This window comes from Lethenteron reissneri, chromosome 21 (genome assembly GCF_015708825.2).
Source record: "Lethenteron reissneri isolate LAM-NWPU_2019-01 chromosome 21, ASM1570882v1, whole genome shotgun sequence".
In the NCBI taxonomy this organism is placed as follows: domain Eukaryota; kingdom Metazoa; phylum Chordata; class Hyperoartia; order Petromyzontiformes; family Petromyzontidae; genus Lethenteron; species Lethenteron reissneri.
In genome coordinates this window covers 19,492,264-19,564,352 of record NC_083799.1, presented here as the reverse complement: position 1 = coordinate 19,564,352, position 72,089 = coordinate 19,492,264, and the positions used below count along the sequence as shown (strand labels likewise).

Below are 72,089 nucleotides of genomic sequence, written 5' to 3'. Positions count from 1 at the left end.
CTCTACTCCAAAAAGAAAAATATATATAACATTTAAATGAGCTGTAAGATTTTCAGTACAAAAACAACCAAATTCCTTCAAAAGATTTACAAGACAGCAAGCCAAAAACTGAAATACTCTAAACAATTGTTTTTTAAAATAAAAATCAAAGGATATAGGAATTAATGTTTATCACATTAATAGGCTCCTTTGAACTGCAAACTTGATATTACAGATAAGAAACCAATTCAGAGACTGCAGCATCTATACATTGTGCTGTTTGTGTTTTTGGCCCTTGGTGTTGATGATTGTGGTTAAGTTGCATGACGATTTCAACCCACAACACTTTAAATTATAGTGTGGGTTTTGTTTGCCTTGATGTGATCGAGCTGATGCAAATATTCCCTCGGAGGACACAGGTCGCTGACACATTGGTACAGTTCTGTGTTAAGAAACGATTACAAGATGGCTATCATTGAGCCATCAATGGAAAAATGTAAGGCAGCATTTAAATAAAATAATATGTCCATTTGCTTCCAAATAAATTACATTAAAAAAAACTAATTATGCTTTCATTTAAAAAAAACTGTAACAACAACCATGAAAAAGAGGACAATACACATTCTGATTTTAAAAATGAGTGAAAATCTGATGTTAATTTCCATCATGTAGTTATCAGATTTCTCAGTCACAACATAGGAATTAACTCTTACGGAAAATTTAATCTATTTAAGTACATTTGAATGAAATGTTGCAATCTATCATGGCTTTATGCTTGTTTAATATTTCTGATTGATTCTCTCACAATTAAATATCACCTGATTCAATTAATAACTGTATGTGCAAACAATACAATAAATCTTTGTTCCAAACAAATATGAATTATTATTCAACATGATCATTGCACTGCTGAATGAATGGATGATGAAATAAAGAATTGTACAATAGCAGGTTGAAGTGCTTATGAAAAACCGAACTGGATAATGAACACCAACATTCCAATATGCTTTAAGAATGTTTTGGAGGAGTTATATTACCTGCTATGACATACGGATAGGAAACATGGACACTGACAAAGACATCTTAAAACGCATTTATATACATTTATTTTAGTCGTTAAACTATTCCGAGAGTATACTATTTATATATTTTTCTATGAGTGGTGATTTTAACATGCAGAAATAACGAAATTGTGTTATTCAACAAAATGATTACTTAACCCATAACACACTGCCCTCTATAACATTTAGATGATTGACTGATATGTTTTTCAATTTGTGGCTCGGTACTTTTATTACCACCCACTCCATCAAAAAATAATCATCGTTTTTCCTTTGGTTAAAAACTAAGTGAGCAAACCGATTTGATCATACAGTATGACGGCAGCAGCGGCACACCACCACTACTCCGCAAAAGCACCTTGGAAATTATTTTTTAAATGTCAACGGGATCTTGTATTTGGAATTGTAATGAAATGTCAAGTAAAATGAAAATACAGGCTTTATCAAATGGAAAATGTTGGCTTAGTTTGTAATTACAATTTAATGGAACGCATGTTTGATTCACTCCCCATTTCCGATTTCACTGTAGCATGTGCCGAGATCGCTGTTGCGTATGACAAATCTTTAGGACATGTGTTAACCTGTTTTCATTGGGTAACTGGAATTAATGATGTTCTGAATATACGCGCACACATACATTTTTAGTGTGGGCAGATATACACACAAACCCACAATTCTGGAAGCAGCACAGGCCAACTTAATTGACCTCAATTCATATCAACTGAGCTCAATTGTGAAATAAGGTATGTCAGCTGTCCATGCACTACTTTAAGAATTCTGGTATTATATAAAATGGCCAACCAACACTTACATGGCTGTGAGATAATCACAGGTATAGTTAAAATTTTACAATAAATTTAGTAAACGGCAACTTAACCACCATTTTAAAACAGTTCTATGTAACAACGTCTGTTACAAGAGACAGACATTTTCATCAGCTTTAATTAGCCTAAAACCTTTAGCATTCAACAGTTCAACGAATTCGCATTTTCAATGTTATTCGTACTTGTGCAAATATATTTCAAAATAATTTGAGAGTTAACAGAATTTGATGCAGCTATGTATTCATGAGTTTATATTTATATATTTACATGTTGATCCTCATACAATTCTAATTACAGTATATACATACTTTGTTTCTTTCGGTAAAGTCACGAAAGAACCAAAGAGTATGAATTTCTGCAGTCATGAAAGCTTCAAATCAAGTATATACATGTTTGTGAGCATCTATGACTTATGAAAACGTCCAGACAATATTATGAATACTATATATGTGTAGGCTGTGTTGTTTCTTGCAACCATATTTTTCTCAAAAAAGTGATTTCTTGCTCAAATAAGCATTGAGGTGGTGTTCAACTCCCGTTTACAGCTCTGAGCCAGTGGTTTAAATTCCACATTCCTGCGGCAGAAGCGAATATCTCCAGAGGAGAAGCATTTTTGATATTTCTGCAACGTGGTACTGATATTGTCCATCTTGGAGAGATCATGGACTGATTGAACCCCCAACTAGGATTTTAACTCGCAACCTTCTGATTCGATGTACTTCCTCTCACGCTGAGCCACCGGGCCAGAACACCTCATTTAGGTTGCTTCATGTTTATATTGCAACTTACGATTTAACTTACTGTAATATTTGCCATCAAGTGCCATTAAAACCAGGCCTTCACACTTTCTGAATCATCATTGCTACATTCAATGAAAAAAACAATTGAATGTGATATTAAATATTGTAAAGGCTCATTTTCTAACGTGGTATAAGTTCACATAGAGTGTCCACTGGACAATATTCTTCTGACTGCCAAATCCCAAAATATCATGATTAATCAAGGAACTCTAGATATATTTGTTTCTCAGATTTACATCACTTTTTGGGGGCCTTTTTACTGTAGTTAAAGCTGGACTGTTTATGCAAGTACAGTAATAGATACATTTTGGCCAGTGGTCAAGCCCTTTAAGTGTTGTTTCCCATTGTGTTAGGATTCAAAATGTGCTATGTCAGCAGGTAAATGCGTGTGTGAATCCACATCTGATAAGTCAATTTAATTTTCTTACATTTGTGAACATGTTACATCCACTCTGGTGACTGCCTGATAAACTCTATTCAATATTTAAAGACTTGTATTTTCTGGTATTTATGAAGGTCAGGTTAAGCATAAAATGTGTGAATAATATAGTAACTATTTTATATGTATAAAACACTCAAACAATAATCAACAACACTGTCGCCTTAAATTGAAAAATATATAATCATCGACTTTTTGGGCATAGGGCCATTAACCAAAACGTCGTCTAATATGTTTTATTTCAATGCAGTGTTATTGACGAATGTGCTTAAGTTTTTTGTGCCCACAGCCGAAGCAGCATCACCAAATAATGTATGATATGTATACGTATATAATGCTGGAAGAAACTCGCCCTTAATAATAAGGTAACCACGGCTCTAAAATTTAACACCATTTGTTCGAAAGAATCCCTTTTCATCGACTGGAATGTTCACTATAAGTAGTGTAACCGCCAGATGGCACTCACGGCCATGAAAACCAGTTTCAGATATATTAACAGCGTTGATAATAGGGTTTTCCCATTTTTTCTGGAAACAAAACAGGTGTTAAGACGTTAAAACACCAAACTGTGGTGTTTTAACGTCTTAACAACTGTTTTCCAGAAAAAGGGGGAAACCCTATTATCATATTTTTTTACTGGCAAAGGAGGTCCGATGGAGATAAACTGCGTTGTCATGTACACACTGTAGTTTGTATCTACTGACACCTATCGGCAGCTGATGGTTACTCTGACCGTTGTGGCATGCGTATCCACTGTTTTACCCAACATTAAAAGTGTAAATCTTGACTGAGCCCCTCTTTTTTCCTCCTGATGATGATCGCTTGTGTTGTGATTGAAACGTCGTAGTTTTTTGTTATTTTTTTGTTATTTTCTTTGAACCTATTTACGTAACTTTACCGAAAGACCCAAAGAACATAAAACATGTAACCCATTTTTTTAAATCCAAAAATTAAGAGGATCTAAAGATTGTGGGATCGGGACAAGTGTGGGTTCAAATGAGGAAATGGAAATGTACATAAGTATGTTGAACTTATTTCGCGTCGTGCATAGCCAACCCTGCTAACCGGAGGTGTGGGGGGAGAACAAACTAAAGACAAAAAGCAGTTCCAAAGGAATGAGTTTTCGATCCAATTTAAAAGTACATAGCTCCAGTGACGTCATACTATCGAAAGGAAGAGCGTTCCAGACGGCCCCAGAAGCGCATCTGAAAGTGCGTGAAGCAGTGGCGGCTCCTGCAAAATCTCTCAGGGGGGGCAAATGTCTGGATGATTGATAAGGATAAGGTTCACCCATGCAATGAATAAATTAACAGCTTAAGCATGTAAAGGCAACTTCACTTCTTTAATATTAATGAAAAATAAAGTGACTCTTACAATACATCTTGTTTGTTTATATACTCACTATTAAAACAAACCACTCAAGTTTATTTTATTAAAGATTCCACTAGGTAGCGATAAATTATATTGTTGGATGAAACGTGCTTACGTATGATGACGTAAGCACGTATGATGACGTAAGCACGTTAGGGCTCGCCCTCCCGGAAGCCATAGAGAATGCATTGGAGCGCCCCCGTTCGAAAAAAAACATCTTTGAATGTAAGTCTATGGGGCCACTCGGGGCGATTCTCAGCCGGAGTGAAATCGCCCCAAAAGAGGCGGTACTCCACAGAACGTGACATGACGCTGATTGGACTATATCCAGAGGCTGCAGTGATGGCTAGCGTGACTCTGTGGTTGAATGAGATTGGTGGTGCGTCGCCCAATCGCCCTAATGAAGAAACCGCCCCTGGCGTGAAGCAGTGAGCGTCTTTGTTCAATGGCTAAGCCAAAATCCGCCGCTGCTGCGAGATGTCAGGACAGGAATGAGTGGAGAGAGAGAGGACAACGTGAGTGGGGGGAAAGGCTCGGAGGAAGAAGAAGAAGCGACCAGGCCCTACAATAATACTTCTTCTTGTTGCCTGACATCTTGAACAGCCCAGGCTACTCTCTTACAGGGTGGTCCAGGTCTTGTGACCCCCCACCCCCCACCATTTCATTTTCTTAATGTTCTGTTTGGATGTTGAGTTTGGTCACGTGACCAGGAAGTTACGATTTGACATCCTCTAAGGCTAAGCCATGCGGCAGGGTATCAGCCATTACACAGAGTACATAATGGTGACACAAATAGCGTCCCAGTGAAGATAGGTGCAACTGTTCATTGTGGGACTTTGAGATGCATTGTCTGTAAGTTTGTTTATGTTCTTATAATACTGGGAATTCTGTTATAATGTTAGAATGGCCGTTATAATGCTGTAAATGCCTTTATAATGCTGTTAAATTGTTATGATAAATATGAGGCCTAGTTAAAAACGAAGCCTGCCACTTGCCTTATTGTGAATGTTACTTGTAATTGAATAAGTCGAGTCAGACTTGTACCCATGTAACCTTATTGCGATCTTGGGAGCAAGGATGACAAAATATCTCATCCACAGTTCAGTGTTATGTGCAGCGCCGTACATGTAAGCTGCAGTATGGTGATTACACGATGTGCCCTTAACACAGTAGCTTATTCTCTTGTATAGCTATTCAGTACTAATGTAGGTGCCTAGTCCATCCAGGATCTATTGTTGAGTTTCATGTTATCTAAGACAATGTTATGATGCTATAGTGTTCATTCATTGTATTGATATTTCCAAGTATGAACAGTTGCTGTATTTGTGCTGTGTTTTCCATCAGTTTTACCTCGTTCAATTCATTAAATACGTTTGGAGATGGATGTTCACCATGTCTGATATCACTACATCGCCCCCCACCCCATCTCTTCTTCTGTCTTCCTCTTGATTTATTTCCTTCCAACTTGCATTACTTGCAACTTCTCACCCACATAATTTTCCTGTTGTCTCTTTCATGACCGAACTACACCAGCCTTTTCTCTCTCATCTTTCTGTGATTTCTACCACGTTGAGTCTTCCTCTCAAGTCTTCATTTCTCACCCTGTCCTTGTTTAAACCCATCCCGTTCTTGTTCTCATCTCTCCTTCTAGTGAACCATCAGCACACATCGTTGCACCCAAGTACATAAACTCGTTCGTCTTCTTTAACTGGTCACTTCCAATTTGCAATCCTGCATTATTTCCACTGAAATTTGCTACCATGTATTCCGTCTCTGTCCGACTGATCCTCAACCTATTCCCTTCTATATTTTGCACCCAGATCTTCAAATCATCTTTCATTACACCTCTGCTTTCACTGCACAATGTTGTCTGAAAACAGCATACACCAGGGTGACTCCCTCTGAATATCTCTCGTTAGTGTGTCTAGCACCAGGATGAACAGGAAGGGGCTCAGGTTGTAGGCTTCCTTCACTCCCGCTTTGACATGAAAGCTCTCCGACACCCCACAGCTGCTTCGCACATGCATTTCCCCTACTTCATACATATCCTGTATCAGCCGGACATATACCTCAGGGATGCCTCTTCTTCTCATCCACCAGATGAGCTCTCTTGGCACCCTGTTGTACGCTTTCTTTAGATCAATAAACACCGTATCAATACTCTCAGTGCAAAGATTACATCCATTGTTGACCTTCCCTGTCTGAATCCAAACTGACTCTCGCCAATATCCACCACCTTCCTCAGTCTCCTTTCTATGATCCTTTACCAGCGTTTCATGGTGTGACTCATCAATGCTATTCCTCTGTAGTTCCCACACTCTTGTACATCACCTTTCCCTTTAAAGATGGGAACCATGTACTCTCTCTCTCTCTACACATCTGGCATTTTCTTCTCCATCCAGATTTTCCCAAACAGCCCCATCAATATCTCAACACCCTTTTCTTCCATGAATTTAAACACATCAATTGGAATGTCATCTGGTCCCACTGCCTGTTGATGTATTATGCTCCCAGAGCCTTCACCACCTCTCGTCTGCTTATAGTATCTGCAGCTACTTCAATCATTTGATGTTCCTCAACCATTTCACGTCATGGGTTTTCCACATTCAGCAACTTCTCAACGTATTTTTTTCATCTCTCTCTTACATTTATCTCATCCAAGATTGTTCATCCTTCACTGTTTTTAACGAGATTTACACGGTCGATGTCCCTGATATTTCTCTCTCTGGCTCTTGCCAAATGGCATACCATCGCCTCGCCTTCTTTGCTGTCAAGCTTCTGGTAGAGTTGTGAAAATGCTGTTTTTGCCAATGCTACCACTCGCTTTTCCTCTATTTTCGCTGCCAGGTATTCATCCATATGGTCATTCTCTCTCGTGTTCTGCCACTTCTTAAACTTGGCATTTTTCGCTCTTGTTTTTTTGTTGCACTTAATCACTCCACCACCATGTTATCCAAAGCTTGCCTTGCGAAGTTTTCTTTCTCATTCCTTAGTCGCCACTACTTTACCCTGCTACAGTTATTTTGTCTCACCTTCCTCTTCCTAGCTTCTTTCACAACGCAATCTGCCACCAGTGGTCTATGTTGTCCAGTCACACACTCTCCAGGGATCACATGGCAGTTCGTCACTCCTTTCAGCTGCTTCCTCACCAAAATACAATATATCTGGCTCTTCACCTCTCCACTCTGGTAGGTCATCAAATGTCCCTCCTGCTTCTGGAAGTAGTTATTCACCACTGCAAGATAATTTGTCTGGGCCATTCAAAGAATGTCATCTCCTCCCCCATTCCTACTGCTATATCCACATCCTCCATGGTTCCTTTCGTATCCGTTCTTACTTCTTCCCACTCTTCCATTTAAGTATGCGCCCATCACCACTGCTTCATCTACCAGTAAGCTCTGAAACTCCTGGTCTAAGCTCTCCCAAAATGAATCATTCTCTCACCCACTGCAGCCCATCTGCGGGGCATACGCACACACCATTTACAACCCCACTCTCCAGTACCAGTCTGACTATGACCAGTTTGTCATTCACTCTTCTGACTTCCACCATCTTTGTCTTCATCTCCTCAATAAGCACAACTCTAACCCCATTCTGCCTTGCTGTTGTTCCATGGTATAACATTTTAAAACCACAGCACATCTCTTTCACTCTGCTGCCTTTCCATTTTGTTTCCTTGATGTGTGCGATGTCGACATTCTTCCACCTCAAACATTCCGCTAATTCCTGACCTTTCGTGTCATTGTTCCAATATTCCATGTGGCCAACCTTATCTTCCTCCCGAACAACCTGCTCTTAACATTTGTCAATTTTACTGCCATATGTTTAAAGACATTTCAAGAAAGTATTATTGCACGCACAATAAGTAACTTTTTTTTACTTGCACCAGTTATGCATTCTAGCAGTTTATGAGAATTACCACCTTTTCATAAAGCACTAGATACTTTGGCGGTAGTTGATAAGCGGAATCATTCATATGTTTCACAATACTGTGTGTAACAGAATGCGGCAAAATGAATAAGTTGTTAGTGAGGGTTGTGTATGTTCAACCATTCTGTTTATGGTATTGAAATAACGTCTACAAGACCTTTTTTTAAACGACTGTATGTGTATTCAACAAATTTGCACTATCCTTGACAGTGCATTGTATTTTTGCTGTTTGCCTTTTGGCGTTCTCTGGTCAAACACTAGTTGAGACTAGGCCCTAAAGAAAACTGTCTCTGGTGTAAACCAATCAGTTTCAAAGACAATGCATATGTTACCACAGCATGTTTTTGTTTGCATGTTCACCACAAGTTTGTGTGGTTACTGCAGACATGATTCCTTACTAAAGGTTTCTATTTGGTGTTTGAACATTTTAACACCTGCTTTATTGCCAGAAAGGGTAAAAGCTATTCTTATAAATCATGAACATGTTTATTCTTTATTTGAAATAAATTGCACTTAATATAAGTTGCTTAAACTTGTTTAAGTCTATACATTTTTATTCCATTTTAGTGTGCCTATAAAAGTAATACATTTGGCATTTGTATAAGTGCACTTAAAATACATAAACTGATAATACAATGGGGCGTTGGCGCAATGGTTAGTGCAATAGCCTCTGAACCCACAAGTAAATTTATATTTGTTCCACCAAATGTGTGTTCCCAAAGGATAACAAACATTTGTTCACACGAGGGTACATTCGATACCCGTTTTGTCCCTTCCTAATTATTTGTATCCCCCGGTTAGGGTTCAGGTGAGGGGCTACATCGCTTAGACCAGGGGTCGGCAACCTACGGCTCCGGAGCCGCATGCGGCTCTTTACGGGCTGCTTCTTGACGATGAGTACGTATGTACTCAGATGCATTGCGGCTCTTGAAATACTGAATTTTGTACCGAATTGGAAAGAAATGGCTCTTCTTGTTATTTTGGTTGCCGACCCCTGGCTTAGACCATATTCTTACGTGTTCCATTGATGTGAAGACATCACATGAGAAACAACATCACGTGGCCCTCCAGAACACGTTATTCTGTGGCCCTTTCAAGTATTGTGTGGATTATTGAAGAACCCTGTTATGAAATATAATTTCGATTTAAAGCTTTCGTGACTGCAGGGATTCATCTTCTTGGTTCTTTCGGTAAAGTCACGTAGAAGGGAAATAATAAAATAATAAAAATAAAACATAATAAAATCAAATTCTCATGACGTTTCGGCCACAATACAAGCAGCCGTCCTCAGGTGAAGACAGAGCTGTCTGAAAGACAACGCTCCAATGAACACTGCTAAGCTTGGCAGCGTATTTTACGCTGGGTGGGAGGAGAAGAGCGCCTTGACAAAGGAGTTTACATATCAACAGAATTTAGCATTGAATAAGCTGTGTTAATGTGAGAGAATTAGCAGGATGTTAAAGTCAGAAATTAGCATGTAACTGGGGGATTAGCATGATGTTAATGTGAGGAATTAGCATGTAACTGGTCACGGAAGTGGCTATGTTAAAATCAGAGTTTACATATCAACAGAGGCATTTAGTATATTGACACTAAAGAACTGCAACCACCCACTATCATACAATAAACCAATGTGAAAAAAACTAAATATAAACTACATCAATATAATCAATGTACTCAATATATTCTCAAATAAGCTGAGCTATTAACATTAAGTAACTGGGTATACAATACACTATATAATGGCTATCCTATAGTGAACCGATAAAAAAAACTAAAATATAAACTACATCAATATCATCAATATACTCAATATAATCTCCAATAAGCTGAGCTACTAACAATAAGTCATTATAGATTACACTTCAATGTCGCAAAAATTATTATAATATGCCTCCATCTAATCTTTTTTCTTACATCACACGACTATACCCCGTATTATAAACTGCCATAGACAGACCCCAACATTGAATTATACACTACGTTACTATAAACTATAATAATATTAGACTTGTAATATTACACTATGTATTATTCTACAAACCCTACTGTATACCACACTGCTGTATATTCACTATGCAATTACGATACTATATTTTATCTCATGAATTATATTAAACATTACACTGTTATACTATTATTATACAATCTGCTATAAACCATACCATTGACCGTCGCGTGAAAAGTACTAAGAGGCAATGCCAGCGAATGGACTGCAGTCTGAAAGTCACCCTAAAACAAAATCAATCAAGACCGTGAAATGGTTTATCACATCCTTCCAATAATTGCTGAGCCAGAATCCATCTTCTCGGTTGAAATTGTCACTGTGTTTGTATATGTGGATTGCCTCGTGAACGAATCTCTCATGGTAGCCGAATGGCTTGCAGAGAACCTCCGTCTTGGAGAAGTCAATATCATGTGATCCCACTGAATTATAACAGTGATCTGCCACGGCTGAGGTGTTCGTCCTACCGTGTTTCAGGTCTGCTTTCTGTTCACGGATTCGGTCCGAGACATGTCGTTTGGTTTCTCCAATGTAACTGCTACCACAGAGGCTACTTAGTTTGTAGACGCCCGGGTACTGTATGTCTGGAACCACATCTTTTACAGATGGGACCAGATCATGGATTATATGTACTGTGTTAAATCGGACCTGGATCTTGTGTTTATTCAGGATTTTGGAGATATTTTTTGTGACCCCCGCAATGTAGGGTAAGGTGATGGTTTTGAATGGCTCCTCAAGAGGATCCTTCTTCATGGAGTGATGGCTTTGCGGATTGTGTAGTTGGAATAACCATTAGCCTTGAGAGCTTGGTGTACGTGCTTGAGTTCACTGGAAATGTGTTCCTAGTCGGAGATGCATTGGGCTCTATGGTGTAGAGTCTTGATGAGGGAATTCTTCTGGGATGGATGGTGGTGGGAATTCGGTTTTAAGTAAGCATCTGTATGGGTAGCTTTCCTGTAGACAGAGTGGCTCATTGAACCATCAGGTCTCCTTTTCATTAGGACATCCAAAAAGGGTAGCTTGCCATCCTTTTTGACTTCCATGGTGAATCTGATGGCTGGGTGTATGGAATTGATGTGGTCGAGGAATTGGTCTAGAGCCGGCCGGCCATGTGGCCAGATGACAAAAGTGTCATCCACGTACCTCTTCCATAAGGTCGGGCGTAGAGTGGCAGTCTGGATGGCGTCAGTCTCAAATTTCTCCATGAAAACGTTGGCTACAACCGGAGATAGGGGGGAGCCCATTGGGGTGCCCTCAGTTTGTTTGTAGAAAGTTCCATTCCAGGTGAAGTATGTGTTGGTTAAGCAGTGTCTCACCAGTGGGGGTACATCAGTATTAAGTCATTGATGAACAAAGTCTTCAATGATTGCGATGGTGTCAGGTACAGGAACCTTGGTGAACAAGGAAACCACATCAAAACTTTCTAGATTTGAAGCTTTCGTGACTGCAAGGATTCATATTCTTAGGTTTCTTCGGTAAAGTCACGTAGGTAAAAACATTAAAAAGTAAAATAAAATAAAAATAAAAATAACGACGTTTCGGAGGCAACACAAGCTTCCGTCTTCAGGTGGTACCGTCACAGCCATGACAGCTGTATCAAGTAATCTCTCATTTACTTGATACAGCTGTCATGGCTGTGACGGTACCACCTGAAGACGGACGCTGTGTTGCCTCCGAAACGTCGTGATTTTTATTTTCATTTTATTTTATTTTACTTTTTAATGTTTTTACCTACGTGACTTTACCGAAAAAACCTAAGAATACACATCAAAACTGACCAGCAGGTCGTCTGGAGACAGGGAAATACCCTTGATTGTCGATACCAAGTGAGTAGAGTTTAGTACCGCAGAGGTGGGTTTTCCAGTTTGTAGGTGGGGGAGTTGATAGTAGAGACAATGGGACGAAGGGGTGTATCTTCTTTATGTATCTTTGGTAAGCCATATAATCTTGGTGGCCTGGCCGCAGAAGGTTTCAACGAGAACTATTTGGTTTGATCAATTAATGCGGTTGAATCAGAAATTATTTTGTTGGATTTAATGACGAGACTGTTGGTGGGGTCTCTTCTTATTTTTGTATAGCTGCCATCGTTGAGTAGTTCTTGAATTTTGTTGTTATATTCTATTTTGTCTATGATGACAGTGGCATTGCCCTTGTCGGCTGAGAGGATGACAATGTCATCCCTCATTTTTAATTGAGATAATTCAAAACGCTATTCTTTGCTGATGTTGCTCGCTGGCATCTTAGCGGCCAGGCCACCAAGATTATATGGCTTACCAAAGATACATAAAGAAGATACACCCCTTCGTCCCATTGTTTCTACTATCAACTGGGTACCACTAATGTCTGCTGGTCCAGTTCACGTTGATTTTGTTTAACCAGGTGGTGAGCACTCAAGAGACTAGAAAAAGAGGCTTATTTACCAGTCACCTGGGTTACCACAACTGACAAAAGCAAATTAAATTAAATAAAGCAATAGCAATGAAGCAAATACAATTCAAAGCCATTCACTACATTAATTACGTGCATAATATGAATCAGATGTATTATTATGATCATGATAACATTGGTCACTGAAAAGAATCCCAGTAGTAGTCATTTAAAATTTCCTTATGCAGACTGTTCTTGTCTGCAAGATATAATGTATCATGACATAATGCCGATCGCACAATTGTAATAAAATTGGAAAAGACAAACAAATATAGCAAAGTAAATATACAGTACCATATGATGCTGTTATAAGAGAAGTCTATAAAAAAAGATATATATATTTCTATATATCTCAGGCTATCCCGTGAACATTATTTTAACAAATGGCAAAATAATTAAAGTTTTCTTTTCAGATTTGGTTGTTATTGCAAGTCACGTCAGTTTTCCACACCCAGCATACTAATGTCAAGAAAACTCTAGTCTATGACAGAGATCCACATATTCCACTGAAACTAACAATACCACTTTTGCAAAATATATATTTTTGTAATATGATGAAAATGGTTTGATGTTAATGTAATGCACACTTTGGTCTATATATATAAAAGAGGTCACTGATCTGCCCTCAGACTTAACAAGGTAGCACATTGCAATTATACCATAACATTCATGCATACCATCTGAGTCTTTTTGATACAATACTGTGTAGATGTGACATCTCAATTATGGAATGAACTGCTTGTTTAGAAGAGCTAATATTTATTGGTATAATTTATTAAAGTCAACAAGCTGGCAAGACAGTCTGTTAATGTGTTTTATTAGGGCATACAGCCCTACTAAGAAATGTGCACATGGAAACATGCAAACACAAGCAAATTGACGCATACACCAAGCATATGGACTTAAACCCGCATGGTCACATTTATAACTTTAAGTAGCATACATTTTTTGTTAAGCACACTTTTTCGACAAGTATTTAATTGATCATCTTTAACAAACACAATACAGATATAATAAATTATATTGGTAATCTGTACGGTAGGTTTTTCAGCGATTGGTTTTGGGGTTGTGTATTTTTTCACAAACACATGTGAGGTGTCTCAGGATGGCTGGATGGACAGGCATGTCATATGCAGTCCAATCTAGATCCAGATGTCATAAACCCTGCCAATGCTATCTACCCTCTGCCAGATCCTGCAGCTGCTGCACAGTTGACTTGTGACCTCCCGGGGAGCCTATGAATTTTTTTAGAAATGATGATATATACTACTCATATGCATTTCTTCAGTCGGAAAATACATTTCCCTTGTGATAGAACTCTGATGTAATTCACCATACTTTTACCACACATTGACCAAGCAATATCAGGGTCAGTGCGTATTTTATTAAAAACTACACAGAACCTTTGCCGTTTATTGTATTTTAATTACATGAACTCAAGAAATGGTAGATAAAGGTGCATAGCAAAACTAAACAGAATTGTAAAAATACATTAACACTGCCTTGCTTACTCAACACTATACAGTACAATTTGAATTTATAAAGCAGATTAACGCAACTGCATCTCAAGACGCGTTGCAGAATAGCAGAACATGCACATTTACTATATCGTGGGGATGATTAGGGAATACATTTATATATTATTTTTAGAATACGAAATAGGATAGTTTTGGAGAGTAGGGTTTTTGAGGAAGGTAAAATCGCTGCTGATCAATATATTTTACACGTGGAGAGTAATGCGCAGAAGAGAATAGGAAGGTTTTAAGTCTGTATTCGATGGTATTAGAAGTGTCCACATCCAGAGAGGAAATTCCAAACATCAGCTGCTTTGAATGAAGTATAACTGGGGGCTTTAACAGAAGGTCTCAGTTGCTGGGGCAGAGGTCACATGGTGGACAGTATGATAGCAATAGGTAATTATGGAATATGTTTTCATTTCCTACAATTTATTTAAGTAAATGGGTTTTGGCAAGATACATCGCCAAATACATGATGGCAGTTGAATGACGCTGGTGACTGAATGGCATCAAAAGGAGAGAATGCCATCCAAACAGGACAACCACTGTGGAAATGAGATCAAATAATGTGCAAGATTGAGATGGACGGTCACAGCACTGGACCATGAAGAATGGTAACGTTTGTGCTAATCGGACAATGACATGGGCAGGACTTCATCCAGCAGTGGATAGACAATGGATGATCATCAGTATGATGCTATCAATAGTGGCAACGGTGTTAATGAAGATAATCTATGTAACACAATTTTTGTTCAATCCGACTCCCACCACCATCCAGCCCAGAATAATTCCCTCATCAAAATACTACACCATAGGGCCCGTTGCATCTCCGACCAGCACCACCTAGCCAGTGAACTTCAACACTTATGCCAGGCTCTCAGGAGGAATTGATATTCTGACTGCACAATCCGCAAAGCTGCATCTCCAACCATGGGTAGAGAACCATCTGAGGACCAAATCAAAACAATCACCTTACCATACATAGCAGGGGTCACCAAAAAGATTGCCAAAATCTTAAACAAACTCAAGATCCAAGTTCCGTTCAATACAGTACACAAAATCCGTGATTTGAGCCCATCGGTGAAGGATGCGATTCCGGATATGCAATGTCCTGGTGTCTATAAGCTGAGTTGTGTCTGCGGCAGTAGTTACATTGGCGAAACGAAGAGACGTGTCTCAGACCAGCTTCGCGAACACAAAGCAGATTTGAAACACGACAGAACCAACTCCTCAGCGGTGGCGGATCATTATTTCAATGCTATGGGCACACATGACATTGTTTTATTCGAGACCAAGGTGCTCAGCAAACCCTCGGGTCACCTTCAGATATTTGTTCATGAAGCCATCCAGATATACAAACACAGACAAAACTTTAATCGAGAAGATGGATTCAAATTGAGCAATCATTGGAAGGATGTGATAAACCACGTCAAGTTTTAACTGCTATGATTTTCACTCACCCATCCGGTTGTCGTCGTCCTCACTCACCCACCCGGTTGTCGGCGTCCGATTACTACTTGTACTACAAGTCCATTTACTTGCTAATTTATCTAGCCCCACCTGTCCATGCATGCCACAAACCCTCCACCCTCTCCCCCCGGTGCTAGCCCCTCCCGTCCCTGCACGCCAGAAACCCTCCCCCCTCTCCCCTGTGAACTCCTACAGCCAAACTCCCCCCTTCCCTCTCTCCTCCCGTGCCCATATAAAGCCACAACAGCAGATAATTTTTTCTCACCTGAAGACAGACGCTTGTGTTGCAACCGAAACGTTGTGTTTTCTTTTTTTCTATCTACGTGACTTTACCGAAAGAACCAGACAGTACAATTTTTGTTCCTGGGCAGTAAGTGTTATTTCCAAATTGATTATGCCTCAAAAGTAGGGAAAATGGCTATTATTCCCCACAAACTTTGCTTTTGTGACCAGCACAGTGATATTTTGAAATTTACCTATTTTCAATGAGAAAACGGGCAAATTCGTGTTTTTTGTTCACATAAAGTCAGAAAACAACAACATATGAATCAAAATTAACATGGATTTATACTAAAGTAATAAAAAAAGATGACTACAAAAGATTTAGAAGTGAGTAGTTTTTTGAGATTTACGATTATACTGATAATCACTTTCACGAATCAGCCCCCAAATTTAGTCTCCCATAATATTCTCGTTATACTGTCCTTGGTAGCGGTGTTCAAAGTTCAGTATATCCTGGTGGAAGCACTCACCTTGATCCTCCGAGTACGCTCCCGTGTTCTCCTTGAATTTATCAAGATGAGCATCAAGGATATGGACTTTGAGGGACATCCTACAGCCCATTGTGCCATAGTTCTTCACCAGAGTCTCAACCAGCTCTACATAGTTATCGACCCTGTGATTGCCCAGTAGGCCATGAACCACTCCGACAAAGCTGTTCCAAGCCACTTTCTGCTTACTAGTGAGCTTCTTGGGGAATTCATTGCACTCCAGGGTCTTCTTTATCTGTGATCTGACGAAAACACTGGCTTTGACTTTTGCCTCAGACAGCTTAGGGAAGAAGTCTTGAAGGTACTTGAAGGCTGTTGCCTCCTTATCTACAGTTTTGACAAATTGTTTCATCAGCACCTTCCTGGGGTCCACCAGTGGCACCCACTTGACGTTGTTGCTCACCACAGAGAAGTCGGTCAGCTGTGGCCAGTCCTGCCTGCGGTAGTGCGCCTTGGTGTCCCTGCTGTCCCAAAGGCAAAGATAACAGGGAAACTTGGTAAAACCGCTTTGGAGACCCATCAGGAATGCCACCATTTTGAATTATCCGATGACCTCCCAGCTGTACTCATCATACTTCAAGGCATCCAGCAAGGTTTTAATGCTGTTGTAATCCTCTGAGGTTTAACCGAGTGAGATAGGGGAAGAGACGGGTACTTGTTCCCATGAGACTCCTGGATGAGCTGTCAATGAAGAGGCGCCACTCATTCTGGTTACAGGCGATTCCGATTGCCTTGAACAGACTGGTCACATTGTGGCAGAAGCCCATCTTGATGGGTGAAGAAGCTGCAAAAAGGTTGGTGACGCTTCCTCTGAGCTGCGACTTGCACACCTTCATCCAACAAGTTCTCCTGCTTGAGCCTAGACGTCAAAAGCTCGGCATTGGACTTTTTGAGACCAAGATCTCTGATCAAGTCATTGAGGTCTTTTTGGTTGGAGTAGTATGGGTTTATCTCCTCAGCTCCACCTCTGAAATTGTCATCTGGATCTACAACGTCTTCCTTGCTCTCTGACTTGCTGCTCTCTTCAAAGACGGCTGCTCTCTCTCAGGAGGAGTGGGTACGGGGAGCTCATGGCAGTGTGGCACTGGGGTGATGGATGAAGGAAGGTCCGGATACGTGATAGCAGGTGCATTCTTGCCAGTCCAACGTTGAGAAGGGTCCACCATGCAGAAATAGCAGTTTCTTGAGTGGTCAGTGGGTTCCCGCCAAATTATTGGGATAGCAAACTTCATGGCTCTCTTCTTGAAGCTTTCGTGACTGCAGGAATTCATATAATTTGGGTCTTTCAGTCAAGTCACGTAGATAGGTTAAAAAAAATAAACAAAAAACTACGATTTCGATTTAAAGCTTTCGTGACTGCAGGGATTCATCTTCTTGGTTCTTTCGGTAAAGTCACGTAGAAGGGAAGTAATAAAATAATAAAAATAAAACATAATAAAATAAAATAATTCTCACGACGTTTCGGCTACAACGCAAGCAGCCGTCTTCAGGTGAAGAATGAGACACAATGAGACACTACCAAACTAGGAGCTTATATATAAGCTGCTTATATATAAGCTCCTAGTTTGGTAGTGTCTCATTCTTCACCTGAAGACGGCTGCTTGCGTTGTAGCCGAAACGTCGTGAGAATTATTTTATTTTATTATGTTTTATTTTTATTATTTTATTACTTCCCTTCTACGTGACTTTACCGAAAGAACCAAGAAGAAAAAAACTACGATGTTTCGATCGCAACACGAGCGATCGTCGTCAGGTGGAAAAAGGGGGTGGGGGGAAGCCACTAAAGTCAAGCTGTTCTAAAGGTTTAAAATGGGCGTAGCCCAAGAATTCTGGTATCAGAACGAAGTGGACAGGGCTCAAGATCAGAGAGCAAGAAAAGTATAGACGCATGAGCTGTGGAGAAATTACCAACTTGTAGTATGCCCAATGCAGGGGCGACACCGCTGGGACTGGAATTGCTTGTCCCATCTTTAGTAAAATAAAACTAACATCGGAAGGTACCAAAATGGAAACATCACAACCAGTTATGACTTGAACTGGTTATGACTTGAACTGGTTGATGATGTCCTTGTAATTATTTCTGAGTTTTTACCCATCCTCTCAGTTGAAATTGTGTCTGTGTCTGCATATACAGTGAGGGAAAAAAGTATTTGATCTCCTGCTGATTTTGTACGTTTGCCCACTGACAAAGAAATGATCAGTCTATAATTTTAATGGTAGGTTTATTTGAACAGTGAGAGACAGAACAACAACAACAAAATCCAGAAAAACGCATGTCAAAAATGTTATAAATTGATTTGCATTTTAATCAGGGAAATAAGTATTTGACCCCTCTGCAAAACATGACTTAGTACTTGGTGGCAAAACCCTTGTTGGCAATTACAGAGGTCAGACGTTTCTTGAAGTTGGCCACCAGGTTTGCACACATCTCAGGAGGGATTTGTCCCACTCCTCTTTGCAGATTTTCTCCAAGTCATTAAGGTTTCGAGGCTGACGTTTGGCAACTCGAACCTTCAGCTCCCTCCACAGATTTTCTATGGGATTAAGGTCTGGAGACTGGCTAGGCCACTCCAGGACCTTAATGTGCTTCTTCTTGAGCCACTCATTTGTTGCCTTGGCCGTGTGTTTTGGGTCATTGTCATGCTGGAATACCCATCCATGACCCATTTTAAATGCCCTGGCTGAGGGAAGGAGGTTCTCACCCAAGATTTGACGGTACATGGCCCCGTCCATCGTCCCTTTGATACGGTGAAGTTGTCCTGTCCCCTTAGCAGAAAAACACCCCCAAAGCATAATGTTTCCACCTCCATGTTTGACGGTGGGGATGGTGTTCTTGGGGTCATAGGCAGCATTCCTCCTCAGCCAAACATGACGAGTTGAGTTGATGCCAAAGAGCTCTATTTTGGTCTCATCTGACCACAACACTTTCACCCAGTTGTCCTCTGAATCATTCAGATGTTCATTGGCAAACTTCAGACGGGCATGTATATGTGCTTTCTTGAGCAGGGGGACCTTGCGAGCGCTGAAGGATTTCAGTCCTTCACGGTGTAGTGTGTTACCAACTGTTTTCTTGGTGACTATGGTCCCAGCTGCCTTGAGATCATTGACAAGATCCTCCCGTGTAGTTCTGGGCTGATTCCTCACCGTTCTCATGATCATTGCAACTCCACGAGGTGAGATCTTGCATGGAGCCCCAAGTCGAGGGAGATTAACAGTTATTTTGTGTTTCTTCCATTTGCGAATAATCGCACCAACTGTTGTCACCTTCTCACCAAGCTGCTTGGCGATGGTCTTGTAGCCCATTCCAGCCTTGTGTAGGTCTACAATATTGTCCCTGACATCCTTGGAGAGCTATTTGGTCTTGGCCATGGTGGAGAGTTTGGAATCTGATTGATTGATTGCTTCTGTGAACAGGTGTCTTTTATACAGGTAACAAGCTGAGATTAGGAGCACTCCCTTTAAGAGTGTGCTCCTAATCTCAGCTCGTTACCTGTATAAAAGACACCTGGGAGCCAGAAATCTTTCTGATTGAGAGGGGGTCAAATACGTATTTCCCTCATTAAAATGCAAATCAATTTATAACATTTTTGACATGCGTTTTTCTGGATTTTTGTTGTTGTTATTCTGTCTCTCACTGTTCAAATAAACCTACCATTAAAATTATAGACTGATCATTTCTTTGTCAGTGGGCAAACGTACAAAATCAGCAGGGGATCAAATACTTTTTTCTATCACTGTATGGATGGCCTCATGAACGAAACTTTGTTGATAGCCTGTGGGCTTGCAAAGTACCTTCGGCTCAGAGAAATCAATTTCGTGTGAGCCAACTGCATTAAACAATGATCAGCCACGGCTGAAGTGTTGGTCCTCCCGTGTTTCAAATCTGCCTTATGCTCACAAACACGGTTATCGTTGGAAGGACGTCATCAACCAGTTTAAGTCATAACTGGCTGTGACGTTTCCATCTACTCACTTCTAAATCTGTTGTAGTCATTTTTGTATTACTTTAGTATAAATACGTGTTAATTTTGATTCATATGTTTTTTTTCTGACTTTATGTGAACGAAAAGACACAAATTTGCCCGTTTTCTCATTGAAAATAGGTACATTTCAAAATATCACTGTCCTGTTCACAAAAGCAAAGTTTGTGGGAAAAACATAAATTTTCTGTACTTCTGAGGCATAAGCAATTAGGAAATAACACTTACTACCCAGGAACAAAAAAATGTGTTACACAGTGTATAATTGGGTTCATTTATACGTTACATAAATGAGCAATTTCATTGTCACGGGAGTTAAAATTAATTTCAACCATTCACACATTTTTTAAAATCATTCCTTAACCAGGCATATTTAAGACATATTAATGATCTTTAATTGCAAAAATTAAAGGCAGGCCGACTCATATTTAGCGCAGAATTGTGCCATACATGTAAGATAACAATTGTGAATTAGTGTTTAAAGTTAATAGAGGTGAGAATTATACTATATTAATATTATAAAGATAACGACATACAACCTGTATACTGTACTTCAATATTAATGTACTGTATACGTGGACTTCAATTTTTTTATTTTAAACATATTATGCCGATGGTACCCATCACACTATACATATCTAAAATAGTAAGTGAATGGCATAACCAAATCGAAGAGAATATTTGTATGAATACTGGATATTATTGTTTTAAATTTTGACATGTCATTTTTTGGGAGGAATACAATAAAAATACAACAGAGAATGCATATCTGATGCTTAAAGGCAGACCAGGATCAAAACAATCAAACAGGAAAGTGACATCAGATTAGAGTCCTTTCGGAAAACTTAATAACTAGATAAATGGACGAAATCAGTTCATGCTCAGAAGCAAGATGGGTTGTATAATCGGAGGCTTTCATTCAACAGTGGATAGATGGTGATGATATTGCTTCATAAATTTTACGTTAACAGTGCCATTAATAAGGATCAATTAAAATATTTCCACAAGTTATATTTTAAATCTTAAGTAGGACTGACTGGACTGGAGAGAAATGTGGGGGTGCACGAAAAGAGATTGGCTTATTAAGGGTAAAGCAGACGCCTTGTCACTAGTGTCCAATTCTTATCCTAATTCTTACTCTACTTTTAATGCTTAATATTTGACCTTTGAACCAAAGTCATCACCGTAAGTATAATATTTCACTTCCAGACACAAAGATTGTCGTCACGTGGCCAGAAATGGAACCCACATGAACCCTTGCAGAAGAAAACCAAGCGAACGTTCTTTCAAGGATAATATTGCAATCTTGTGTGCACGAATTGTGATTGTAACATATTTGTAGAGTTTTGCAGGGGGGGGGGGGAGAGGATTCTTATTCATGCTTAGGCAGAATATGGGCATGGTATAAAGTGGTCACAGCTACCAATTCACCTGGTAGTTATCATATTTAATGAAGATAATAAGCTGCGAATCACCATAAACGGCTGAATTAATTATCTCACTCTACATTCGCAGTCAATGGAATTTTGGGTTAACTTACAGATATTTTGCTTGGTTATCGTTATGTTTACAATCACATAACTGTACATTACTGTTGTGGTGGTTAACAATTTATTAAATAATGCATTAATTAAACCATCGATTGATTAACTAATGGTTACTTTGTTAATTGTTTACTCTTACAGTGATGATTGATAAGTGTGGCATTTGAATGAGGAATGAACGTGATGAAGGCCTGTTTTTGTTAGCAGCCAGAACACAAAAAAAGGATTCTACAAAAATAACTAGAAGTCGAAAAAGGAACACAATTGACTTGATTCTGATTAATACACTCTATAGCAGCGGTCGGGAACCTATGGCTCGCGAGCCATATATGGCTCTTCCAGTGACGGCATATGGCTCCCAGACAATTTTGAGTTGAAAAAAAAATCAGTTTGGAACTGATTTTAAAATACTTGTGATATTGCTTAATAATACCGTGTCGTTTTAAAGTAAACAGAAATTAGTTTTGAAGATAAATTTCACGGGTCACGCCTGCACGAAGCTCAACGTCACCAACGTATGAACCAGACTACAAGGCCATCAGCAAAACCACGCAGCACCAGAAGTCGCATTAAAAGTAAGACATATTTAATTTATTATACGTTAAAAATTACTATATGGCTCTCAATGAAATATATTTAGAAATATTTGGCTTTTATGGCTCTCCCAGTCAAAAAGGTTCCCGACCCCTGCTCTATAGTGTCAGATAAGTCTCTGTCCTCCACATGTTCAACACAGGAAGCAGTCAAAGGGGCATATGCGATTCAAGTTGCACTTTAACAGAGTCAAAGAGATATCAAAGCTAATTACAGGAAACCCCAATATATTTAACAACTCGTAGCTCATTGTAGGCTAACTCTAATAGAAAAATGCATAATAAATACATCAGAGCCAAATTAACAATGTTGATCACCACTTTATAAAATGCATTAACTAGCATAGTAACGGGTGTTGCATTGAGAGTTAAGCGAACCACAAAATAAACGTCGAGGAAGACAAAAAATATACAAAAGCTGGATTTACCTGGTATAGGGGCTTAAATATTCCTTTTGATCAGGAATCAGATTTTACGTGTTAATAGGGGTCCAAAAAGACACTGAAAGGTAACCAGTAGGTGGCAGTGCTGAGTGTTACACGTTGTGTTTCTCCGAGTAATTTGGTTTGGTGTTTTCAAACAATTGTTTGTAGAAATAATCAAACATCCGAATGCGGGTCCTAACGGAAAATGAAATGCGTGTCTTGGTTATATAATTGGCATGATTTTTTTACTATTATTAAGGAAATATATATTGAATATAGACAATGACTAAACCTGACATATCTATGCCTGGTAACAATTTTTTTTCATGACAATCGTGTTACGTAGATATTTTCCTCACAATGTAGCATGCATTGATTGTCAACAGAGCATATTATTATGCCAATTTAACACGATAATAAAGGCAAAATGACAAGAGTCCAGTTTTGAGATTTTAGTTAAATTTCTTTGAGTTTAAGCACAGCCCTATGTAGACCCTGTACAGTTCAAATTGCAATGAGTAACACTTTATTATCGTGTATTTTAAAAGTTACTAAATTGGCATCGTAGTGATCAAATCTATCTTGACATGGCATATCACATGTGCCAACAACTCAAACCACAACTTGAATATACAGGATAGTACGAGGTCTCGTCATTTGCACTAGAATATTTCTGCGACATGTATTTTCACTTGAATGTAAGTGCTTTCTAGGTGTTGCAGTGATCATTACGATCCGAACAATGTCTATATATTTCCCACACATAGAAATAGTGCGCTTGGCTACATACGGTGTGAAAGAACTTCAAAATGCATACATATGCAAAGGGTGCGTGTTCTCTCTCCCCATGGCTGAGTGGATTTTTTTCTCCGGGTCCTCCGATTTTTCCTTCCACTCTTAGAAACATGTGCTTAGATTATTTGGCTCCGACTATAAATTCTTACATATTAGATATGGCCAGGTCGCTTCTGAAATAGATCTATTATGTGTGGCCAGGTCACTTTTGAAACAGAGCTCATAGCAAAAAAGGCTATATCAGTTAAAATAAAATAGAGTCGTTTAATTTTCTCTGCCAAAAACCAGGAATGAAAATACTGACAGCTTTCGAATCATCAATAAACGGATGGCAATATTATAAAATCACATGCCAAAGATAGACAATACTTATAAAGAATGATGCGTGAATAGTCACATTGAGATGAAAGTGGCAGTTTTGCGTATTTTTACGTGTGGCTGCCAAGTGTGAACAATGAGTGGGTGACAAAGGTAGACTCAAGTGGAATGTACTCGTTCAAACAGACTTGTTTGAGAATGATACTCGACATGTTTTGGAATGATAACGGAACTAAATGAGGCTCTACTGAAAGAATTGCACAAAGGTAATTGAGCAATGTTATTGCACAAGGTGGCTTCCTAGGGGAAAGTGATGATAACTACAAGTTCTGTGGAACTTGGCTCTGTAATTATGGCGGGCCAATTGAAGGAAAAAAAAATACCCAACAAGTCGAAGCCCAAACACAAAATTGAGGATCAAGGGTATTCTGGTACTAGTATTTAAAGAAGATGATTATGAAGAAAAAAACTGACATTAGAAATGTCTGTCATAGGACAGGAAAAACTTTGTAAAAATGTGAGAGGAACGGTGTATATACAATTGTACTGAACGCTTTATTTTCTGTAATGCTATATTTGCTTGTGTAGTAACCTACTCCAAAAAGTATTATTTAGCATTTTCAATAGCATGCAGGTTATACACATTTCCTAGTGTTTAAATGTGGTTGCATCTCAAGACGCTGTGCAAAAGCAGGAGGCATATTTAATTTATAGAAGCAGTACGTTATATGCAGAGGAACAATATAAAGTCTCCATCCTGGACTTGAACAGGAACAGAGTGTAGTCGATAGCAGCGATGATGGGGTAGGATGTTCCAGATGACAGGGGCAGCAGAGAAGAATGAGGTACACTGAGTGAAAGTTCATTACAGGAAACTAAAATATATTTAACAACACGTAGCTCGTTTTAGACTAACTGTAATAACAAGATAGAAATGCCTCAGAGAGCCAATTGAATAGTGCTGATCACCAATGTATACAATGCATCACCTATCATAGTAACGGATAGTGCATTGAGAGTGGGGCGAACCACAAAATACATTGAGGTCGAGAACAATTATACAAAAGCTGAATTAACTTGCTATAGCGGCTTAGAACATTCCTTTTGATCAGGAATCAGATTTTACGTGTTTATTAGGGGCCAAAAATACACTGAGAGGTAACCAGTGGCAGTGCTTAGTGTTACACTTTGTGTTTCTCCAAGTTCTTTGGTTTGGTGTTTTCAAACACTTATTTGTGGAAATAACCAAACATTCGAATGCCGATCCTTCCTGTAAAAGAAATGTGTGCCTTGGTTATATAATTGGCATGATGTTTGCTATTATTATTAAGGAAAACAATATTGAATATAGGAAATGACTCAAAATAATGAGCAAATACAAGATCCAGGTACGATTCAACACAGTACATAAAATTCGTGATTTGATCCCATCTGTGAAGGATGTGATCCCTGACATGCAATACCCCGGCGTCTACAAACTAAGCTGTTTCTGCGGCAGTAGTTACATTGGGGAAACTAAGCGACATGTCTCGGACCGTGTTTGTGAACACAAGGAAGATGTGAAAGACGGTAGGACCAATACCTCAGCCGTGGCTGATCATTGTTTTAACGCTGTGGGCACACATTAAATTGATTTTGCCAAGACGAGGGTACTCTGCAAGCCCACTGGCTATCAGCAAAGATTCGTTCATGAAGCCATCCAGATATATAAACACAGACACAATTTCAACTGAGAAGATGGGTACAATCTGAGCAATCTTTGGAAGAACGTTATTAACCAGTTTAGGTCATAACAGGCTGTGATGTTCCCTCCCTACCTACCTATGTTAGCAGTTATTTTCGACTCTCTGAGTTACATTCACTAACACAGCCACCGTTAGCTATATTATTAAATGGCGGCTTACCATCCTTGTCCACCTCCATGTGGCTATGCTCTTGCCGAGCTCTCTCCGAGCTTACATTTACATGCAAATCTCTTACAATGACACGCTAATCTCTCACAATACAATGGCCATCCCCACAGCTTCGTTTGTCAAGATTTACCCGATCTTATATTTACATGCAAATTTAATCTCTAGCACCTCCCACTGACCCTTGGGCGACACCCGTCCCAAACCTTTATAACTCCTTACCTTAGCAGCACTCCCACCATATATTCTTAGCAGATATCCTGCGATATTTCTCACCTGATAACGATTGCTTGTCTGGCAATCGAAACGTCGTGATATTGTTATTCTTTTTATTTTTTATTGTTTGATCTATCTACGTGGCTTTACCGAAAGACCCATATAATATTTGATTGTACATAGTTACAGAACATCGAGAGATAGACCGTCTACCATCCCAATTTCTGCACATGATCACAATGCTAGGTTAATTTATTAACTCTGCAAAGTATGTAATGTGCTTGCTTATTCAATTTGATTTCAAGCAGAAAGAAATGGTGATTGCAAAAATGGATTTGGCATCATTGCTGAATGCATACATTTGGCAATTTCATATCACGTACAACGCACACATTAGTGAATGTACCTGAAATAGATTATTGTGATAATGCAACCTTTTAAATTCCATTTTCATTAAAACCAAGTGATATAGAAAATGTACCATTCTTATCAGAAATAAGCTGCACCAATTATTACTTGGAAAATTGGTATGCTGAAGTTTAACTCCTAATTGCCGTAATATGCTGAATGTCGGGGCACATACGTAACAACTTAGACGTTATATATATAATTTAATAAAATGCACACATCAATAGATGAATAAAGGTATCTGTAAAAAAAACACATCACCTGCTGAAAACACTGTATTTGTTCAAAGTAATTTAATACATAATTGACTAATATTAGTCAGAATAACAATCCAAGAAGTCAGAATCCATTCTGAGTTCCCGAATTACTCTTCAGACTTCTTGGATCTTGTCCTGGTAAAGTTTCATGTAGTTTCAAACTAGACACATATAATTTCTATATTTGGTTGTGAGGATTATTCTTCAACTTACTGGTGAGCTGAAACAAGTGACACATTGAACGCCTGAACACATGACAATTAAATTGTTTTAGCTCTGCCAGGTGGGGGAGGGTTCATAACAACACAGATTTGGTCAGATCATTACTTGGCCTAACCCAAAATTATATTTTGAATCAGAATATAGGCTGCGCAAAACTTATGTCTACTTTTAAGCCTTTATTTCTCCAAACAAATATTTGCCAGTTATCTTTTAATATTCCTGTAAAATAAATCTTGGAGAGGGTATATCTTCCTGCACAACTCCTCTTCTGATTTGTATTTTATTACCATAGTCTTGCAATCTACGTTTGCCTTATATGTCAATGGCTTTGGAATGTTTGATTTTCACTGTGAAATCAGGAACATTCTCTTCTCCCTACCTCAGCACACGATGCATAGCATATTAACAATTGTGAGATCATCATAGCTGGATTAGACTAAATGAGTATAATTAATTGCATTTGCTTTTTCACATGTATAATTCATAACGCTATTTCAAATGCAACTAAACACTACATTTGGATTATTTTACCACACGTAAAAAATGAAATTGGAGATGGAAAATAAAACATTTTCAACTATTCCCAAATACCCCCAGGAGCACAATCTACAATGCATGTTATACTATTATTCTACATTATATATTTTTTCTTCTTTCGTGTGGGTTTCTTCATTAATGCGGGGTGGCGTTTATTTAAAAAGCACTGTAAGTGCCAGCTAGCGTCATATCAGATATTGACAGGAGCCCATTTACATGCTGTTTGCTAATCCCGTTAAGAATGTAATAACCTCTCTATATTTATACCGCCTGCCTACACGCTTCTGGCTGCATGAGTCTTCACTAAAGTCGCAAATGAATGTTTAACCTTTCTGATGTAGGTGGTCAGAAGAACGCATTACCAGATGTTATTTATTTATATTTAACATATTTAGAAATAAGAATATAGTCATACCAATTTTTTTAATGTTTCCTTTTTTATTGAATGTAGCACGACTATATATGCATGGTGCAGCTGGATAGCTTGATAGTGAGCACACTTACCGGTTACTTTGCAAGAACTTGACAGTTAAAATTCTACTGCCGCCCGGTAGGAATGCTAAGGGCCTTAACAAAGCATCCCATCTTATTGAGACTAAATGTTCAAGATCACATTGCGTTTTAGTGTATTTGATTTGTTACACGGATGGTCTCATTCAGCCATTTCCCCGGCTACTCTGCAAGGGAAATCCGTGGTGAGTGAGCACAGCAACAACAAAACAAAGACTGAAACATCAATTTTGGGGAGAAGTAATATTTCACAACTGACAAATAAGGTATTGAACGGGCATGAATGAAACACAACGCAATTACAAAAACACCGTGCAAATATAACACGAGAGGAAGAGGTGCCATTAGAAAGTTAGGTACATGTGCACGTAAGCTCTGTTTTGGTCTAATAGGAAACTAAAGAGGGGGGAGTGAAGAGAGGGGGACAAAGCTGAAGATGAGCAGCAATGGTATTCCAGAAACGTAGAGTACACTCGGAAATATTTTGTTACCAAACAAAGTTTTAGCAAATACATTTTTTTTGGTAGGAATATGAAGGCACTTCTGAGCTGATGGATGGGAGTTAGAGAATTGGCATATTTGTTTAAGAGGACCTTTTGGATGAATACAGGCCAGTAATGGTCTCTCCAGATATCGGGGGGGGGGGGGGGGGGACAGATTTGAGTGAATGTCCAGGTTGCAATGTTCAAGTTGCAGTGATGACTCCCATAGGGAGCGTCAACGGCCAAACGCAGAGTGGGAGTAGTGTCATGGATTGAGAAGTTTTAAGGTAGATTAATTCGTTGAATAAGATCAATAAGGTTATCATTGGTGTCGTCCCGATCCAAAAATTATCTAGCAAGCCAAAAAATGCAATCATATATTCGAAATAATTTACTGTATTACAGTTTTTTGGGCTTGTGGTCTATTCACTGGATTTCGGAGAGAGCATTACGTTGTTGTATTTACTCATTCAAAAACATTATGTCGACTTTTTTTGTCTTGCAACTTCCCTTGAATTACATTTCAAAATGAGAAATATAATCAGTGTACAGTTGGGGTCCTCTGCCAGGCTTACATGTCCCTCTATACCCATGCGAAATTATGCCTAATATCAGCGATTATAGAAGAAGACAGCGGTTCTCAAATAAAAGCGTGCATTTTTGTCATCAAATATCTGAAACACAGTAACTTGAGCACTGTATTGCAGTTGCCTCAATGTCTTCAAAATTTAACTTTTTTACTTAAAATGTAGTAAGTGGTAAGTATAAAAATGTTTTGAGGCACTGCACACGGCTCGCAGAGCAAACACAACTTCCACTAAACAGAGTTACACACTGACTTATTAATTTAACGTTGGTTCAAATCACACTGTAGCTTATTAAAACCCACAATACATAACATTCTATACTCTTTGGTTAGTGATTTATTTTATTTTATACCTACGTGACTTTACCGAAAGAACCAAAAAGTATGGATTCCTGCAGTCACGAAAGCTTAAAATCTAGACGTAACATTCTCGTTTTTTGAAGCAACAGCTTCAGGCACACTAAAACCCTCTGATGATGCGAGTTGTAATTACTGGTGAAACATCGTACTCAATTGTAAATGTTGTAGATTTGCTCTCCAACACACCGGTGTGCTGTACTAGTGTAGTGAGCAACTTCCAACACACGTCTAGTAGAAGGCTTCTTATTTATTAAGAACACACAGGTCGATACACTTCGTAAAGAGGCTACACCTAGGCTGTGCAAACACACAGCCCATCTCCATTCCTGCGCTACGCTGGCTGGTTGACGAGCGTAACGGCGGCGATGGAGCTGGTCTTGCAGAAGAACAGCCACGTGGTCGAAGATGAAGAGATGACAGCGGCAGCGACGCAACCAGGACCCAGACCCCACACTTACAGCCCCGAAGCTCTGGTTCGGTGCTCCTTATATCTGCCTGTAGGGGCCAAGCTCCACCTCTCGCCATGCCCCCTTTCTAGAACCTTCTAGACCCTTCGGGCTGGTTCTCGGAGCTTCTCGACTGACTCCGCCCTTGACCCTTACCCCAGATATGCCCCTTCATAATAAGGCATTATGTAATGCAGCTATAACCGTAATTACCCTTACAGGCCAGCAGGTGTCACCCTGTCATTACACTAGTAATTAATTGGCATGTTCTGTTTATGTGTCGAAACTTACTAATTGGCTGTGGCAGGTGGTGACGGCTTTAACGACACAAATTTACACGATCTAGCCAAAAAAACTGTATTATGGATGATATTGGTCGCGAAAGCCAAAATGGCAAACTGATTCTCTTTTGACCTGTAAAAGGTTCAAATAAAATCCTGAAAAATGTTGTTCTCAATGTCTTAAAATGCCACACATTCCCTTCATAACACAGTGAGCAGCCAGTGTTAAATCAGCTTTAAAACTAATGCTTTAATTATTCGCTTTAATTAAACTAAATAAAATATATTTCCGTATATCCTCACTGCAATAAACCGATTTTAGGGCATGCTAATTGTTCGTTAAACAAAAGCCTATATGCGATTAAAGATACTTTTGCAACGAGCCCATAATTTTGACTGGTGTCTGATTAGTATAATTTATAAAGCTGATGAAATTTTAACAGATTGAGTTGATTAATGTGTTGATATTTGAAGCTACGTCTCAATCCTTGATCTTTATGAGCCTTTCACAATTAAACTACAAAGAGTGTGCCAATGTGTACTTAATACATTATTGTATACCCATACGTCCAACAGAGCATTCTCATTTTAGGTTATCTTCCCTGACAAGGTGAATACATTGATTAATTGCTTTCGTTATGTGGCATGTACCCTGCAATTGCTGCTAAATATTATATATACCAATATATTTTTCCTAAAAACGTTGAGGTGCAGTTCACACTTCACGAAAATTAACAGGAATTGTTATTGAGCACAAATAACGTGTAAAGTAGGGCACTACGTTATATGTTAAGGTGGGTACGTGTTAAATTTTTGCTCAGCCATATGGGTGTCGAAATTGAAGTAAAGATTGGAACATATTAGCATCTATCCGGTTCTGAGGACAGTTCCACCCTATTACACATTAGATTAGTTGCTGCAGAGGAGGGAATGGATGCATATCACAACTGAACGTTTTGATGATTTTAAAATGCAGACTGTTATAAGAAAGTGTATTCTCATACTGCAATTAAGTTTAATATAGCCTCATAAAAAGATGACGTGTTTCATTAGATTACAAAAATCGACGTGACCAAGACACATACCATTGTTGCATGTGACAGTGCTATAAGGTGGCCGAATTCCCAGAACCCAGGTTTATCTTTAGTGAAACATCAGTGATCACACGATGCACCCATATGTGATCTTAGTTGGTTTTATATGCTCAATAATTATGTTATAACTGTTTTGTGGTTTCCATTATTGCTGTTTCCATCTGTTGTATTAACTGGCATTCCGGCCGTGTGACTGCAGGAGGTTTTTCCATAGGATTATACTCTATTCGTAGTAGAATTGATGGAATTGTGTTAATCAAATAGTTGCTGGATCTAAGTGATGGTGCTATATATATGGGACGCTTTTGACAGTATTAAGATGTTTAAAAAAATCTTTACTCTTTCATAGATATAACTGCTCAGTCCGCGCTATTAATGCTTCGGCGTTTGCATCATCCTTGTGCTGTTCACCTTTTGACGGCCTTTGCTCTACAACTCCAATGAGACAAAGCCATAAAGGAGGCTGTCTCTGGTGTAGGCATTGAAACAATCAGTTTCAAGGACAAATATATACATTATTGAAGCATATATATTTGCATGCTTTACCACAGATTTGATGCCTTGTAATATGTGTCTATTTGGTAGTTTTAATATCTTAACACCTGTATTTTGCCATAAAGGGTAAAGCCTTTTTCATAGTGGTACAGTACTATGTTCAAATGTATGTATGTTAAACTTCTTCTGCACCGTACGTATCCTTAACCACGCTAATCTGAGGTGCGAATGCTTGCATAGCTTTGCAATGCACAAATTTGGAATTCAGCAACATATATGACTCACACAATAAGTGGCGATCTACCCTCAGTTTACAAAGTATTATGCTGTAGGGCACAAGGGAAATTAATGTTACAGTAGCTTAGGGGAACAACTAATTGGCCAATGGAAACTAAACATTACTGTGCATGTGTGTCAGTGCCATGCCATGCGTGCTTACAAAAGTCAAAATGAATCGGCAGCTTCAAAATCCATACTCTAGGTGTGCCTGGGTGCAAAGACCTTAATTATAATTTATCATCATCATCATCATCCGCATGGCCAATTCACCTCCACCTTTCAGGATGTAACAATCCATAATGTAAAAATCCACCTACCATCTGCATACAAACTGAGTTCATCGCTCCATTTCCTCAGTGGACGTACTCTTGGACATATTAAATTCCTTGTCTGCCACGCTATTATTATTCTTGACCATTGCCCATAACCCTTTCTAGTTACATGTCCTGCCCAAGCCCAATTTTCCTATCAGTTTGAACTATGTCATTAACCCAAATATATTATCTAACCCATGTGTTACTCTTTCTGCCTCAATGTAATCCCAAGCTTGCTTGTTTGTCACTTTTCACTTTTATTCTATATTTCACATTATGGTTGTATGAATGTTTCATTTTCCAACAGTGTAAATCAGTAACTGCAGAAAATAACTATTATTTTGCACTTGAAGATCCAGCTGGCAGACACTGTAGACGAAACAGTCCTACATAAGCAGTTCATGTTTTATAAAGTCTACAAAAGCAGATTACAGATTGCAGCCCTATGCATTGATTAAATTCCCACTGTTGGATTAACCATGTGCCCTAACTAAAATGTGCTACATATAATAAAAGGGTTCCTATGATGAACGGAGTGCTTTAATAATGACAACAACGAATGTAAATCTGTTACAAAACGGGCAAATCCTTTTTGTCCAACACTGATATTTAAAAACCAAACGCGATAGTTCTCGGTAAGCAGTGGTGCATAAGCACAAAATAAAAAAACGCAACACATTCATCAATAACTTTGCCTTCAGAGGAAAAATAAAACATGACTGCATATGTAATAATAATAGGCACTTTTTGGGTGAATTCATAGCAGTGGTGCAATGAAGGACCATTTCCTCACAAGTTGCCAATTACAGTATTATTTGGATTATAAGATACACTATACCCCCTTTCCCCGCCCCCTGTATTTTACAGCAAATTAACCTCATGGCAGGACCCTGGTGTCCCGAATAAACGGAAGTAAAAATCGCAATTAATTATTTATTTTTGCCGATTCCGTCCCACCGCGCACATAAACGCCGCGACCCACCTGGCGCAGATCATTCTGTTGTCGTGTCGTCCAAGCGCAGCGAGGAAGAATGCGCAGAAGAGCTGAACAAGCGAATGCTCTCCATGCTCGGGTATGGGCAGGATCATAAGTCTTATCCAAAGCTGCTCAAACTGCCTACACGACTTAAGTCCTTTATGTGTCATAACGGTATAAATAATACAGTGAAACTGCTCTCTTATCTTCATTATTATTTGTGACCTACCAATGTCTGCAGCCAGGCTCAATCGATGACAATCCTATTACCTGCAGATATTTATCAGACGAGATGCGTTACACCGTTAATTCCTCCTTTTTGATAATACTTCTCTTGTCCGTATGCATCTGTGCAGATACATTTTTTTTGCGGTTAAGCCATAGACCCAACATACCTCTCGTATCAGTGCGGATAAGAGGAGCGGCGACCCACTACGCTGTAGAGTAACATTGGTATAAACGCTTGTAACAATATGAACAGCGCATTGAAAACGTGTACTATTTTATGTACTGTTTACAAAGTGTGTTCACAGATCCACACTGAGAAACACGATGATTGACAGAGGAGTGTTAAGATTTTTGTTCGATAGTGTATTTAAATAGAGGTACTGCAGGTAAGTAGTTTTCAGTTATAAAGGCATAGTTTAACAAGACAACCCTTGTCACCATCCTTCAAACCCATTGGTGAAATAGAGCAAAGTTTTTGTTTACATTATAATATGTTTATACGATAGCCGGGGGCTTATGGGACCCCGGGGTCCCGCCATAAGGTTGAAATGTCGGGTGGGCGTCTAATAACAATCCATTGTGTGTGTGTGTGTGACCAGATTTGTACCTTGACACGAGACACACGGTGGGGGGGGGGGGGGGTCTTACTTCCTTTTAACGTCGAGAATACCATGCCGACCAACGTATATCGTTTTTGTGGCAGTGCTATTGACGAAAGTGTTGAGGTCTAATTGATGATTTAAGTGAAAGAAGGAGGGATCTACTTTACCAGATATGCGACGTCAATTGTTATGCAAATACGGGGCATTTCTATGGCTTGATATTTGCTGTTTTTATTATTATATATATAGATGTTAAGAAATGCCATACCATATATTTCCCGTAAGTTTATTTAAAATTCATACACTGGGTTACCCCAGGAAGTCACTCCTTTGAAAGCGTTCCAAGTGGTGACACACTACCCGTGGCAGCTACTCGCCGCCAGTTAAAGAGCATCTCATGGGTAAATCTCGTAGTCTGCAACACCCGGGGCTGGAAAACACAAATACATCACCACCAACTCCTCCTCTTCAAAACCCCCACATCCACGTGGGAACACAAGGCCGAGTGCGAGGTACATGACGGTAACAATGAATGCACACGGTAGTTAAGCCTCATTACATCAAGCCCCGAGGAGGAGCGGTGGCACAGTGATTCACGCACTGGTGCTATTCACCCGGCAACCCGCACTCACCAGCGCTGTGAAGCACTGATCGACACGGCGTGGGATTAAGACCATCATACAGCAGTTGATTGCCCATGGCGCTCAGTATGTGCATTAGTATAGCAAACCCAGCCTTTATTGTGCTATACTGGGATGTGATGTTATGCTGAAATGCATACACGAATACCGCAGTATCACCATGGGTACATTTAAGATGGGTCACGGTCGAGTGCCAATGCAGCAACGCAAAGGAGCCAGGTTTAGTCGTTGTTCAGGCACCGCGGTGGCAAGATGTGAGCTACCTCTCTTGGTATACAGATTAGTCGTGGGTTCGATCCCGACCCTGAAGGTTGCTGTTTTTCCCTCCAATTTCGAATCAACGTGTGTTTAGCGTATTTGGCTGCAATATATTGCCACATGGTAAGCCACTTCATTGGGCTATCATTTGTGGCCAGGTCGCTTCTGAAAAGAGCTTAATATGTCAGTTGACCTTACCTGGTAAAATAAAGTAAAAAGTTTAGTTTTTAGTTTAGGGTGGACAAGTCCAGTAGAGGGCGCAGAAGTCAAGACATCGATTAGAGAACAAGTGCAGGTCAGCTGCCTTTTCGGTACACCTTGAACTTTATTCGAAGTAAAAAATACTTTATGAGCTGTTACTGGGGGTAAAAGGCACAGTGATTAAAGTAACCATGCATTAACGTGCAGTCCTTGGAAACATACGGCTACTAAATAGCCTTACTCCATAAAGCTAGCCCAACACTTTACAGATAATAGACACTCCTACAATAATGCTCAATTGAGCCGTTGTGGAGAATATGAGTAACAGTTTTAGAAAACGTTTATAAAAAGATCAATATTTGACCGAAAAGGCGACTCGTTACGAAAGAGGCAACAGACAATTATAGCACGATTTTGGACTTAAAACTAAAACGAAACCAGTGCAAACGACCAATCAAGGTCCTCATCCCACATCTTTTGACATCTAATCAAATTGTACTTGCCCGAAACGTTAGCTTAATTTAACATTTCAGTTAAAATCCAGTGCCAGTCTTAGTACAATTATGTTTCAGTAAAAATGAGTGACCCGAGTCGCTGAAACGGTCCGGAGATCTTACAGTAAGTTTCGTGTAGTAGCTTCAACAAACCAATCTTTCTCACTCCTTTCATTGAGAATTCTGGATCGATATTAAGAACAAATATATATAAAACAAAACTGCAGTTTACTGTTCGCAACACGACACCCTGTCCATGCATGCGTCATAACGGCAAACATAGTTTCGATAGCGATTGTTTAACATTTTTTTCCGTGTGGTTTCCTCTAAAAGGGCAAACCCCATGGAAGGGGGAATTCGAAATCGTCCCGCCCCACGTGGCTGGGGGGTTGGGGGCGCCCTGCGGGCGCCGGGGGCTGCCCTAGGGGCTGAGTCGCTACTCCTGGGATCAGGGATCGGTCGCTCCGCTCGCAAACTCCGCCTGCAGCAGCTACTGCTGCTGCTCCTGCTGCTGCTATGGCTGCTGCTGTCAGGCCATGCGTGTCAAACATGTAGTCGAGACGCGGCCTGCCAGCCACTCCGGGAGATCCACCGCGACCTCTCGGCACACGCTGTTGTAACAAACTCTCCTTGTGAGTACAACACACACTCACCACCGCTCCGTCTGCGCGCGTGGCCTGTCCTGTGTATTGTCGTAAAGGCATTAGTTACAATGTACTTGCTAAGCGTGGAGCGAGGCGCGGCACGCATGCGACTGAACACGTGAACATTGGCCAAGCGTCTAAGGAGCGCAGAGAGTTAAGATGACAACGTATTCCCGGCGTCGAGCGCTGCACCGATGGGGGAGTGGTTTCGTGGCAATGCAGGTGGACTAACCGGGGTCCCCGTGACACCTGTCGTCTATTGAGCCCTCCACCTGTCCCCACCTCTGACCGCCCCCTCCTCCCCAAAGTCGCAGGTGTTCTCCACTAAGAAGGCATCGCCTAGTCCCTCACTCCGAAAGCCCTTCGCCCCCCTCCCCCCAAACGCGTACAGGTGAGCGCCGGAGAGTGGTGGTGCAGCACAGGTAGACAAGGGCCGGCGCTACAGCTCCCAGCGATTGCGACGTAGCAGGGGGAGGAGGGGGGTCATACGGCATTGCATGGTGTAACGCTGTTGATGTGGAGTCCTCAAAAGCAGACCATTCCTTCACGCTGTTGTTGTAGTTGACGCGGTGCGTACTCGTTGAATATTTTTTCCTGTTAAAGACTTTTAGCGAAGAGGATCCTTGCCTTGGGATTCCTGGGCCAAATCACGAAGTGTGCTCGTGCATGCGTAGTGTACAAATGTACACGTACTGGTTAGTGTAACGCGCACAATACTGCTCTGCGGTGTGTGCAAATGGGCAGCTCCGTGTAAGATGTACGGTATGCGCAAATACCGTACGCACATATATGCAATACACCGTATATTTGGAAGTTAGGTAGAAATGTCAAATTTGCGAATATAAAGTTGTTTTACATTATCCTTCAATGCACTGTGTATCACATTCTGTCCACGTTTAAATGCACAAATAAGTGCAATGTACTCTAACAGTGGTAGCGGTCATATTGTATATTTACTAAGGGTACAATTATTGTAGAGCATACACAGTACCGTGTATTAGTCTTCAGACATATGACAACTTGTGTAGGCTGGACTGCAACACGTGTACTGCCGTATATACGCCAGCGCAGTGCTGAATATTGGAAAGAAATTGTCAAAATGTGTTCTGCTAAAGCCGCAGTAACATCAAAAGGCGCACGTGTTTTCCAAAGCTGCACAAAATGTTACGAGAAACGCTTTCACTGCGAATCAGTGCACATTCCCTCCTGGACGCTTCTCCCAAATCACTTACAAACCTCGTTCAATGAGCAACTCCGTGTTTATTACAACGTCAATTGTGCAGCCGATGCTCCGCAAACCGTAATTTCTAATAGAGTAGGCGTTCTTGGTGTAATCATATTGCCGTCGTTAACTTTAGAAAGTGAATGGAGCCGTGTATACTCTACCTGGCTTCGCAGTGCTGCTCTACATATCGACCCCCCCGCCGCTCTCCCCCATCACTTGGGAGCGAACAAAAATAACCTCGACTTTGTTTGTCTTTCCGAAATAGCTAAACAATTGTGATCGATGAAATATACGTGTCCGTGTGGTTTGCGTTACTTCTATATGCGGTATTCTTGTGGGTAAGTGAGGTTGCGTTATCGGAAAACAATCGTGATGGTTTGGATAAATAATGTGCTGCGTTTAAGGTGTCTCCGGCTCTTCTCGCCGTATTATACAGGATTACAATCCCCAAATACCTCGAGAGCATGGGCCAAACTTAACTTGACAAATGGTCAACGCTTAGAAAACGCTGAATAATTACGAATTGCAATTTAATGTAATAATGTGTGATTTGGGGGCTAGTTGCACTGTGCATACGTTTACGCGAGTAATTGCTGATGTTTAGCAAAAACGCATTGTTTTCTCGTGAATATTTTGTTAAGCTCTTCAAACCCACGTCCCCAGTGGCAGAGTGTGATAATTTGTTTTCTTTGATGGTGCTGTAGCTTTTGTGAGTGAGTGCCCCGTCAATAGAGATTACATGAAATGCAAGGGGGCTGTGGGACAACTAAGTCGCATCACCCCCCCCGCCTCCAAAGAAACCGTGGTAGTGTAGATAGCAAGGTGGTTTATTATGCAACTGAGATGCGTCGATGAGTATAAATTAATGCAAATAAGACACGGGGGAGCAAAATAGGAAAACAATGGTCGGGTTACTTGCTTCCGGGGTTGTAAGGCAAATGGAACGCAAATGCACGAATTTTTTTCGTGGCAAAAAAGGGATTACAGCAGTGTCTTTGTTGTACATACATAGACTTTTCCCTCCCGCCCCCCCCCCCCCCCGTCAAATGTGAGTTAATTAAATTTCAAAAGGTAGCTACATGTATTTTCTTTCTCTCTCTCCTAAAATATGCGCATTTAATTTTCTCGTGTGACCTTTTTGAAAAACATTTGCACGTGGAAAGTGGCTTGATTAGGTGCCAACATCAACACGAGTATTAGTCTCGTTATTTCCATGGCTAAAGAAGTGAAAGCAAGAAGTAAAAAATAAACCGCATTGTCCATTAATTCAGAAATTACGAAGCACCGTCATTTGACACTCACGAGTACTGTAGGGAAATGTAACCTACCTTTTTACTAATTGCACCCACTTGATAAACTATGGTGAAATAACATAGTGCTATATTTAACTATTGTTTCACTGGTTTAGGCGTAGCTGATAATAACTTAAAGGAAGCACATGAAAGCGCCATACACTTCAATACTTACACAATATTTTTAAGAATGTATCGTCCTCCGTGTCAATCCACTGCTAGATGAAAACCTCCCCCATGCCCTTGTCAGTCATGGGGTTGTTTGGCCATACTGCACCCAACTGATCAGTGCAGGTTGGTGAACATTGGGGACCGGTTGAGACAACACTCACTTCCAATTTTATTTTTGTTTGAAATGGAGCCGAGGTGAACTGGGTTCATAGTGTAGGGCACTAGCCACTAATCCACGACTCCCAAACTAATTTAACAAAAATTTTTTATATCTATTTTACAAATGGCCAATTGGCCATTTGTATTTTTGGTAAAAAATACAGATTAAAGTCGTGAAAAAAGTTTAAAATAACTCAATGCTGCACACCATGCTGTTATTAAAAAAAATGTGTAACAGAATATTTTAATAGTATCGCAATGTGCCTAAACATACATTGCTTCTACAGTGTGGTTAAAACTTGCTTGCCAAGCTGTGACAGTGGGTGAAGTTGAATCAGTATCTGAATATTATAAGGTCTTCAACATGTTGCAAATGATAAAAACTAAATTTAGTTTAAATATAAAAAAAATCCCCATTACTGTTGCCCGATTATGAGCTACAAGATTTTTGCAGCCAGGTCCAAAGTGCAAATGCGGTTCGGCAGGCAGGGTTTAATGCTGGGGCGAGTTGCATATGTAATAAATTGCTTTTTTTCTGAAGCCTCGTTCTGCCGGGCTGTATCTCTGACATTCCTGCTGGCAGACAATGACAGGAGTTAATGGTGAACGATGTAAATTGCGGCGATGGGCCCTCTGTTGCGCCTAGCTTCATTCGGGCCCCGCTGATTGTACAACTGGCAGGCGGCTGACTCCTCGCCTCTCGCCTGCTTGTTCTGGAAATTACACGCTACATAACTGCAGATTAAGGAGCGAGCGAAATGGCATAATTTTAATTTTACACGGCGACCCCGGGGCCATTTAATTTTCCATTTAATTTTTCTCGCCCTTTGTTTGCCTTCGCGCGGTCATTATGGCGGCAAGATTTTTACAAAGCGTTTTAAACTTTGCATACCCGTGGCGGTAATTAAATTTCTGGAAATGACTGCGCGCTTCCTGTGAATGCTTGGCTGTCAGCTCAATGGCAGGCGGGTGGTGTGTTAGGAACATGCAAGAGACGCACACAGTGGTTCCGTGCAGATAGAGATCCCAGCCAGCCCGCTGCCCCACGCAGTCTGGCCCCCACGCCTAAGAGTGATGCTGTTTACCTGGGGATTTCTTGCAGAACCCTGGATGGAGATGGACGCAGAGGGCTCCCTTGACCATATGCGCAACTCAGGTGAGTTTAGAGCTTTAGATATGAGTGATTTGTTACTCAGTGCCAACACAGCCTCAGATTGGAGTATAATTCAATGTACTTCTCCTAAGGGCTAGCTAAAGTGTAAAATGAAAACATGATTTAGGCATCGCTAGACCGCAAGAAAATGTGTGCGATCTATTTCACGTGTCATCTTAAAAGGCTTGAATTTGACCAACTTGACAAGTTTCATTTGACATCCAGATTTTGAGAAGGTATGTTGAAACTGCCATGCTGCATAACACTAACAGGTATCAACTGCTGAGCTGTTTTCTCTTCATCTGTTGAAGTGCATTACAGTCAAAAGAAAGATTTATTTTAAAGTGAAAACTTTACATTTGAATTTATGTCGAACGAAGGTAACAAATTAAGTTAAATTCATAGTTATATGTTCGGATGAGACTGTACAAATATTGCATGTCTCTATGAATGGAGTGGGATATGGTGTATGGTTCTAAGAAATGGTCATAATGGGACGTTTAAGTGTCCCATGGCAGTGACATGAGTAAAGTGAGAAAGATCTCTGAACGTATATTAAAGGAACGCAGTATGTCAAATAGCATTTTTTGATGTTTTTTCAGGTCGTTTTGACCTATGTCCAAACATACGGTACACGTTTGAAATAATAACGCTCAGGAAAAGTACAATTCATCATGTTTTACATTAGTACTGAACTGTCATCATAACATTGGTTATAAGAAATAATATAAATACTTGGTGGTTTTTGTAAGTACAGTATTGATATGGCAAAGGCTCATACCAATACGGAAATCATTTATCTTTACTTAGCTGTTTTTATATTGGTGTTTTGTATGATAACTTTAATATTTTCTGCACACCTTAATGATGCTCCGAAATACATTAATGCTAACATCTTTTTTTAACCTTTTAACTTGTGTTGACGATCGGAAAATATAAGTTGTGTTTGTTATGTTTCCTCATAGCGCTGTCACAATCAAGTACATGCTTCAGGAAACAATATTCAAAACTCTCACGATTACTTTCCCAAAGTCTGCATAGTAGTAGTGCAGCAGCAACGGTGGTAGTAGTAGTAGGTAATATCAGTAAATAATATAGCTCTTCAGGACTGAAACTCATAAACATTTGTTTTAAGAAGGCTCAAGCCTCCACGTAGTAGCCGCCTGCCATGTGGTCTGACGCACGCCGGCACTGCCACCAAGAAGCTCTGTGCCCAATCGCTTGGGTGAGGGGGGCAGCCCCCGGGGCAGCTGTAACCGGTACGTTTCAGGGAGTCCCACGTGAGTCACCGACTCTTCTTGGTAAATGTCGTGGCAAAAGTGTGTGTGTGTGCGCGAGCTTACTGTGTGGGAAGCTTTTTTCGTGGGATATTCAGAAGCTGGCCATTGGCGGTTTGCAAACGGTAGCATTTGGAGGGAAATTGAGCAATTATGAAAAACAAATACCGTACGTTAATGTCTCGCCATTTTGTGAGATATGCATGTCGTCGTAATAATGGTATTACAATATGTTGTAGAATAATGCTATCTTATTTCATAGGATTGTAAATGTCCTGTTATTTGTTAATTCCAAGTTCTATTCAGAAATTGGAAGTGCACTTATTTTGAAAAAGTTAAGAACAGTTATGTTCTTACCATCCACTGTTTATCTCAATAAAAATAGTTTTTCTTAGAATATCAAAGTGAGGCTAATGACCATAACACACATTGCATGAAATTAATGGTGTTAAAATTCGTGGGAAAAAAACATTCAAAGGGACTAAATATGTCACACTATGTATAAGGTTAAGTGTCTCTGTTATCGTTCATTTAAATTACATTGACAGACCAAACATAATTACTGCACTCATAAAACACTCTAATTAGGTTCAAATGTAGAACTTTGGATGCTTGTAAAAAAACATATTTTGAGAGTGTCAACCTCCTGGGAGCATCTGGTACAATTCAAATAATTTGATTGTGGCATTGTCTGAAATTACCTTTTTTTTTTTTTTAAATTGTACTCGGATCCAGCATATTATAGTCCTACTAGTTCATAAAGTCTTTTTTCGCCAGGCAAAGGTTTTCCATAAATAAAATAATTAACCTGATATGATTTTTTTCCAATTTGTATCTACGATCAGACACTAACAACTAATCCCAAAAAATGAAATTGTTGACGACTTGATTCAACTTCTTATATTTAAAGACGGACTCATGAAACTGCTCGATCTAAAAATTATGTTCTTTTTTAATTAAAAGAACAAAAATGTATGAACTTAATACTCTTAAGAGGGGAAGCTCCTAATTTTTTTACCATTTTCGTATTATTCAGATTTGAACATCATAAAGTGCATATTATTTCGTTCAAAATCACTCGAATTCTAAATATCTCAAAAACAATAGATAGAAAAATGGTTCTTGTTTTAATTTTATATGCTATTTAACGCTCTACCAAACACAAAAAAGACTTATACTATGAACGGTTTCTGAATGACACGCACAAACATGTTTATGGGGCACTTAAAATCGAGGTTTTGGGGCCTTTAAATGTAACTCGGTTTTTCATATTTGTGTCATTAAAGCTACCTAATTACCAAATGTCAGCTTTCTACCTTGTCGAGAAGTATCCAAAAGGTTTTTGAGACATATAGGTAAAGGTTTTTATTCATATAGATAGATATGTAAATATCTTTCAGATTCCTTAACAGCATACATTTTTGGTTTGCATTTGTATGGAAAAAAGATAGCTTCGTAAACTGAGTGCATCACAAATATGTTTGAAGGTATTTTTTTACGTGTTGGTATGAGTGACCTTAGAAGGCTGCCCCAATATTGAGTTATGTGGGAATGTGAAATGTCCCGCAGCACTACTTGCCTGATATGTTTTCTGTATCATACTAAGACTTCATGTCAATTTGAATGGACTCGATTTTTATGTAAATTTACCAGAAAATGTTAACGTTAGTGTCACTCGTGACAACATATATGCTGTCATTTAAGACATTGTTGCAGTTTGTTTTCTTTTTAGTGTAAATTATCTATATAGTACAGTAAATATGAGGCAGTGAACACATTTAGAAAACATAGTACTGGACTGCATTAAATCTATGCACAAATTACAACTGAAAATTTTGTTGAAAATGTATGTCTGTTGAAGTTCTTTCACACCATACGTAGCCAACGGTGCTAATCAGAGGTGCGGGGGGGGGGAGAACAACAAACGAAACACAACAGGCAGTTCTAAAGAAATTAGTTTTCAATCTAGATTGAAAAGTGCATAGCTCCAGTGGTTTCCTAATATCAGAAGGAAGAGTGTTCCAGACGGCCGCATGATTAATATAGCCTAACATTGAGTGAGTGTGATATGTTTTAGTGTTGTATATTGTTTACCTCGTTGCATAAGCCACTGTAAAAGGAGAATGTAAAAAAAAACAAATCTGCATTACCATTAGTGCACACAAAACAAACGAAACCCACATCATGACTATCATCATGTAGACTGCCTTGTAACAAAGTACATAGCAGATTAAACATTACTGGCAAGGGTCATTCTATTGCGCTTAAGAAGGGCCACCCGAAAACTATTACCTTTCGACATGTTCTGTTTCAGCATAAGGCAGCGTTAACAAGTGGCGTTGAGGTGCTTTCGGTTTTTGAAAAGGTAACAATTACACTTCAATTGTGTTAGGCATTCTGTATGTTCTTTGCTGGTAAGTTATAATGTTAAAAAAGTCACCCTTGTGAATTTTCATTTACTGCAGAGCACAGCACTGGAATGTCGGGGTGTGGGTGCTTTACAGTGGTCTAAAAACAATTTAACAAAACATCATTACAGTATTGTATCAGAACTTAAAATTGGCCTCCTCCGCCACATTTTCTAGATGTATCTGCCCAGCTCAGTGGAACATGACAGAAGCAAACAAGCCAGTTTGATCATTAGCTCACTACATTGAAATATGATATGCAGTAATTTAAGGAATTTTACAGTACATCCGAAGGTAAGACCTATGTGAAGGTGCAAAACTGGTTCAATCACATTTTACACTCTTGTACATTGCCCGTCACACCCAATGTCATCGGGATCCTTTGCTCCGAAGTGTGCATAGCCGTTCGCAGTTGAATTCAGTATTTTCAACGTTTTGTATGTACGTGTGTGTATAGACTATGAAAAAAACCAACGTTATAAAAGTGATTATTCTCCCCTCTAAACACCTCGTTTCAATGTTCATTAAATATCTATATGTGCAATTGTGTTGAGTGTTCTAAATGTATACATTTATTTCCAGGCAAAATGGAAAAAGGGTAGCTTGAATTGATTTTAACATTTGAGCTGTCAGTTGTTATCAGTTGAATGAAATGTTATTGTACTAGAGAGTGATTAACTGGTGTTTAGAGTGCTTGACCCATGGAAGCGCTGGCATTATTTTAATGCTTTACAGTTGTTAATTTCTCCGTGACTGTGAGCTCATTAATTGGAGGAGAGAAGGTGTAATACCAAAATACAACCTTAATATGTGATTTTCGGCTCTTTAAAATGTAATGTTAAATATAATTTAATATATATTAACCTTACATATGCTTCTAGTAAAACATACCTTCATCATATTTTTTACTTAAAACTTTCGTGACTGTAGGAATTCATATTCTATGATTATTTCGGTAAAGTCACGTAGATAGGAAAATAAAATAATAAAAATAAAGTTAATAAAAAATAATTAAATATCACGACGTTTCGATCGCAACACAAGCGGTCGTCATCAGGAACAGGGCTTTCCAATGATTGCTGAGTTTAAAACCGTCGTCTCGGTTGAAATTGTGTCTGTGTCTGCATATATGGATGGCTTCGTGAACGAATCTTTGTTGATAGCCAGTCGGCTGGCAAAGTACCATCGTCTTAGAGAAATCAATTTCACGTGAGCCAGCCGCATTAAAGTAATGATCAGCCATGGCAGAAGAATTGGTCCTGCCGTGTCTCAGGTCTGCCTTATGTTCACGAACACGGTCTGAGACATGTCGTTTAGTTTCACCCAATGCAACTGCTGCCGCAGATATAGCTTAGTTTGTAGACGCCGGGATATTGCATGTCAGGAATGTTGTTCTTCACAGATGGGATCAGGTCATGAATTTTATGCACTGTGTTAAATCAAGATTTTGAAAATATTTTTGGTTATCCCTGCTATGTAAGGTAAGGTGATGGTTTTGATTGGATCTTCAGATGGCCATCACCCCAACCGTCAGGAAGGAGCCCTGCTCCTGATGACGACCTCTTGTGTTGCGATCAGAACGTCATGATATTTTAATATGTTTCATTTTTTTTCCCTATCTACGTGACTTTACCGAAATAACCATAAAATATACCTTCATCATAGTTATTGTACATACAATTATAGTTGAGTATTCTATCGTGTACACAATTATCACTTGCATATGTATGATATCTAATACCTTCTACACAATTAGTGCGAATAACCTGTACGATTCATTCCTGGCAGGGTGATAAAATAATATTCTTCAGAGATTCCAAGATAAGTTAAAATTATAATTAAAAACTAATGTTGCAGTGTGCATTGGAATACAATTCAACAGTCTATTGGCACACTATCTTGTTTACGCTTCTATAAAAATGAAAAAGCCTCATTGATGTAAATATTATTTATTTCACTATATATTTTTTTTATCACAAGTGTAATGAGGAATGACTAAACTTGGCATCAGTATTCGCAAGTGTTATTATATACGCAATAAATACAGACATTTTGTGCACTTTTTGGAACAATACCTAGTTTATACTTTTTTTTATATAATTATGATATTAAAATTTTTAATGGGACGTGCAATATCAAACTAAGATTATTCACATACACCCACAAACAACACACCGATTGTGAAGATTGGTTTTCGTATGTAACTAAATATTTTGTCCTTATTCTCACAGTGATATATTCTGGTGTAAACCTTACTTTCGCAACAACATTTCTGCTTTAAGTTTGCATCACTATCACTCAATGAAGCCAATTAGATTCAAACCAGTGCTACGTATTAACTAGAAAATAACATTTTCACAACTTGTGTGAAATATTGATTTTCACCGTAATGCCCAAACGATAACTTCAACATCAAATCTCAGCCACATCGGCAGGAATTAATATGCACGTAACGATGTTTAACACGTAGGCTTTTGAAACCAATATTATTGATAAAGATTTTTTGGGTCCCTGGTCTTAAGCACACGCACCTCTCATTCCAAAGAAATGTAAACCACGCAACAAAGTTCATGGAAACAAAGGTGAGAGAGGAGGGCTCATGTGTTTGCGCTCTGCCTGCCGCAGCCAGCCCCGTCAAGGCGGAGGGCGATGGTGGCAGCGCGCAGCCAGCCGACTGCTCCGGCTTGCTCGGCTCCGTGGGCATCGGTGACGACGAGAGCCCCTTCGAGGAGTTCCCCACCGTGCCGATGGCTCGCAATGGAAGCCCACTCGGCACGCCGACAGAGATGGACGATCGCGCCAGAGACGAGGAGATGTCCTGCTCTGGGGGGATCCGACTGCCCAATGGGAAGCTGAAGTGCGACATCTGCGGCATGGTCTGCATCGGACCCAACGTCCTCATGGTGCACAAACGCAGCCACACAGGTAAGTCACCCGCAACGGCGCTGGCTCCCAAGATTAATTAATGATAAATTGTAGTCGGTGATGTATCATAATGATCCTCAATATGGCACGTGGTGTGGCGGTGTAATGTTCAATAATTTTTCAGTGTGTTGCTGCTTAAGTGTTGTATACCCCTCTGCTACCCTATAGACTACACGGCACTTATGTATATTACCACGATGGAAGCACAGCATACCATTTTGTCTACACAGTCATTGATATTTGTCAAGGTTGTAAGCTAAGTCTACAATAATGGTTTGCATACAATGGCTTTTCTAGCTTAACCAATGTATGTAAACATGTATGTAAACATAACACTGTAGCTTAAATAGTGGTTATTTCATCAATGCTAAATGTACTTTCTAAACCTATAATACTGGAACACGAAACATACCATTTGTTATGAATGATTTGAGTGATGTAGCTCTCTATTGCACGTGAATGACACGTTCTCTTGCGCACGTGCACATGGGGTGCAAACGCTGTTGTAGGACAATAATTGTGTGACATTCTGGCCACAGATCTCTTAATTTAAAGACATAATTGACATGGCTGCAGGAGCACTTTGATTCCGCCCTGCGCCAAAACAGGGGAGAGCAACTTTAAGGAAGCCGGCATATGTAATGATTCCATTCAGATGATACAAACGCCTTTGTTTTTGAAAGGTTTATGTACCAGAAACTACCGATAGAGCCAATTTAAACCACAGTAACATTTGAATAATACATCTGGCCGAGCCAACTTAAACTACAGGGAATTGATTGTTTAACGTTAATTTATTTGAGTGCAATATTGTCTATTTATCATGTGACGTGGTTGTTTTTTGCTCTGATTTCTAATCGCTTCATTACTTTAGTTATTTTGGTGACCCAGGCCTTTCTTGCAAATGAGACTATCCTGATCTCTTGACTTCTCACCTGATTAAACAAATAAACGTGTGCTTGACTTGTAGATTAAATGCTAATAATGTCTTACATTAGTCAAAATTGCAAGCTAAATACGTTGGAAAATCCAAGCGGTTATTTTATCCTGTAAGTATGGTACACACTGCAAATGACAACTCACGCAAAGTGCATAGCTCGAAGATACTGCGGATATACTATATTTACGGAAAAGTTATACTTTGTAATAAAGGAGAAATATGTACGTGAAATATGAAGTAAATTTACACCATACTTACGTATTAAGCTGGTGGAATTTTCCTCATGTAATATTACGTTATATCCTAAATGTACAAACGTAAGCGTAATAATATCTTGTGCGTTGTAAACTCCTGTGAATCAATTAAACGTTCACCATTTATCGAGGTAAAATGAAGGACAGAAGACTGAAGTGCAATATGCAGTTATTGCAATGATGCCGTTTTTTTTTGCTTGAGAAAGACTAAGTGGTGTATAAATAAAAGAGGCTCTGTTCGGTTCGCCAATTCGAAAGCATTGCTTTCCACTGCGTTACATATGCACGCCACCGCTTTGTTTTTCCCGCGGCTCCAGGCGAGCGGCCTTTTCACTGCAACCAGTGCGGAGCGTCGTTCACCCAAAAGGGCAACCTACTACGCCACGTCAAGCTGCACACGGGAGAGAAGCCTTACAAGTGCCACCTGTGCAGCTACGCGTGCCGGCGGAGGGACGCCCTCACCGGTCACCTCCGCACCCACTCAGGCACGCGCGCCGCACACATACACACACCACCACCCAACCCCCAGAACCACCAGCGGGAGCGCAGGGCGCACGGCGCTGGACCCAACGACAGCGCCAATGCGTTTTACACAACACGTCGTCGTTTCGCGGGCGGACGGCGCTAGCCCCCGACGGCAGCGCCAACGTGTCTCGTGCACGAAAGATGATCGCTCCTGTTCGCCGTTAGAAGCTTGCATGACATATGAGTCTTAGGCAACCCTGTAAGACAATTACTAAATATTTAGCTAATTGGGAGGAAATAAAGGACGAGCCTAAAGGCTCATTTTATTGAACTTTGTCAATTTTGCATTCAATTTACAATTGGTATAATATTCGACATCTCCTCCTGATTCTATAAATCCTGGTATTTTGTGTGTGTGTGTATTGGTATAATTATAATGTTAATATATTAAATCTCTGAACAGGTCTGGTGGATATGTGAACGGGCATAATGTTAGTTGAACCTATTATATTCAGTTATCACATTGACAACGTTTGCAGTGGCGCAACACTGTTTCGTGAAGATTGCCAGACAAAATCTCAGCTGTGCTCGCTCACAGTGACCGTCGGTAGAAGGGTAGCCAAGGGCAGGCACATGGAAGCCATGCCCAAACACTGGTACCATTGCTCCCAGGAACCCCCTACTACTCACTCACTGTGTGTTTGTAATCATGCATTTGTCAATGGAAGTGAGTGTAATAGTGCCAGTCTTTTTTATTTTTCTGTACTCAAATATATATCATTATGTGTTTGTATTCAGCACTCATCATCAGCCATGTTCTATTTACTTTTGGATGAAGGCCACCCCAAGACGTCATTATCTATTATGGTCCTGCTTTTAGAATAGTCTAGTTCCTGCACACGAGTTGATATCATCCCTCTGTCCGGACGTGCTCTCAGACATATCCCCTCACTTGACTGCAACTCTCTTGTCCGTCTCGAACACCGACCGTCATCCTTTTTAGCAACGTATCACACGCAAATCCACTTCAAAGTCAACTTCATGTCTTAAACTTGCATATGTTCTCTAATCCATGTGCTCATATTCCCGTCTCAGTGTAGTTCCAGGCATGTGCTTCTTCGTGTTTTTTTAGAGACTTTTTAGGTTTTGTTCCAATGTCTTGTTCTGATTCATATGTCATTTGTATGTGTACACCGTTGCATTTTTTTCCCGTTGTGTCTCTAACAGATATCTTTAATTTACATTCCTCTTCAGTGATATGTACATTGATTATACTGTATATGTCATTACATTATACATTTATATTTCATAATATTGCCGCCATTAAAAATATAAATGCGGTCATGTATTCAGAAAAAAACACATGTCTTCTCATGTTGTTTTGAAGGTTATTTTATAGTATTTATTCCTCACCTATGTATGATCTGCAGCAGATCATTTGGGCACTTAATAAAAAAAAATCTAGATATGTATCAAACATAGTGCTCCAAGTTATATATATGTGTTAAATATAAATTTTTTGAAGTTAGTTTTCAGAATGGACACAGAAGCTTTCGCTGCTCTAATAATCACCAATTGGTATTTGTTGTATGGCTTGCTGGCATCAATATTGCTTAGTATTTGTAATTTAATTAAATGTATCCATAATATAATTTTGTTTGGGTTAGATCGCGTAAATATATTAATGTGTCGTTAAAATCCGCCACCACTCGACACACCGGTGTGCTGTACTAGTGACGAATTGGTATGTTCTGTTTACGTGACAACCCTTACTAGTTGGCTGTGTCGGGTGGTGGTGGGTTTTAATGACACATTTATATATTAAGCGATCTAACCCAAAAAAAACCAATTATGGATGATATTGGTCATGAAAGCCTACATGTTAAACTGAATTAAATGCAGCTTTGTATGCATTTCCATTATATTGTACGATTCTAAATGGACTAAAAGGCAAATACCAAAACCAGGAGGCCTGCAATTGACACCAAACAGCACAAACATGTGGCTTTTGATTATAAATAATTATAATTGTAAAAACTTTGGCCCAGATTCACATAGTGGCACACATTGACGTGTTTTCACCAAACGTGAGAAAAAAATAAACCTATTCCAAAATGTTAATCAAAGCCCTATTGTCCTATGACACACAAAGATACAACTAAAAAAATGTCGTACACGCCATCAATGGCAACCATTCCAACACCTCCAATTCGCACGGTGGGCTATGTACGGTGCAAAACAAGTTCAACATACATATATGCACACCCAAGCATACAAAGACAAATACCCCCAATACAGCCTTTATCAGACTGTTGGAGCAAGTGCTGTCAGCGAGCATCTATGAAGGCCAACAAGGCACATGACGGGGGTGGGTGGCCAGTAACACGCCTGGCAGGCTTTGTCTCCATAGTGGCGATGTTTATACACCACACCAGGGTACTCATTTGAGGCTGCATCACCTTAGGGGAGGAACAGAACTGATTCAGATGATCGTCACTGGTGTTGTCCGTGAGCGGGAATTGAACTTGGGTCGTTGGGTTAGTTCCCGATCCCCACACAGCCAAGCATACACATGCATGTACGACTGAGGGCACCGTTACTCGCTACTTCTAGTATGCAGGAGTTAAATATAAGCAGCTAAATGGCCGTTCGTGATTATATATTTTGCAGGGGGAAAATGGAATTGGGGGTTTAGGAGTCCTCTGGAATACTATACTCCGCTCGTAATTGTAGTCAATGCAGGAGCCATTTATCACGTAAGAAAGGTCTCGGCGGGTTCTTATTAAATGGGAATGAGAGGGAATATCGCATTCATGGTGGGGAATACTGAGGACAAGATACAGAAATAGATATAATTAATGAGACGGTAGAGTATAATGAGTTACTTAACAATTTAATGGAATTCAAAGTTAGGGGGCAGATTAAGATTTTGAAAAGAAACACATACAGCACTGTTGTATGACCACTTGTGATAACAAATGTACATGATTTTAACCAAGTTAATGTTTCAGTGATGGTTATAAACAGGAATTATCCTAACCACAAATAATTTAGAGCAATTTATGAAGCCACTTCTGGATAAAGGCCACCCCATACCATGATTCATGGAATGTATTTAACCATACTTCGCCACACTGGTTAATGTGGGTTGTCGAAGGGTGAGACGCAAGATCGGTTCAGACATCAATAACCACTCATGTTAGCCATATAAGGGAATCAAACTCTAAGTTTATGTACACATAGTGCAGTGCCTTGCATCACCACCTTGATAATAATATAGTAATTGATTTTTTTTTAATAATCAAAATAATCAAAATTATTTAAAGCCTTAAGCCAATCCACTGCTCGATGAAGGACTTTACACTCAGGTTGTCACTGACCACTGATGTTGGCCACATCTGCAAATTTACTCAGGTCACCAGGTTAATAGCTCAGTGAGCTAACCACTGTGAGACCACTCCACCGGTTATTGTCAAATTAAATTGAAAGTAAAGCTCCTGTAATAAAACAATTAGAATATAAACAAAAGTTACGAAAACAACTAAATAATGTCATGCATGTCAGGATGGAACCTTAAAATGAAGAACACTGGAGCTTGCAATACTGGATTTGATGAGTGCGGTAGGTTGCATATTTTACCCAAATATGTTTTTCAAGATTCAGAAAGTTCTGCTAAGTTTTTAGTCGGTATCTTCAGGGTTGTTTGGGTAACCCCACAATACTCGGCTATGGTACAATCCATGGACCTCTTCATTGGCTCCGATCACCTCTAATTGTAGAACCATGCTTGTGTTTTCCCTTTTTCGTTGCTATTAAGGGTGTGTGTATGGGTTTGCGCGCACCCTTCTTTCTCTGGTGATGTTAAGGGTGTGTGTTTGTGAGCATCTTTATTTTTCTTGTGCTGTTAATTGTGCGTGTGTGTACGCGTCCTTCTTTCTCCTATGCTGTTAAGGGTGTGTGCGTGTGTGTGTGCGCGCGCGCTTTTCTTAGTGGCGAGCTGGGTGCTCAATAGGGAGTGTAAGAAGATCGCAAGTCTTGTTTATTTATTTATTTGTGCCTTTAAATATGGCCTTTCCAAATACTAATTTTAATGTACAAAAAATATAGTTATCTTCAACAAATAAGTGGAAGAGTGCACATTTTTTTAAATTGTATTTTAAAAAAAATAATGAAAAAAAATGAGAATGAAAGAAAATTAAGTAAATCTCAAATGTAAGTGCCACTCTGTGTGTTATTGCACTGTGTTCAATTACCTTAATTTAGATTTGGTTAATTGGCTCATCGTGGTATAGGCCGGGGAATCTTTGTTTTAAATCATTTTAATTACGTGATTTTATCTTTGTGGATGTCACTACCAGAATCAATATATAAATGTAATTGGTATAGGCTTATAGACAGAGCAATCATTGATAATAAACAAATAATATTTCTTCTTTGCATGTCACTACCAATATAACGCGAAAATAATTAAATGTTCTATGCTATCACACTTAATAGATCAAGTTTTATTTCCCTCCCCCTATCTTTAAACAAGTTTGCAGTTCCAATAAACTGTTATATTTAAAGTAAAAAAGTGCTATATGTGCTCAAGCATATATTTAACACTGCTTAGATATAATATATGCATATATACCGTGTGTAGGCTACTGTTTCGCACACTTACCATTGAGGCAATTTGTATTGGTGTTATGGTTCACATTCCACGACATCTGCTCAGGACTACTGCAGAAAACCATTAAACCATGCCACCTGATAACAAGAACATGTTAAATCTACATGCATAAACCATTGCAGTCCTCTACCAAAGATCAAAGAACAATATAAAATGTTTCAGCAAATACAAAAAAACAAATGTATATGATATATCCCTCTGAAACATATCTGCTGGAAGACTTATAATTGGCTTATTTCTGATGAGTTATTTTAATATACCATGCATTGTATAGTCACATGCAAGGACTTTGTACCTCCACTGGGAACATTTGCCAGGGATTGTGCCGTGGTGTAACAGTTAACACACTGGACGTGCAATGCAGAGGTCAACGGTTTGATCTCTGGGTGCAGCAGTTGAAACAATGGGCAAGTTATCTTAAATCCCCGCTACTGCCCACCAAGCAGGAGAAAAATGGATTCACCACAGTCAATTGGAAAGTCACGTACGGTGGGGGAAAGAATGGGTACACCCACTTTTTTTGCAAGAGGTATGGCCAGCATGGTTGAGTCGGCCAAACACCATCTAAGAGTTCTCTTTAGTGGATGCCCTTCCACTAGTCGTGGTGTAAACAAGCAATTGCAGGGCTGTACCTTCATATTTTCTCCTTGTGTGCATTTACACAATGTTCACTTTATCACCGAGTTTTACCTGTAAACCTTGTGCTACAGCAATATTCCACATGTGGAAATGCGTTAAAATAATTATATTTGAGTGATTATACTTGGAAGCACAATTGTTCGCACTTAAAATTGGACAATGGAATAATGTTGCTATATTATTTGTTATCACGAGAAGAAGGAATTGATTGGGTTTCATAAATATGCAATGTGTTTTTTTTTTAGACAACCCTTAATTATATTATGCTTTCAATGCCTCTTTAAAAAGCACACTACTCCCCAAAAATCAAGTTAGTTTTTTTTAAATATACAATTGCTTATTCAACAAAACTATGACTCTTTTCCAACACTAACAACAATATGAGTACGAGCAGCTGATTTGACACCATTGAATGACTAGAATGGAACAACATTAACACTTGTAATGTTCAAATGTTTAGGTCCTACAGAATAGCGTAAAATAAAATATAAAGTCTGTCCTGCGAGAAATATCATATGTTCAGTGGACGATCATTGGAAATACATACAAATGTTTTGCATATGTATTGTTTCATCTACTTACAGAGAACATGCTTTTTTTATTACTATTTCACCAGAAATGTTCATCTGATGGGGTAATATACGTAGACATATGTCGCACTCCAACTATTCACGCTTTAGCACATCGGTCTTGTAGTTCAAGATCACAATCAGTAAAATAAACTAAAATATCCATTCACTATGATGAGACTCCCCCCCACCCACCCTGCAAAAATAAGTTAAGAACACATCCACATTCTTTTTCTCTCCCTACCCAGCAGTGGATAGAACATGTCTGATGATGATGACGTATCACAGTAATCATAGCATCGGCTAAATTGCAGGACTATTTAACGGTATTGTGTACCAATAGAATTGGACATCTGCCCTCCTGTTCTCCCAATCCACCGCGAACGATCTTTAAAAAAAAAGCTTGTGCTTCTTAACCGTGTCATTTGTGGCATGTGTGTCACATGTCCATATTCCTTGTGCAGTTTGGAAGATTTATTTGACATTTAAGTCTCAAGCATTTTAACTGGCTCTAAGAATGCTAAGTTTGCAGAATTGAGCATGTGAATGTCACGTTGCACTGTGTCGACATGGATGGACTAATATGACCATGGCCCACTTTTGTGAGACCCTTTGAAAATTTCTAACACTAAATTTATATTGGGAGCACTGAAGATTTGAAACTCTGTAAGGTGTATAAATAACATTGTGTTTTACATACGTATATCAACGTCTCAAAATGTTGCATTGAATGTGATTTTATTTTGTATATATATGAAATAGATTCTAACTGAATATAGGGAACCTCGCAATACACAGTAAACATATGCAGTACTTTTGTTACCCAATTAAGATAGCACTCCTCCAAATTTAGTTACAACAGTTCGGTGTTATTTAGGTCAGACTTAATTAATAATTAAATCGCACACATCTAAAAATATGAAGGTTTCGAATTTTCTTGTTTCCACTATGTACGAATTCTTGCGATACGCATTTATTTCTCATGCTGCCCTACAGTGTTGCATTACTATCCTGTTGCATTCTGGAATAGTTTCAGTTGTGGAGAAACGTATATTCTTCACTGAATACCATTTGTCCAGGGGCGTGTTGTTTGCAAAGGGTACATTGTAATGTAGTAATGGTTAGCAGCCTGGACTTGCAATTGAGAGGTTGCTGGTGCAATCCAGAGTTTGCCTGTTCAATCTGTCATCGTGGCAGATGAAACACTGGGCAAGTTTATAAAATGCCTCTGTCAACCCAGAAGTATAAATAAGTACATCACAGTCCATCTGCAGGTCGCATGTGGTGGAGTAAGGTGAGGATACAGTACTCTTACTACTTCCAAGACGTCTGGCCAGCTTGAAGAAAAGGCCAAAATAGCTTCCAGACGGGCTCTTTGGAGCTCTTTGAGGTCGAGGCTCTGTCACCAACAGGGGCGTGAGCAAGTAAGCACAGGGTTGCACCTTTACCGGATCTTGCATTCAAAGGTAATAGAGAGATGAGTGTTTACTGGTTAAATTGCCCAGAAAAAAACCCCCAAAGGTTATTTATCGATTGTGTATGCCGTACGTGTGCATCATCCCACAGTGGGGAAGCCACACAAGTGCTGCTACTGTGGGCGGAGCTACAAGCAGAGGAGCTCACTGGAGGAGCACAAGGAGCGCTGCCACTCGTACCTACAGGGCCTGCAGGACCGGCCACTTCCCAGGCATGGGCTGCCACGCTCGTACGCGCATTTATACACGACACACATTCATTTGCACGAGAGGAAGAAGCGCCACATCCTTCTCTCGGTTGTAATTGCCATGGTAGACAAGGTAGAGAAGGTCCCCCCCCCCCCAATAATTGCTAATTACTGACAGGGAACTGTGCAGGGTCATTGACTGGACATGGCAGTTGCAAGGGGCATGGATAAAATATAACCTATGGATAACTAAATGATTTATCATTCATGCACCTGTATTGCAAGAGAAACTAGCACTCAGCTTAAACATACGCGGAAACGTGTGTTCAATATGCACTCAGCTTTTGTGCATTGTGCAAAATCCAATATCAGTTCCTGAAGAACTGCATTGTGGTCCTCTTGTCTAAGGTCTGAGGTCACTATCAAAATAAATTTGAGAAAACATGACCGACTGACAGCAGTGAGACAGAGAGACTAATATATTTCCTGTTTATTTTTGTTATGATGTGTTTTGTCATTATTTACAGATTAAAAACGAGGACTGTTGCATTATGAACATGTGCAAAACATTGCGTACATGTGTTGTTTAGGTGAATGTGTATTATTCATCATCTTAATATCCATCAATCCACTCTTCACTATTAAGCAGTGAATACAGCATTTTTTAATTAGTCCCCTTTATGATTATCTTTCTTCGATGCTGTGTTTGTATATAATTAGTCACATTGTTGATTTTACTATCTGCATGTAATTCACTAACTATTGGTAACAGAGTTTAAACTATGTATAATTAGTTAATGCTCTTGTTAATATATCCGATAAATCCTAATCTTACCATTTGGTCTAGGTCATGAGCATGCAATCTTAAGCTTTGGCTGGCACTACTTTATACTATATGCTGACAATAGAAGCTTGACAGGAGCTTGTTTAAAATATGCAATAAAATTGAATAAACATTAATGTGCCTCTAAAACATTAACCATGCTCTTCAGCATTTCACAAACTGTACTTTGTCGGAAATTACCGACTGAAAATACCTATGTCATTTCAGACAATGGGAATCTTTCATGAATACACCTACATATACACCCACACAGTCTGATGCAAAATACACATGCACCACGTGAAATTGTACCAAAGCACTATTCTATGCACACACAGAGTAATACCACACACCATCACACAATCCAGTGCCCTGGTAAATATAAACTCATAGCCTGAGTCACAAATCTCCCCCAAGTAGAGGACTTTTCTCACTATTAATTCACTTAGATATCTCGCCTTAATGGCTGTTTGTTAATGTGAAAAAACAGCATATCTTTCTTACAATATGCATGTATTGTACATATCTTCTGAATGCAACCACATTTAAAGATACTCCAAATAACATTGTGCATACATATATATTTCACAGAGAGGAAGAGAAATAGGCAGGCGAAAAATAAAAGGTTTTGAATAGGGGCAGGGAGTTGGTGTCACGGATGACTGGGGAAGGGAGTTGCAGATGGTGAGAATGGCAGAGAAGGAATGGGCAACATCCCACTGAGTGAAGGTTGACTGAGGGCTCCAACAGAAAGCCTTGACTGCGGGAGCAGAGAGAATGTGTAGAGGAGTAGAGTGAGATGAGAGGGGAGTGGTCGGCAAGGGGCAAGTCTATGACAGTGAGTGCTATCTGGAACTCTATCTGATATTGGTGTAGACGTCAGTCGAGGGATTGAAGAATTGGGGTGATGTTCTCTCATTTTATATGCACCTTGTTCCTGCTAATCTGGGCAAAACATTCACCACTACTACCTATATATATACACACACATTTAAACAAAGATCCACCTTGTTGTTTTCATCGTTACACTCTTGAAGACAATTCAGTTAGTAAGCTCCTGTTGTGACACGCGGGTCTGTGTGGAGGGATAGGCAAGTAATACGATTTCCCAGCCATCTTTTCTCACAATTACTAGTGTTCACAGTGCGATGTAAGCCACCCATTTTAGATTATTAATCTGGTGGAGGTCCATGACTGGCTCAGATGCGAATTATAGTGCTACTGAAGTACTTAGTTTTACTGTAAATTATTGTTATTTACGATGAGACTGTCAGTAAGCACAATGCATTGTCCTCACAATAAAGCTTAAATATATTTAAAAAAATAGCTGTCTTCCTCTACATAATGCGATCGAAAAGAATAGTGGAAAAATAATTAAATATCACACATGGACACGGTGTGTTTGTGAGTGTCCAGGCACCTGCAGGTTTTCTGATAACATAGATGTTCACATGTATTCTTGAGTCCTTCTTTAAATAGTTAAGCCTGTATACCAAATCCTGAGCAGAAGACATCCCCATTACTATTAAAGTTAATGTTTATAAAGATGCTTATCTGAAAATCTGAGTGTTTTCTATACATCCACCTCTTAATTTTTAAAGAGACAGCACAGCAGTAAAAACAAAACAGGCGCTAACTTAGTGACGCATGCCTGCGATTGCCACAATTAAACCCCAATACCTTGGTGATCTCGTCAAGGAGCATAAATCACCACGCAACAGCTTTTGTCGAGCCATCGAACAAAGACGGTCACTGCATCGCGCGCTTTCAGATATGCTTCTGCACCCGTCTGGAATGTTCTTATCTTCCGATATTAGGAAGCTACTAGAGCTATGCACTTTTAAATCGAGATTGAAAACTCATTTTTTTGGAACTGCTTTTTGTGTTAAGTTGGTTGTCCTTCCCCCGCATCTCAAAATGGCATAGTTGGCTACATACAGTGCGAAAGAAATTCAACATACATACTCACAATAAAGACCCTGCAAACATAAAACAGTGTCAGCTTTTTTAACCGTTTAAAGTGTTTTTATTATATTAAAATTCGTAATTAAAACACATCACATTGTATACCATATGTTGGCCAAATACAATTTCACTTTTAACCCCTCTAAATATTTTCCAGTATAAAACCAAATATATATTCTTTGGTTCTTTCGGTTAAGTCACGTCTAAAGATATTATTTTAAGATATTATTTTATCTTAAGACGTGACTTAACCGAAAGAACCAAAGAATAATTCCTGCAGTCACGAAAGCTCCATAATTAAGACCAAATATATACTTACCATAATACAGAAGAAAAAAAATTAAGCTGTAAAGTTTTTTAATTAAACATTATATGACGGTTATTTTTATTTAACTGACCGTAAATTCTTTATGACAATATTTTCATCTATATTAGAGGTTTTTTTTATTTAAAAACCTCTATCATGGATGATATTGGTCGCGAAAGCCTAGTACACCATTGTGTGCTAGTGCCCGTAGCCTAAATCAACCTGAATTATAAAACTTGCATAATCATTTATACTCTGCTTCAAATATGATGACCCTGCTTTTTTATTTGAGAAGATAATCCATCTGATTGGACTCTCACTAAAATAAAATAAGGCTAATTAATTATTACACGCACTCTATTTCATAGTTAATTTGTGGACTATACACACACCTACATCCGGCGCCCCTGAATCCTGCAAACTAATGGCCACGAGAAGGACTGAACCCAACATTTCACACATTGTTGCTTGCTGCGTGGAGCTACTGTCAATTCAAGAATTTTGACGCGATGCTGCACATCGGAAGCTTGGTGGCTGCAAACAGTTCATATGTAAATCTGAGTTCATTCATGAAACACTGCATATCTTTGTAAAATTGCTGATTATAAATTATTTTTCCATGTGACAATATTTTGTACCTTTCACTGTATCTGCAAGTCCTATATAATATGGAAATTTGATGTAAAATGTAACTATGAATACAATGAAGAATAATTAAAGTCCTTAGCTATATCCAGAGGCGACTGTAAAACTGTTATTGCATACTTTTGGCAATACATTAATATGGATTAACCCATATAATTGATATATATATGTAATGAGATAAATGCACGTGAAAATAAGTAAGTGAGCTGCCATTATGCACATGAGCAGTAATCTTTTGTGTACATTACATGTGCCTTGTAATTTCAGGTCATATCACGTTAAATCCAGCATGAAATTCCACAGCCAAAAGCTGCTGTGATAAAAGCAGAGAATTACATCTAGAATGTGTCTTAAGACATTCTACCTTTAACATGCTGCCATGGTATCGTGGCCAGCGCACTGAACTTGCAACGCAGTGTGCCGACTCGATTCAATCTCCCCCCCGTGGAGGATGAACCAATGGCCATATTTATTTAACCTTACCCCTCACCTCTGTCCACACAGCAGAACAACAGGGTACAATCATAGTTGGTCGATCAGCAGGTTACGTGTGGTGGGGTAAAGTGTGGGTACTCCCATCCCTTTCCGCGTCTGCCCAGCGTGGTGGACAAATAGGCAGGTGCCTACTAGAGGAGCTTCTCTAGAGCTACTGTCTTCTGTAGTATGGCCTATGAAGATCCACTTTTAGAGATTCAGTTAGAAGTGATTTAGCCATTCAGTTGCTTTGCTGGAGAGTTCGTTAATTTCAGACACAGGATACTGCATTTAAGTTTATGTTTTGGGTAGTGAAAAGTTACATGGTCTGTGGTTTGGAGTTCGCAGCTGGAGTCGCACACAGGAGAGAGAGAGTCTTTAATATTCTACTTGTCCTATAGGTATCCGCACCTTCCCGTCTTCTGTGGTTTGTGTGGATCTAGTTAAGCACTGCCCATTTATTTCGTGAATGATGGAAGCAGGTAGTCTGGTTGTCATGCAGCATTTGTGCTGTGGTTCTTACATGGCTTTCTGGATTTCAGCTGTAGACAGAGTAATTGCTGCTGAAGTTATGCACTCATTAAAAATAATATGTTTTACTTGGAGACAAGGCCGTAATTATAATATATATTGGGGGGACACATCCCCCCCAATATTCAAATATGCTCAAAATGTCCCTCCCAATATATTGCTATAAAATATATTAATTTTTAATCTTGATTTGAAGCTTTCGTAACTGCAGGAATCCATACACTTTGGTTCTTTCGGTAATGTCACGTAGGTATAAAATAAAATAAATCACGACGTTTCGGGCGCAACACAAGCGTCCATCATCAGGTGGGAAAGCATGGTCTGCTGCTGAGGCAAACAGTCTGCCGAAGAGTATAGATTTATTTTTATATAATTGTGGTTATGGTTGTACTTTATTAATCCCTAATCTCTGCCATTACATACAATGAAACAAGAAAATGTAAAAAAGAAAAAACAGAGCAATGTAATACAATACACTATTAGACATTATTGTAAAAAATAATTTAAATAGTCTATCCTATGTGTTAGTGAATTTTTTAATATTTTAGGCAGGAAATGGCAGGAAATTAGTTTTCAAATTTTGATTTTTTTTGGGGGAGGACCCCCAGACTCCCTGGAAGAATTGGTCCCCCCCAATGTTGACTCCTTGGCCACGGCCTTGCTTGGAGAGACAGATATATACGAAGGAAACATTGTCTACTTATATATTTGGCAACCAATGTCTCACTCTGAATCAGTCGTGCGGACATTATATTTTCATCACCGACTGTAACGCTGTGTAGAAGCTACATGGCCTATCACTCTATACGAAGCTCCGGAGTTTTCAACCATAGTTATGCTCTCCCATCTATGCGCTGGTTTGAAACATCTAGGCTAGCCTACATATGATCCATCCTGGGTTTAACAAGACTGTATTGTGTGAGGAACTCACAGATCCTTGAAAGATCTGGACACAGTCCCATTACTAAGCTCCTCCGGCAAGCAAGGCTGTATTGGCTGAGTCATGTAGTCCCCATGCCCAGCCACCACATGCCCATGCAGCCTCTGGTAGGCCAGATAGATGGGGCTAAACAGGCGTGGCACTGGCTAGTGAAGAGATTGGCTGATGTGGAGCTGGTTGGACTTGCCGATAACTGGTACTAGCAGTGTCGAGATTGGCCTCTGTGAAAGAGATTCGTGAATAATGCTATTGGGGAGTCGGAGGCAGTCGCCCTACAGTAACAACGGAGGGCAGATGAGCGGCGCTCATAACAATGAGCAGAGCGCCAGGTGGCTAAAACCCAGAAAGTTGGCACAGTGGAGAGCACAGTTGGTGCATCTGAAAGTCATCTCAGTCAGTTAACCCACGACACCTGGGTCTGTTCAATGACCTCCTGCCAGTGGGTCAACACTTTACATGACCTCAAAGTGCACCAAGCATGGCATACGCATCGTGATGATGTCATCACCACTTAGTGAATGACAGTTGTTATTTATTTTGTTATGCATATTTACAAAGATGATGATTGTGTTTTATGTATTATAGAATGTTGTGTCCAACTAGGACCCATATCTTGCCTATAACATCTGACAATTCGCCAATATTGATTGAGGAAAGCCTGACTGGTGAGACCCGTGAATATAAAAAAAAACTGAGTTTGCTTATACTGAATCAATGCTGCTGAAATTATGCCCTACCAGAAGGCTGGAGGGTTCATGTGTTGCATACAAAATATTACGTGGAGAGACATATGAAGGAGACATATTGTCTGCTTATCTATTTTAAACATGAAAGTATTTTTAAGCTGAAAAGTATGCCTCCAGTATTGTATGTAGCTATGCCTGTATACTAATTTTTTTTTCTTTCATGTAGCTCTCTCAGGCGGTGGAGAAATCAAAGAGCCAGTGTATACAACTGATAAGAACCTGGACAGGTCAGTGCTGTTAAACCAGCTGGCGTACAATGTTGCCAAGAGAAAGAGCAGCGTGCCACAGAAATTTATCGGTAAGAATCATCTTGTTCGTGCCGCTGTAGTGGAAATTATATGCAATATAGCGCAATTTGTTATTTTTGCATGATAGCCACAGGAGCTGAAACAAATGTATTTGTAAGTGCTTTACCACTGTTTTTATATCGATGATTTAGTTGCATTTTATTGTGCGTGATGATACGTTAGTGCTATTTCCTAATTTGCCGAGCATCAAAAAGCACACTTCAAACACATGTTGCTGAAACCCCAGTGTTAGTGGCTGTATTGCTGACATGACTCTATAGTGACACGCCTGCTTATTCACTCACGTTCATCGTGTAACCATTTTTAATGGGTTTATATTGCACGTTACAACAAATGTAGAATTATAAAATTCAGGGATGTGACAGTTCGACATTTAATTTGACTGTGCACAGAATGCACTGGGCAAAGCATTGTGTCCCCTATGAATTCTCACATGTGCAATGCCTCTGCTACGAGCCTTAGATTGTCTCAGAGAGAACCACAATAACCTCTTGCTCATTATTCTCTATACCTGCGACCCAACCTTCAGGTGACAGACAGCTTCCTCTTTCGATGCCACACCTGCAGTACGACATGAGCGCCGCCTTTGACAAGGACTCGCTGCTGATACAAACGCGCGTCATGGACCAAGCCATCAACAACGCCATTTCCTACCTCGGCGCCAAGACCCTGCGCCCCTTTGTGCAGCCTCCGGTGGGTGCGGTGTCAGACCTGCCCCATGCTGTCGGTGGGGTCTACCCCAACTTCTACACACTTCCCACAGCAGACATGAACCCCGCCAGCGATAGAGCTCTCAACAGCTATGCGGGTGCAGGTCGCTCACCTAGCCTCCAGGTCAGGGAAAAACGTCCGGCGCCAGACCGTGCCACTTCGCCGAGCCACAGCTTGGAGGACAGCGCAGACGCCGAGAGCATTCCAGAGGAACACAACTCGACAGGACACCCGACAGACTACTCGTTGGCATCGCGTGAGAGGGGCGCGGAGGAAGCCAGCAAAACAGACTTCAAGGAGGCAATGGACGATGAGAAGGGCAGTGAGGACGGAAAGCCCCTGGATGATGGAAGGGTGCTAAATGGGCTGGCAGATCAAGACACATTCAGCGTAGTCAACAGTGACGGGGAGAAAATCCGGGCCTACAAGTGTCAGCACTGCCGTGTGCTTTTCCTTGACCACGTCATGTACACAATTCACATGGGATGTCACGGCTTTCGAGACCCATTTGAGTGTAATATGTGTGGCTATCACAGCCAGGACCGCTATGAGTTTTCTTCTCACATTGTGCGAGGGGAGCATTCTGTTTTATAGAAGAAGAAAAAGGTTTTTTTTTTCAATGCACAAATTATTTTGCACAAGAATGGTTATACTGTATGTGCACGCCTGCAGTGCTTCCCACCTTTGAGGTGTGTGTCTATGTAGCCAGCTGGTGAATGAGTAGGGAAATGTGTACATTACCTTTGTATTAGACCAATGGTTGTTGCAACGCAAGACTCTTTTCACAGTGGTTATAGATCATTTTGCATCATATCTTTGACACCCATCTTCTTCTGTACGTAATGAGGATTGAGGTAAAACATACCTTTTAAAGTAATGTTAAACATATTGTATGCGACTCTTTCATGCAAATTTGATCATAACACTGCTTGTCACATAAACATAATTGTCAATGTAAAATAGCACGTAATCATAATTTTAAAACAGGAATTTTATTAAGTGTACATATTAAACTATTATATTAATTCATAGGAGTTACATTTAATGGACAGTTATTTAGTTTTCTTTCTGGATACCTAACAGTAAGAGAGCCATCATTGATCCATTTATAATTCACAGCCTGTTTTTTTTTTAAGGTTTCTGAAACTGCTTTTGTTTGAGCATTAATATGTTATTGCATGACTTTGTATTGTTTCCATACTTTTCATGTTAGAACATGGAACTCAGATGTGATATTTTGGTCCTCATTGTTCGGTTGTATTATCACTTTTGTAAATGTGTTCCATCTTGACTTAAAGCTTTCGTGACTGCAGGAATTCATATTCTTTGGGTCTTTTGGTAAAGCCCCGTAGATAGAGAAAATAAAATAAAAAATATTATTTGTTATTATTTGTATTATTTGTTCTATCGACGTGGCTTTCCCGAAAGAACCAAAGAATATAAATGTGTTCCATTATCGATGTCAATATTGCATGCATTTTCTTTTAGATAATTTAAACTGGTTATGGCTGACAACACAGGAATACAGTTTGCTTCACCAGTGGACTTTTTGTTAAATAACTTGCTCAGAACTGTTCGAATTTATATGTATATATACAATACAGTAATGATACTATCTTGATTTGAAGTTTTCGTGACTGCAGGAATCCATATTCTTTGGTTCTTTCGGTAAAGTCACCTACGTGACGTAGGTGACTTACGTGACGTAGGTGACTTTACCGAAAGAACCAAAGAGTATAGTAATGATACTACTATATATAGTGAGGTACATGGATGTACGTATTTATATATGTATACAGTGAAACTAATGTTTTGAAAACCTCTTGTGATGACCATTTATCAAGACTGGCATGCTGGTGTGTGTATAAAAATACTTATGAGTTAGAATGAGAATCAGGTTGACATATAAAGCATGAAAACTGAGGTGTATTTTCATAAAGCCATGGAATATGCACATTGGCTTTATTCATCATATCCATATTCAGTATTGATATGTTATTAGGGGCTAACATTTTTACTAAAGTTTTTGACTTGCCTAATTATAACCAAATTTTACAAATGTGTTGTTTTCTCTTTTATGAGCGAACTCTCATTGCCATCACTAAAAGACCATCCATAATTCCCTGGTACAATTATTATTGTGAAACCTAAGATTGTAGCCAATGCATATGAAATGTATACTTCTGTATCAAAATTCTTCTGTCGTTTTTAACGTGTTGCTGCCTCTTACAAGGTGGTCTAAAATGTGGTTTCGTGTATTGTATGCAGCACATCCGGTATTCATGACTGAGTTTGATATAAAGCACAAGCTGCCCCTTAACCATAGCCAAGACCAAGCCCTCAATTTCTCAATAACTTCAAATGCCAAACCAAAACAGTAACCACCGTTCACACTTTCTTCCACTGTACCTAACCAATGTCTGTAAAGTAACGCTTTAGGCAGTTCAAAGCTAGGAAATTAAAAGTGTATGTTTGCATAACGTTTTCAGGGTTCCACATATGCAGTTTGTTGCGTTAGTATGCCGATATTGCAGATACAGGAACGATTCATAGGAAAATAATTATTAATGAAAAGTAAATTAAAAATACCACACCACCATTGATATCTAGATAAAACACACTTGCAACATTGGATATATCAGTTCTTAGAGCAGGAGATAAAATTAACAACGTTTCATTAGACCATGAAAAACACTTTATTAACTCTGAGGTGCATTACGTGGTATGGAGGTTGTTGACTTGAATATTTTGACAGGATCAAAAAAAAATTATTTTCTAGGATTGTGTGCAACATTTATCAAATTTTGTATGCCACACTAAACTCATGGCTGATGCATTTAGAAACAAATTCAAGACTTACATTTACATTGTCTGATTTCCATATAGTATTGAGGGGATTTTGCACGGTAAGCTTTAATCGTGCTCATGACAGTTTTCCTTTTAAAGCCACCATTTTATGCAAAAGGTTATACACAGTTTATTATTCGTCAATTTGCCATTAAACGCAGCAGCTGAAAATAGAAATAACGCTCTTAACGTTAATTTTCACAGGAATGGAATAAGTTTAATAGTTTATGTTTAAAGGATCAATAATAATCATGTGAAACATAAAAACATTAACGTAACTTCCGGGGTTTTACCCGAAATATATTTTAAAAAAACTGTTCTATGAACTAAATGCAGGCTTCCTGTTTAAATGAACTTTAGCAACATATTTAAGAATACATGTAATCTGTGAAGGAGATTTGCCATAATGGTTCATGTGAAAGGGTGACCACTATCAAGATAAGCAGGAATAAAGCAGTTCTCTAGCAATATGTGCATCAACTGTGTGAGAGCAATGTTTGCTTCAGAATTCTCTGCTCCGACAAATGGTGGTAAAGTATCAGTGCCCTGTGCTTTCAAATTCACATTTCCACAAGTGAATGTTGAAGTATCCTCAATGGGATGACCTACAAACTAGTTATAGGCTCTATATTGTTTCGTCTCGCTGTTATATGCAGCAAGATTGCATAGGATTTCACTCCGTGAATATTTTAGCCCATCGATCGGAAGCTGCAGAAATATCTGCATTTAACAAGATTTGATACGAGAGGCCGTTGTATACACGCTGAATGGGGAACAAAAAAAATATACACGCATATTTTTAATTGTCCTTTAAGGGTGTTTGATTCATGCTCCAAAAGGAAATTAAGGGGGGTTTGTTAAAGGAAGTTGCTGCTTCCGTAGCTTTCTGCTGCTGGCTGTGGTGGCGGCGAGTTATCGCTGAGCATCTGATGCCTGGGAGCCTGTGTACACACTCGCGTTTAAGACACATTTATTGATCAACGTGCAGTTTGGGAAACACTTGTCTCGGAGCCCATTATTGTTGCTATATGAATTGAATGAAATAAATGTTTACAATTGAATTATTTTGGAACATGTGTCTAACAAGTTCTTTGTTGTGCGGTATTTTGTAATTACGTGTCATATTATAAGGTTACTTAAAATAATTATGCTAACTGGACATGTTGATGTAGGTACAGTCTGTAAGTGCAATAACATGTTTCCAACTCACAGGTTACTGCAATATGTTTTCCATTGGAAACAAGATGTGCATGATCCTATACATTATACAACTACTGAAAAACAGGTTTTCCCAAAATCAACGAAGCTTTTTTAATTTTGAAATTATATTCCCAAAAAATACTTTGAAATAAATTCCTCAACCATGACAAGAGTATTCACATCATTTTACACATATACACTTACTAGCTGTACTACCCCGGCTTCGTCCGGGACTTGGATTTACCACACCCGGCCGCCTTTGTCTCCCCATCGGCGATGTTCACACACCACACCAGTTACTCGTTTGAGGCTGAGTCGACCTAGGGGAGGCCCAGGACTGGTTCAAATTATCGTCATCGGTGGTGGCCGTGAGCAGGAATCGAACTCTGGTCGCCGGGTTCACAGCGCAGCGCCGCTAACCACTACACTACAATGCGTTACGCTTCCACATGCGCGGGTCACGTGGCAGATTTGACGTCACAGCTCACTTGCCGTGCACAAAATATCTGCATTATTGAGCTCCCCCCCCCCCCAAAAAAAATGAAGTGTCTTTTTAAAATGTTTGCATGGTGTACAGTCTGGAAAGTACCCACATGGCAAATTTCAAGTTTGTTGCATGTCGGGAAGTACGCTAAACATTTTGAACAGACACATAATCACAACTTTGCCTTTTATATATATAGGGATATTATGCAATAAAATAATTGGGTTGCATTGATGAAGTCTCCAATGTTAGGCACATTACAGTATTAATATAAATAGTTGAATCCGATTTAGAGTAAGTACTGTATGTACTGTGTCCATGGTTTGTTGGCCTCAATTGTTATTTTTATTTTGCTACCTACGTGACTTTACCTAAATAACCAAAGAGTATGGATTCCTGCAGTCACGAAAGCTTCAAATGAAGCTTGTTGTTATACTGTTCCCGCTAATATTTTAGAAAGCATTTATACACACGAATAGGAGGATAATACGTTAGTTAGTCTTCAAGTCGGTTTCATCACGGCATTTTTAATAACGGGTTTATTGAGGCATCAAGCGGTGACTGCGGTATATCTCTCCGTTCAAACATTTGCACGAACCCACACGTTCGTATTGTTCCAGCAGTTGGTTGAGGCTCCTTGATCATATCCACAGTAAAATCTGATCTGGGAACTTTGCCCCTTTTTCACACTGCAAGGGGCAGAGTTCACTTCTTGTATGGTATCTGCAACGTCCTCTTCATCTGAGAGGCAGTCTGATTCTTGAACTACGTGCATTGTATTGCAAGAGATCTGTATGAAAATCTCTCCAATTTTAAGATTGTATTGTGAGTTAAAGTTCCAACTTTCCTCCCAAGGGGTAATTTCCAATCATCGACCTTTTTGTTGTTCTCATGCTCCCATTGATTGCAATGATGTCTTCAATATTTTCATACATTTCATTTTTTCACGTCATACTTTTATTAAAATGTGTATTGTATATATAGATACAACAACATTAATACTGTTTTATATATGGCGTTTGTATTAACAGTCACAACTTATCAAATTATTAAGTTTAATGCGTTATTGGCTTACCTTATATGGAAATCGAAGACCAAAAATGGCTTCATCACAATATAATGATAACTCATAAGCACAATATTATAGCTTTAATATTAACCTCCCATTTTATATTATTAACTTCATTTACACAGTATGTTTGTATGCACCATGCAACACCGTTATTTGCAGTCACTGGTTTTGCATGATTAAGCATTCCATGATGAAACAGGTGACGACATTTTTTCATTGAGGTGTTTATTTTAAAGTGAATGTATTTTTGATCATTCATAATGACAGGTCCCTAAAGGTAAATACAATATAGTAACACGTAATTTATAAATAACGTGATCTAACCCTAAAACCTTTATTATGAACGTAATTAGAAGCTAGAGCAGGTTTAATTCAACACTTTATATTACATGTGTAGGACTCTTACTGACACGACAACTTCTTTGTCTTTCTCGTTCCTTTTATTTCGCTTATAGTTCACATCTCCGACAGCATAGTTCAATGTTCCTCCATACTCTTCAATGTACAATTCCTCATCAACCCCACTCAATGTCCCTCCGTTCGCTCGCTCCGCTTCGCTGCTTCGCCGTTTCGCTCGCTCTCTCTCTCTAAAGCCAAGGTCCGTTACTCCGCTGCTCCTACGCTCTACTCGCTACGTCCTTGCTACTCCGTCCGTACTCTCTCTCCACTGCTACCGTATACTGTATTCTCTTGGTCCACTGCTACCTTATACTATACACTCTTGCCCACTGTTACCCTATACTATACACTCTTGTCCACTGCTACACTCTTGTCCCAGGCACCAACTCCAACGCCAGCTCCAACTGCGACTCCAACACTCACAATGACTCCGTATCTCCATACGCTCTCTGCCTTTATCTCCGAACCAATTAGCCCCAATTAATTATGTCATCCCCTGCCAGCCTCATGTGATGTTGTTATCGTAGACACCCCGGCGCCTGTCTCGACCACTCACCCTCTCGACCAATCACCGGCCTGCGTCCTCAGTTACCCTTAACACCTGTGGCGTCTCTTAATGACCTCACCCCTTAATTGGCGCAACAACAACTTTATGGGTGCGTCTACTGTCCGTGTCCCCGGTTGCCCCCACTGTCTGCTGCATGTTCGCATCGCAACCAAACGCGTGGCGCATGTTATCTCAAGTCCTACACATGTGTTAACACGTGAAGCTCTATCCATTTCATTTTGTATTATTGGTCAATTATACATATTTACAGGTGAGAATTGTATCATAATCCTCTCAAGTTCATTGCAATACCATTCAAAAGTAATCATTTTATATTTACACTTCATGAATTGTCATGCACATTAGCAAGTATTTTTTTTATTCTGTGTAAGTAAATTAACACAAAATATTAAAATGTGTTAACTTAGGCTTCTAATTTAGGTTCTAAATCTACCTTAAAACGTATCATCCCATGACACCACTCCCACTCTCCGTTTGACCCTTGACGCCCCCTGTAGAAGTCATCATTGAAACCTGAACATTGCACTCTGGACATTCACTAAAATCTGCCCCCCCCCCCCCACGAATATCTGAAGAGACCAGCAGTTGGGCTGTCTTCATCCTAAAAGTGATCTTAAACAAATCTTCCAATTATCTAAAGGACCATTTAGTTCCTACAACTCCCTGCCGTAACCTCCAAAAGTGCCTCGTTATTCCTACAAAAAAAATGAATTTGCCAAAACCTTGTTTGGTAAAAAGTATTTACCATGTCGCTGCTCTGCGCTTCTGGAATACCCTTACCGCTCATATCCCATATTAAACCAAAACGCAGAGCTTACTAGCACATGTAGCTAACTTTTCGAATGACATCTCTAGCTCCCACATATTTTGACTGTCTTTATTTTTGCTGCGTTTGTTTACGTCACTGTTAGACAAGATATTGAGAATCACTTGGAACTGTACCAAACGATTTCTGGCACCTCTTGCTGTCATGTTGTATTTGCACAGTTTTTTTAATTCACCATTTTGTTTCATTTATGACCGCTAAATACCTCATTTGTCAGTTGTGAAATATTCCTCAAAGACCCCTCTACTCGTTCTCTACAAGATTGATGTTTTAGTCTTTAAATCTTGACTTAAAGCTTTCGTGACTGCAGGAATTCATATTCTTGGATCTTTCGGTAAAGTCATGTAGATAGGTTCAAAGAAAATAACAAAAATAACCAAAAACTGTGACGTTTCCATCGCAACACAAGCGGTCGTCTTTAGGAAAAAGGCAAACTGTTTATAAGGGTTTGAAATGGGCGTAGCCCAAATGTCAGCAGCCAATGATAATGTAAGTGGTGGACAGCCAACCAGACGGTGGTTGGTTTTCCACCAATCAAAGGGCTGCCAGGTGAAAATTAGCATGTTAAAGAGAGATTAGCATGTTAATGGGAGATCGCAGAGCCGCAACGAAGGGGTCGGCGTGCGAAGTGACTATGAAAGTGCAAGTTTGAAATGGGCGTAAAGCACGACCAAAATCGGAAGGTGGTAGGATGGGAACGTCATAACCAATTATGACATAAACTGGTTGATAACGTCCTTCC

At 39.5% G+C, this 72,089-nt stretch overlaps 1 protein-coding gene across 1 annotated transcript; it reads left to right on the top strand.

The window, feature by feature from the left end:
* The first annotated feature begins 37,024 nt into the window (after positions 1-37,024).
* Positions 37,025-67,901, top strand: LOC133345365 (zinc finger protein Helios-like). Its single transcript, XM_061556059.1, is given in 8 exon segments — positions 37,025-37,080; positions 40,639-40,692; positions 47,000-47,299; positions 48,811-48,978; positions 56,405-56,508; positions 56,510-56,525; positions 63,099-63,230; positions 63,770-67,901. Coding segments are annotated over 7 exon segments (1,542 nt in total). The 5' UTR covers positions 37,025-37,080; positions 40,639-40,646; the 3' UTR covers positions 64,546-67,901.
* The last annotated feature ends 4,188 nt before the right edge of the window (positions 67,902-72,089 follow it).